Source organism: Poecilia reticulata, chromosome 2 (genome assembly GCF_904066995.2).
Source record: "Poecilia reticulata chromosome 2, P_reticulata-male-v2, whole genome shotgun sequence".
In the NCBI taxonomy this organism is placed as follows: Eukaryota; Metazoa; Chordata; class Actinopteri; order Cyprinodontiformes; family Poeciliidae; genus Poecilia; species Poecilia reticulata.
In genome coordinates this window covers 1,266,009-1,329,139 of record NC_088831.1, presented here as the reverse complement: position 1 = coordinate 1,329,139, position 63,131 = coordinate 1,266,009, and the positions used below count along the sequence as shown (strand labels likewise).

The 63,131-nt window shown below is 41.1% G+C and overlaps 2 protein-coding genes, 1 long non-coding RNA gene and 1 other non-coding gene across 6 annotated transcripts; 2 read left to right on the top strand and 2 right to left on the bottom strand.

Moving 5' to 3' along the window:
• Positions 1–16,144: 16,144 nt before the first annotated feature.
• LOC145554109 (uncharacterized) lies at positions 16,145–17,242 on the bottom strand. The gene is made up of 3 exons (XR_014090149.1): positions 16,823–17,242; positions 16,553–16,638; positions 16,145–16,455 (listed from the first exon to the last, which is right to left on the bottom strand). It is a non-coding gene; the product is annotated as an uncharacterized LOC145554109 (long non-coding RNA).
• A 9,873-nt stretch (positions 17,243–27,115) lies between these two features.
• urp2 (urotensin II-related peptide) lies at positions 27,116–42,102 on the top strand. Of its 2 annotated transcripts, none has more exons than XR_014090491.1 (5): positions 27,116–27,679; positions 34,981–35,307; positions 35,410–35,444; positions 35,618–35,768; positions 41,299–42,102. It is a non-coding gene; the product is annotated as a urotensin II-related peptide (transcript). The 2 variants fall into 2 exon arrangements; XR_014090492.1 differs by having other exon boundaries at positions 34,984–35,307; positions 41,299–42,101.
• Positions 42,103–43,186: 1,084 nt separating this feature from the next.
• LOC103477420 (uncharacterized) lies at positions 43,187–55,154 on the bottom strand. The gene is made up of 6 exons (XM_008430539.2): positions 52,519–55,154; positions 46,594–46,703; positions 46,301–46,426; positions 45,744–45,850; positions 44,323–44,504; positions 43,187–44,243 (listed from the first exon to the last, which is right to left on the bottom strand). The coding sequence occupies exons 1-6, from the start codon at positions 54,706–54,708 to the stop codon at positions 44,082–44,084; spliced, it is 2,877 nt and encodes a 958-aa protein (XP_008428761.1). The 5' UTR covers positions 54,709–55,154; the 3' UTR covers positions 43,187–44,081.
• A 1,265-nt stretch (positions 55,155–56,419) lies between these two features.
• Positions 56,420–60,945, top strand: rcan1b (regulator of calcineurin 1b). Of its 2 annotated transcripts, XM_081614455.1 has the most exons (5): positions 56,636–56,767; positions 57,456–57,508; positions 58,080–58,253; positions 58,500–58,659; positions 59,393–60,945. In XM_081614455.1, the coding sequence occupies exons 2-5, from the start codon at positions 57,476–57,478 to the stop codon at positions 59,575–59,577; spliced, it is 552 nt and encodes a 183-aa protein (XP_081470581.1). In that variant the 5' UTR covers positions 56,636–56,767; positions 57,456–57,475; the 3' UTR covers positions 59,578–60,945. The 2 variants fall into 2 exon arrangements, with proteins under 2 accessions (XP_008428718.1, XP_081470581.1); XM_008430496.3 differs by lacking the exon at positions 57,456–57,508 and having other exon boundaries at positions 56,420–56,767.
• Positions 60,946–63,131: the final 2,186 nt, after the last annotated feature.

Sequence of the window (63,131 nt, the reverse complement as noted above, 5' to 3'; positions counted from 1 at the left end):
ATAAAATATTGTGTACTATTTTCCGAGCAAGCCACCATGGTAAGCATCCATTGTTTTAATTTCTGAAAGGTGGTAACCCTAGACTCGTGATGCCAAAAAGTGCATTAGAAAAAGTGTTTTACAGTTTTGTGACATACATCTATTTTGATACAGCCAAAAAGGTTCTCATCCTAGCACAATATTGTTTTATAAAAAAAACCTCAGTTTATTTCAAAATTGGCATGTTTCTGTTAAGAAAATGTATTTTTGTAATTTCAAATTGTACAATTTTATGGTGAATGAAAACTGTCAATGACCATGGGACCATGGGAAATTTCCCACAGGAGACCCTACAAGAGGTAAAACTTCCGAAGTGATAGCGATAGTAACCCCAGGCTTAGTGTTGCACAGGGTCAACACATGAGTCTTTTCTCAACGTATGTGTCTGTTTAGGAATGTTTTGCATCTATCTTTTTGGACAGAGGGAGTAATAAATGCCAGAAAAATGTTTACAATCACTGGGACACATCTGGATCAGCAGCAAAAGGGAAGAAAATGAGTGGAAAATTATGTTTTCCAGTCTACTCTAGTTTTTTCTTTGCTGTTATAATATAGCCTATATGGGAAGCTTTATTAGCATATCTGACTCATACATCACTCATATTAGAGGCTGACTATGCACAAATCCTTTGGGTCAATATCTAATTTCTGCTTCATTAGCATAGATTCTGTTAGAACGAGCAAATTCTGTGTGTACTACAGTGTGTTCGTGCTGTGTATATGCATCTGATGGTACCATAATGGAAGTAGGTTAGTAAGTAACTCAATATTCCTTTTTTTCAATAGAAACTGTAGAATTATTTAAAAGTACATGTAGAAAGCAAAGTAATGTCACAGAATGTCACAAAAAGTTCACCCTTTCCGCTTTATTCACTTCCATGTTACTGATATCCTAGTTGGTAATGCACAATGAGTATCATAGTGAACAGTAAAGATCAACAATAAGCACTAGTTTGATGTCATTATTCGGCCTTTTGAAGGTTTAGTGTGGACCCTAATGCTGTTTCATATAGCCTAATCAAATTTCCCCCTGGGAACTAAAATGCAGAGACACAATAACAGAGTCAAACTGAGTGAGAATTCAAGCTGTGATCAGTCAATCTTACTGGTTGTAAGCAGTGGTGGGAAGTAACGAAGTACAAGTACTTTGTTCATTAAGTGCAATTTTCGTGTATCTGTACTTTACTTAAGTAGATTTAATAATGGACACTTTCTTTTACTCCACTACATTTTACAGTAAGTATCTGTACTTTATACTTCAATACATTTCTACAAAAGTGTCGTGTTACTCGTTACATCCAAGTCGCGTTGCTCTTTTTTTCAGTTAAAATGTGAAGTTCAGGGACTTAAGGTGGCGCCTTAAAATCCAAGCAATAACGTGACTTGCATGTCTATTGTCACCCATCGCCTCCCCTTTTACTCGCACGCGGAGCTCCAGACATGCGGAGTGGTTTCCTCTGAGCGGGAGATGATGTCTGTCTAGTCGTCAGTAATATAATAGCGCTGCATAAATCATAGATATAGTGACATGTAAAATCAGCAGCGCTTCGCTTTCACAGATGGTGGGGATTTCGTCCAACTTTTAGCATCACTTGGAAGGAAAGCTTAAAGAAAGGTAAGATCTGTGGACGTGATGCTAGCAAAGCTAGCTGTATTAACTGAGACACTTATGTTGAATCTGCAATGAAAAAAGGTTGTCACAATAATTCAGACTGAGGTGTTGCAAATATAGGACAACTGTGACCAAAGTCTGCAATATTGTGATATATTCATGAACGATCCAATTTTTCTGGACGGATCTTTACTAAGTCCTATTGGACTGAAGCCTCGCTGAGAACCGTTCTTTGTTCTTGTGATGCTCTGCGTACACTGAAGTAGCTATTATTTTTATTTCATTAAAAAATATATATTTATTTAATTGGCGAATGAATAAAACAAGAACCTAAGAACGCAGAGCATGCTCATTGCTCTTTGTTTTCGTCACCTGTTATGGTGGCAGACATGGAGGGAGGGTGAGAACAGTCATGGTGCTCCTTCTGCTTGGTTACTTCTTGCTTATTGTGCCTTGGACAGTGTTCATAGTTGAGCGTTGTTTACCGTTAATTGCTATGTTTAATAGTGCAGACAGTTTCTGACATGGGCAACCGGCCAGGGCGTTATCTTTTTAGGGATGGCATGAGACCTCTGCGGATTGTAGCACAGAGATGAAAGCAAAGCAGAATGAAGAAGAGTTTGAATTGATATTGGTTAAATATATTTCAGCTCTAAGTATTTAATATCTAGGTGTTTTTATGGGAATGTGGATCTTTCAGGTCAATTTGAGAAGCAATTTTGATAGGTACACTTAATTTTATTGCGTCATGTAGCGCGGGGTGCTGGTCTTGGTCTGGTCTCGGGTTCAGTGGTCTTGACTACAATGCTGCTACTGGCTCCTCGGTTGCATCTCCTCCCCCACCCACCTTCTTTCCATCCCCTTCCTGTTGGATTTCTTTCAAAATAAATGCCACTAGTGGCAAAAAAAGTGAAGTTCATGCTGTTAGGACAGGAGACAAGATGTTTCTATCCCTGAAATTATGATGCATAGAATCATATATCTAAATCTACACCATGTAAACACAATAAAAACATGCTTTATCTGTGGCATTGTTCATTAAAACGGCACATTTCTAATGTCCATCCATCCATCCATTTTCTTCCGCTTATCCGGGGTCGGGTCGCGGGGGCAGCAGCTTCAGAAGGGAGGCCCAGACTTCCCTCTCCCCAGCCACTTCTTCCAGCTCCTCCGGGGGAATCCCAAGGCGTTCCCAGGCCAGACGAGAGACGTAATCCCTCCAGCGTGTCCTGGGTCTTCCCCGAGGCCTCCTCCCGGTGGGACGTGCCTGGAACACCTCACCAGGGAGGCGTCCAGGAGGCATCCTTACCAGATGCCCGAGCCATCTCAACTGACTCCTCTCGACATAGAGGAGCAGCAGCTCTACTCTGAGTCCCTCCCGGATGACCGAGCTTCTCACCCTATCTCTAAGGGAGAGCCCAGCCACCCTGAAGAGGAAACCCATTTCGGCCGCTTGTACCCGTGATCTCGTTCTTTCGGTCATGACCCAAAGCTCATGACCATAGATGAGGGTGGGAACGTAGATCGACCGGTAAATCGAGAGCTTCGCTTCTTGGCTCAGCTCTCTCTTCACCACGACGGACTGGTACAGCGCCCGCTTCACGGCAGACGCTGCCCCAATCCGCCTGTCGATCTCCCGCTCCCTTCTTCCCTTATTCGTGAACAAGATCCCCAGATACTTAAACTCCTCCACTTGAGGCAGGACGACCCCCCTGACCCGGAGAAGTCACTCTACTCTTTTCTGGCTCAAGACCATGGCCTCGGATTTGGAGGCACTGAGCCTCATCCCGGCCGCTTCACACTCGGCTGCGAACCGCTCCAGTGAGAGCTGCAGATCACGTTCCGATGAAGCCAACAGGACCACATCATCCGCAAAAAGCAGAGATGCGATCCTAAGGCCACCAAAACGGATCCCCTCAACACCTCGGCTGCGCCTAGAAATTCTGTCCATAAAAGTAATGAACAGAATCAGTGACAAAGGGCAGCCTTGGTGGAGTCCAACTCTCACCGGAAACAAGCCCGACTTACTGCCGGCAATGCGGACCAGACTCTGACACTGGTCATACAGGGACCTGACAGCCCGTATCAAAGGGCCTGGTACCCCATACTCCCGGAGTACCCCCCACCGGGCCCCCCGAGGGACACGGTCGAACGCCTTCTCCAAGTCCACAAAACACATGTAGACTGGTTGGGCGAAATCCCATGCACCCTCCAGGACCCTGCTGAGGGTGTAGAGTTGGTCCAGTGTTCCACGACCAGGACGAAAACCACACTGCTCTTCCTGAATCCGAGGTTCGACTATCCGACGTACCCTCCTCTCCAGGACCCTTGAATAGACCTTACCAGGGAGGCTTAAGAATGTGATCTTCCTGTAATTGGAGCACACCCTCCGGTCCCCCTTTTTGAACAGGGAGACCACCACCCCAGTCTGCCATTCCAGGGGAACTGCCCCCGATGTCCATGCGATATTGCAGAGTCGCGTAAGCCAACACAACCCCGCAACATCCAGAGTCTTAAGGAACTCTGGGCGGATCTCATCCACCCCCGGGGCCCTGCCACCGAGGAGCTTTTTGACCACCTCGGCGATCTCGTCCCCAGAGATTGGAGAGCCCAACCCAGAGTCCCCATGCTGAGCTTCCTCAACAGAAGGCATGTTGGTGGGATTGAGGAGGTCTTCGAAGTATTTCGCCCACCGGCCCACAACGTCCCGAGTTGAGGTCAGCACCATCCCCACTATAAACAGTGTGGGTGCTTCACTGCTTCCCCCTCCTGAGACGCCGGATGGTGGACCAGAATCGCCTCGAAGCCGTACGGAAGTCTGTCTCCATGGCCTCTCCAAACTCCTCCCACGCCCGAGTTTTTGCCTCAGCGACAACCCGAGCCGCATGCCGTTTCGCCCGCCGGTACCCATCAGCTGCTTCTGGAGTCCCACAGCCAAAAAGGCCCGGTAGGACTCCTTCTTCAGCTTGACAGCATCCCTCACCGAAGGTGTCCACCAACGGGTTCGAGGGTTGCCGCCTTGACAGGCACCAACAACCTTGCAGCCGCAGCTCCGATAAGCTGCCTCGGCAATGGAGGTACGGAACATGGTCCACTCAGACTCAATGTCCCCCACCTCCCCCGGAACGTGTTCGAAGTTCTGCTGGAGATGGGAGTTAAAGCTCCGTCTCACAGGGGACTCCGCCAGACGTTCCCAGCAGACCCTCACTACACGTTTGGGCCTGCCAGGTCTGACTGGCTTCCTCCCCCACCACCGGAGCCAACTCGCCACCAGGTAGTGGTCAGTGGACAGCTCCGCACCTCTCTTCACCCGAGTGTCCAAGACATACGGCCGCAAATCCGATGAGACGATGACAAAGTCAATCATCGAACTGCGGCCAAGGGCGTCCTGGTGCCAAGTGCACATATGGACGCCCTTATGCCTGAACATGGTGTTCGTAATGGATTAAATACGATTAAATACGATTAAATACGATCGGTTCGCTTAATGATATTGTAGGTAATGCATTCAGCAAGTACTTTTAATACTTAAGTATTTTTAAAAGCCAGTACTTTTTTACTTTTACTTAAGTACAAATGGTAATGTGGTACTTTTACTTGAGTACATTTTGTCTATATTTGTACTTTTAAGTAAATTTTTTGAGTACTTTCTCCACCACTGTAAGGACAATTTAAATTCAAAAATCCACAAGCCATGATGTGAAGCTAAATAAAGCCATCTAAATGATGAATAAATAGAACAAATTGAGAAAAATGATGGCTCTGATTAGATCACAAAATGTGGAGGAGATGTTACAGGTGAAAAACTATATTGAAAGCTGAACAAACTACTAAATTAATGAAAGATTGATCCTAATGAATAAACGTCAGTTAAGATTTACTAAAAGATCGGGGGTCTTGTGAGGTCTTTATTATACAATAGAAAATGAAAATTCTAATAACATTAATGTTCCTCATTTTTGTTAATGGCAACATTTAGGCAAGAACATTGAAAAATGGTTCAATGTGATGAACACAAATTATGCACAATAATATGACTAACTTTAGGACTGAAGTAGTTTTTCCACACTAAATATTTGATAAATAGGTGGATTTTCCCCAGATAATTTGGATATACATTTCACAGAAAAATCCCCATCTACTGAACAGCAAATAGGCAGGGGTCCATTGTAATGTCATCAATTACTGTTACAAACTTTGGTTTGATGACCTAAATATGAGAAGCTTCAGACTGACAGGAGTTAGGTTAAAGCCACATCTTGTGAAGTTGGTATATTTTTCCTCCAACAGGATCCAGAGGAATCGCAACAAACCAGAAGTTGGACTAGAATTTATTTCAATGTCATTTGTGAATGTCAGCTTCTCATTTTCAACAGTGCATATGCATGTGGGCCACACTTGGCACACCTCAGGGATGTAACCAAGAGAGGCAAAGATTGTAGCAGGAGTTCAGCTTTTATCCATTCTCCATTCTGTACCCTCACTAAAGGTCACTGTATTCAGGTTGTCTGTTTACAAAGGTAAAACAAGGCGATCGACTCGAAACCACTCCTACCTTTTTACTGTCTTTAATCAACCTGTTGGGCCATTAATTTGAACACGTTTTGTTGATTTTTTCCTTAATAAGATGTTTTGGATCAGAGGACGTGCTGGTCTCAACATCCTGGAGACGTTCAGTTTGTCACCTATTGCCGAGATCAACTCAAACCCTTCCACGATCGTAATTGAGCCCCATTGATTAAATATGACTGTAGTTGGAAAACAAACATCAGCGTTAGTAGCTTACCGTGTAACGTCTGGGCAACCGGAGGATCCTGGACGGACAGCAGCGGTGCATGTCTGAAAGATGGCCTCTGATGCAGATCTCCAAGGCTCTCCACTCTCATTCTTTCAGCTCAATGCTCCGTAGAGCTGCCTCTGGATATTGCAGTTCAACTTACGATGTACAGTAAAGTTGCTCTTTATAGTTGGATCACAGCTGGTAGCTACGAAGGCATCCCGAACCTTCAATCGTAAGCCAACTTCAGCGACCGCTTCGTTCAAACTATAAAAGCTCCCGACGGTGAAGCTCTGAGTCCATGAGAGCCACCAACTGAAACACGTTCTGTCTGAGCGGCCACACGAGAACTAAAGCCAGGAGTAATAACACTATTTTCTAATGAAGTTAATGAGCTTCAGCTTATTGATAACCCGTTAGTAGGTCGCCATCTTTCTTGAAGCAAAGTATGGGTGTGACGCTAACCAACCAATAGGGGAAGTTGTAGCCTGATGACGTGCCTCTCCTCATTTGCATTTATTTTTTCCTTAAGTTTTGCGGGGAAATAGAATGTGATAAATAAGAAAATAAGGAAATACTAAATGAATAAGGGGAATTGTAAAATGGGAAAAGTAAAGATTTTTCAAACAAATGTTGAATGAAAAATAGATAAAAGAAAATTGGGTAAATAAAAAAGGGATATATGAGAAATTGATTAATGAAACTGGGAAATAGAAAATCGGGTTAATGGAAAAAGGAAATCAAAAAATGTTTAAATTAAAAAATAGATTAATGAAAAATGGGTAAATAGATAAAGGGATAAATGAAAAATGGACAAATGAAAAATAGATTAATGAAAAATAGATAAATGAAAAAGAGAAATTTATAATCTGAAAAATAAATAAATGAAAAAATTGGGTTAATAAAAAAGGGAAATTGAAAAGTGGTTAATTGAAAAATAAATTAATGAAAAATGGGTAAATGGGTAAAGGGATAAATAAAAAATGGATAAATGAAAAAGAGAAATTGGGAAATTGATAATGTGAAAAATAAAGAAATGAAAAATGGGGTTAATGAAAAAGCTAAATTAAAAAATGGTTAAATAAAAAATAGATTAATGAAAACTGGGTAAATGAAAAATAGATTAATGAAAAAAGGGAAATTGAGAAATTGATAATATGAAAAATAAATAAATGAAAAAATGGGTTAATGAAAAAGCTAAATTATTTATTTAACAAATTATTTATTTCACTCATTTTCTTCATTTTTTGATTTATTTTACTCATTTTTTATTTATTTCACCCATTTATTTATTTATTTAATTTTGGCTGAAATGGCTCTCCATAGATCTCTGCTACCGCTGCTGTTAATCTACCACAGCAGTTTACGGGTTATGTTTCTTTACTTCATACAAACTGTGACTCACAAAATGCACATTTCATTAATAAACTAAACAAAAAAATGTTACTGCTGTCTTTACTTATAAATGAAGACCCTGGCGGTCTGATCCTCGGCTGCAGAATCTGGCTCTTGGGAGGTGGAACGTCACCTCTGTGGTGGGGAAGGAACCGGAGCTAGTGTGCGAGGCTGAGAGGTTCCGGCTAGAAATATTCGGCCTCACCTCGACGCATGGCTCTGGTTCTGGAACCAGTCTCCTTGAGAGGGGCTGGAAGTACTTCCACTCTGGAGTTGCCCAAGGTGAGAGGCGCCGGGCAGGAGGGGGCATACTTGTTGCCCCCCATCTTGGCGCCTGTACGTTGGGATTTACCCCGGTGAACGAGAGGGTAGCCTCCCTCCGCCTACGGGTGGGGGGACGGGTTCTGACTGTTGTCTGTGCTTACGGGCCGAACAGCAGTTCAGATTACCCACCCTTCTTGGAGTCCTTAGAGGGGGTACTGGAGAGTGCCCCTCCTGGGGACTCCCTTGTTCTACTGGGGGACTTCAACATTCACGTGGGCAATGATGGTGAGACCTGGAGGGGCGTGGTTGAGAGGAACGGCCCCCCGATCTGAACTTGAGTGGTGTTCTGTTGTTGGACTTCTGTCCTCGTCACGGATTGTCCATCACGATCACTATGTTGAGGCATAAGGGTGTCCATATGTGCACTTGGCACCAGGACACCCTCGGCCGCGGTTCGACAATCGAGGTCTTGGACACTCGGGTGAAGAGAGTTGCGGAGCTGTCCACTGACCACTACCTGGTGGTGAGTTGGCTCCGGTGGTGGGGAAGGAAGCCGGTCAGACCTGGTAGGCCCAAACGTGTAGTGAGGGTCTGTTGGGAACGTCTGGCGGAGTCCCCTGTGAGACGGAGCTTTAACTCTCATCTCTGGCAGAACTTCGAACACATTCTTGGGGAGGTGGGGGACATTGAGTCTGAGTGGACCGTGTTCCGTACCTCCATTGCCGAGGCAGCATATCGGAGCTGCGTCCGCAAGGTTGTTGGTGCCTGTCGCGCCGGCAACCGTCAAACCCTTTGGTGGACACCTTTGGTGAGGGATGCTGTAAAGCTGAAGGAGTCTTATCGGGCCTTTTTGGCCTGTGGGATTCCAGATGCAGTTTATGGGTACCGGCGGGCGAAGCGGCATGCGGCTCGGGTGGTCGCTAAACTCGGGTGTGGGAGGAGTTTGGAGAGGCCATGGAGAAAGACTTCCGTACGGCTTCGAGGCGATTCTGGTCCACCATCCGGCGTCTCAGGAGGGGAAAGCAGAGCAGCACCAACATTGTTTATAGTGGGGACTGTGTGCTGCTGACCTCAACTCGGGACGTTGTGGGCCGGTGGGCAGAATACTTCGAAGACCTCCTCAATCCCACCAACATGCCTTCTGTTGAGGAAGCTGAGCCTGGGGACTCTGGGTTGGGCTCTCCAATCTCTGGGTATGGGGTTGCCGAGGTGATCAAAAAGCTCCTCGGTGGCAGGGCCCCGGGGGTGGATGAGATCCGCCCAGAGTTCCTTAAGGCTCTGGATGTTGTAGGGTTGTGTTGGCTCACGCAACTCTGCAATATCGCATGGACATCGGGGGCAGTTCCCCTGGACTGGCAGACTGGGGTGGTGGTCCCCCTGTTCAAAAAGGGGGACCGGAGGGTGTGCTCCAATTACAGAGGGATCACACTCTTAAGCCTCCCTGGTAAGGTCTATTCAGGGGTCCTGGAGAGGAGGGTCCATCGGATAGTCGAACCTCGGATTCAGGAAGAGCAGTGTGGTTTTCGTCTTGGTCGTGGAACACTGGACCAGCTCTACACCCTCAGCAGGGTCCTGGAGGGTGCATGGGAGTTCGCCCAACCAGTCTACATGTGTTTTGTGGACTTGGAGAAGGCGTTCGACCGTGTCTCCAGGGGCGTTCTCCGGGAGTATGGGGTACCGGGCCCTTTGTTACGGGCTGTCAAGTCCCTGTATGACCGGTGTCAGAGTCTGGTCCGCATTGCTGGCAGTAAGTCGGGGTCGTTTCCAGTGAGAGTTGGACTCCACCAAGGTTGCCCTTTGTCACTGATTCTGTTCATTACTTTCATGGACAGAATTTCTAGGCGCAGCCGAGGTGTTGAGGGGATCCGTTTTGGTGGCCTTAGGATCACATCTCTGCTTTTTGCGGATGATGCGGTCCTTTTGGCTTCATCAGAAAGTGATCTGCAGCTCTCGCTGGAGCGGTTCGCGGCCGGGATGAGGCTCAGTGCCTCCAAATCCGAGGCCATGGTCTTGAGCTGGAAAAGGGTAGAGTGCCTTCTCCGGGTCAGGGGGGTCTGGGCACGTCCCACTGGGAGGAGGCCTAACACCTCAGCAGTGCAATAGGCTGATTGCCTCCATGTCACGCCGCATTGAAGGCTGCAAAAGGATGCTTGACCAAGTACTGAGTGCATAACTGAACATAATTATTTGAAGGTTGGCTTTTTGGTATTAAAACACTTTTCTGTTATTGTCGGATGACATATGCTAATTTTTTGAGACAGGGATTTTGGGTTTTTATGAGCTGTATGCCAAAATCATCAGTATTAAAACAATAAAAGACCTGAAATATTTCAGTTGGTGTGCAATGAATCTAAAATATAAGACAGTTTAATTTTTATCATTGCATTATGGAAAATAATAAACTTCATCACAATATGCTACTTTTTGAGAAGGACCTGTATGACTGTTTTTGTAAATAAAATGTAATATTAATGCCATGTCATTTTTACATTTGTGGATATATGGTAATGTAAGATCATTTTGATCTACATAATACCCAGTGTCTGCCAACTAAAGTGTGTATTTAACACCAGTGAAGAAACTTTTAACGGTATATTGTGATATAGACCTATCAACAGAAACTCATTGGTGAAAAACTAAATTCTTCTAATGGGCTTCACATACCAACATTTATTTTTCCATCTGGGTAGTATGTCACCATGTCAAGGGTTTCCTGGGGAGGAGGTGTCATGACACCTACATCGGAGAGGTGTTTACATCAGCCTCTCCCCCACCCATTTAAAATCTATTCACACAACATGCAACTCTCCTGGTGAGCTGACGGAGAGAAGCTTGGGTTCTTTCCACATCTCTGTTCCCTGTTCAGAACCTGGGGCTGGAGGCAGGGAGAAGGACCTGGACTGTTAATGCGAGGGATGTGGTGGTCTGTTTGTGTCCACCCCAAAATGAAGAGGACCATGAAGGAGAATGAAAAAGATCTCCTGGGTCTGGAGGTCAGACCTGGGGATGGGGCGTGTCAGTGGGTGTAAGGCCTCAAAATCCATAGGAATATTGCAACGCAAGAATCTCCACAAGTAGAATATATTAACTATGTAACTGACATGTTCTGTCTCTGTTTATTGTTTCAATAGCATCTACACTCATAGAGTTTATTCTACATCAACGGCTGAATCACTTTGTGTTAATTAGTTCGGAAACAGGTGTAATCAATAAACTGACCAGTAAGAGTATGTTGCATGAAATAATGTCTTTTAATTTTTTTCAAACAACAAAAAAAATCTTCTAATAAAGAGAAAATAACATAAATATTCCTCAAAAATAATCTAGTGTTTTATCTTCAATCGTTCCTCTCCCATGGTCTTTGTCCTGTTCCTTATTTCTCCATTTGTTTTATCCTGGCAGGGCCATTAACTCATAAATTCAATACAGGCCACCTCAACACTATTTGTCTTCTGCCGATAGACAACAAGATGGGATGACGGAGCAGAGAGGAGGATCAATGGCTCCCCTGACTGTCAGTCCGCTCACTTGTTTTCACATCCATTTACCAGCTGCCTCTCCCACCTTATCTCCATTCCCTTCCCTTTTTCTCTTTTTTTTGTCTGGTCAAAACCCAGGAAACTGTTGTGTTTGTAAGAAAACACGTTAATATGTTAGGCCCTTGCACTCCTGGGTATAAACTGAAAAAGTTAACATATATTTTCTACTTTCTACATCTTACTTGGAACTATTTCTTCATTTAAACAAAGAACCTGTTACCAAAGTCTTGCAGAGAAGCTATAATTCCTATTATTGTCGTTGGGTCATTAATTTGAAAACGTTTTGTTGATTTTTTAGTTGTACTTTAATAGTTACGAACGTTTTAACCCAGTCAGAGGACTTGCTGCTCTCAGCCTCCTGGCGGCGTTCAGTTTGTCACCTGATGCTGAGATCGACTCAAAGCCTTCAGAGATCGATGTATTGTATCGCTGCTCTAGCAAAGCACGAACAGTTGAGAAGCAATATGAAATGGAAAAAAAGTTACTTCTTAACTGATTAAGTGGTGTTTTAGAATGTTCTTGAAAAACTAATCAGTCACGGATGATTAGTGGGTGAACTCACGGCTGCACAGTGAACCCATTGATATTCTTTACAGCAGACAGCCGCTCCCCTCTCTTGCAGGTACTGCGTACCCCCGCTAAATCTTTTAGGGGTACGCAGTACCCTGCCGTACCCCCTTACTTTCACCCCTGGTTATAATGATGATAATGTAACATGATGTTATATCATAACATGTTGCATGTTATAATCATGTAATATTATAACATGTTACAATATTAAATTACATGTAATGTTACATGTACAACTTTGTACATGTAACAAAGTTGTAAATGGTTATTTACCATTATGACATTTACCATGTTATAATGGTAAATAACATATTACATTACATAAATAACATATATTACATAACATTATAACTATATATATATAGTTATATAGAGAAATATATAACTAGCAGGGGTGTTGCTTTGATTCTTCCATGCATGTTTTGAGAAATCCTTTAATCTCCCATGGCAACCATTCAGCTGTGAAAAACACCTGGGTGGACTGAATGCTGACTTTGAGCACATTGAGAAGTGCATACATAAGCCTGATTGACAAAACCTTATTCCTGGCTGTGGATTTTTGTTTCTGATGAGGAATGATGCATTTCTACAGAAAGTCATTTGCAGAAATGCATCACTCCTGGTCAGAAACAAACAACCACAGGAAGAAGGCAGAGAAGCTCCATTTTTTCACAAATGCTCTCTCAGTATCATACTGTCATGACAAACATATTGTTAATAAAAGTTACATACGTACTGCTGCTTTCAATGTGCAAACTTGGATCTTATTTTTTCTCTCCCTGACTGTGCTTATCACACACTACCACACACACACAAACACGACACACACACACTCAGGTCATGCCCTTCTCATGTTTCCTCTGACACATTGTAATAGATTTCGCTGTTCTTCCACACCACATCTAAGTGGCCTCACCTTTCACTGAAAACAAATCAGTCCTTCCCTAAGTCTGACACACACACCCACGCATGCACACTTTTTTTGACCACTACCTCCTTTTCTTCACACATTTCACATCTTTCTCTCCGTTTTCCATTTTATTCCCATCTCTGACCTTCCACATCTTTCTTCTCTCATCTGTCTCCCATGGGTGTTCTCCTCTTCCTGTTTGCCAAGCCCACCATCCTTTTCTCTCTGCTCTATCTCTCCCCACTCTATGCCCTTCTGTAAACTCACTCTCTGCTGGTTAATGTTTTGAAACAAACAGCTTTCGACAAACACTGAAATGGGCTGGTTGTGATTTTATTCTTAACTGAAATCAATATCAATACAGCAGATAGCATATTCAGTTGCTGTGTTTTAGTTTGGTATGAAAGTATTTCATGACTATTTAGTAGTAGACTGCTTTAGAGAGAATGATTTTTAATTGGTAAGCACTAAAAATGTATTCCTCCTACTTTCAGTTTCAAAGGTCTGTTTTTAAATATTTGACCTTCATTTTCATGGTGCCAAGCATGTTCAAACTAATATAAATTTGATATTACAAAATAAAATGATACACTTTTGATGCAGCAGACGTATCAGGTAGCCAAGAAATCTCTAAAGAGATTTTCATCAGTTTGTAATTATAATGTTATACTACAAATAATTCACTCAAAATATTTTCCATTGATATTTTGTATATTGGAAATGGACAACATTTAGAAATATTACATGTTAATGATTAAGAATTGATAGCATAAAAAAATGCAAACAAATACTAGCTATGTAATTATATATATTATATATATTGGACACTAATGGGCATATATATATATATATATATATATATATATATATATATATATATATATATATATATATATATAATAAAAACACTGAACAATTAAGATTGTAAAAACTCAAGAACTATTCACTCAGAATAAAGAAACTAGTATATTATTTGGAATATTATTTCCCCCAATTATCCCTTGTGAAATGTACCATGTGAATTTTGACTCTTTGACTCCATGTAATCCCAGTGCCACCATTTTGCAGGTGAAATTAGATGGTGACATTAGATTTTACATTAAAGTCTGGCCTTTTTGTTGCAGCTTTTTCCAGCTGTAACAAAAAGGCAATTTTGTACAAGTTAGATTTTTACAGAGATCATTCAAGCCCACCCCTTTAATTATGGTATCATGATGTATTTTCGGGTCAGACAGGCTGGCCTCTCTCACCTTCATTTTGTCCAAAATGGAGCGACTCATCTTTTCACTCTTGGTCTCGATCCCACAGGCATATCACTTCTGTGCTGAGTGCTCTTCATTATCTCCCTGTGTGCTACAGAATTGATTTCTATATTCTTATAAGAAGAATATAAAAATTTGTGAATGCTTGTGAATGTTTTAATGGCCTCGCTCCACTCTGTCTCAGACTTGCACTCTTCACATCCTCTAAGTTCAGCTGACCAGCTGCTCTACAGAGATGAGGCTGAAGTTCAAAGGTGACTGGACTTTTGTGGTATCAGGACCTAAGTTTTAGAACGGGTATTCATGTTAGGCAGGTTCCTTCACTGGGCTCTTTGAAATCTTTTTGAAGACCCATCTTTTTTCTCTAGTGTTCAATAAAGCATGAGTTTTTTTTTCTCCGAGTTGTTGCGTTATCAATCATTGTCTTCATATTAAATGGAAATTACACTACCAATTTTTCCACTTTATTTTTAATTAACTTAAACTAATCAAATTAATTTGTATTTTTACTTATTCTGTGAATGTTCTTTGAACAATCATGTTTTTTAATGTATTTTATAACTAAATTAGGATTACCAATTTAAACTATTGTAGCTTGATGTAACCTTCTAATACACTGTAACTGCAATATGGAAAAATGTCCACAAAATTATGGAGGTATAGAAAAATTATTAAGCCACTTATTAATCAACACTAAGGAGAACTTTTAAGAACTGAAAATCGAGAAAACATAGAGATTTGTCTAATATATGTGTGTCACTGGTTTTGAGCTTATGCATAAAAACTGTCATCCTGGTCAATTAAAAATCAATGGTGTCATATAGTACAATACTGCCCTCTAGTGGTGAGTGACATAGACAATCTCCAGTAAACAAGGTGAAGGTTTTCTCAGCTGAATGCTGTAAAAAAAATAATAAAATGGAGATCTATTTATTTACATTAAAAAGCTTAACTGCAGTTTCACAACATAGTACCACCAATAACCATTTCGGCAAAGGTGTCCCTGGTGAAAAATAAATATACTAAGCATGTTAAATTTAGCATACTTGAATCCACACTAATCATCAGTATACTTGAAGTATGTCATTTTGGAACAACTAATTTTGTGTATTTTAATACTAATTAAATCGTAGAAAATCACTGGTGTCATATAGTACAATACTTCCTTCCCTCTAGTCGTTTAAAGTATACTAAGTGTATTATCATGTGCTTTATTGGAACAACTAAAGTTATACTTTGTATGCTTCAAGTTTACAGCTTTTTATGTAATATAAACGTGCCTGATTAGTATATCTTAAGTGTACTATTTTTGTGATTAAATTACATTTAAAATATATTTTGAATGTGTTCTAAGTATATAAACATTAAATATTTTGACCCTGTATTCTGACGCGAACACAGTCGTCAGCGACAGATATCGACAGTCTACATTTTCACTCACGGGAGTCGAAATCTGTCGATTGTGGAATCCTTGGAGGGGGGAAGTGGCGGTGCGGGGGAGCGAGAGGTGTTAACGACTCTACTTAGCATAGAATAGCCTAGCATATGCAAAGGTGCTGCAGAAGATTCTCAGTCATTGGATGAAAAAAAAATGACATCACAGTTCATCATTGACATGTCTTTATAAATAAATCCCGCCCCAATCATTAAAATTTTTAATGCTGTATTTTAAAAATCTATATAAAAATAAATGCTGTATTAAAATAGATTATTTGATATTGCTTATATCAACATGTTCATATATGAGGAACATAAAAGAGACACAGAAGTTTTTTTTTAATTTATTTCATTTTGTTTTTATACTGTTTGCACACAAAATAAGACATAAATGCTTGTCCATTTCTGGACCATCTGGAAGTGTTTTTTTGTCCAAACATGAACATTATGCTGCTTCAGGACAGGCCCAACGTCTCTCCTGTAGCGTAAACCTGACGGCTTTTCCCGTCTTGTAGTCCTGATGTTCTCAACCAGCCATTATACAGTCGGGAATCAACGCAGTGATTAATTATACATACCGGCTTCATGACTTCGTCCTCAGATCCGTCCGCCATGTTGTAGATCTTTACTGCGTTCCACACTCTGCCTTGCTGCGTTATAACAAAATAAATAAGATAACCGGATAATCAGTTTTCCTTACAAATATGCGAGTGTTCACTATTCACCAAATGTGAAATCATAACTTACTGAATTTCTCTTGGTCCTGGTGGACTCAGAGCTCCTCGGCACCGTGGTCTGAGGTCTGGCTGGTTCTGCTTGGCCATTTTTCAGGTCTGAAAATATCAAAGATGATGCGAGTATTTTTAAAAGTTCAGAACATCACATGTCATAGAGATTACAGTACAAAATCTCACCCTACACTTGTTTCGGCATTAAGAAAACGACAGACCGCTTTCTGTAAGAAACAACCAAAGCAACTGGCCTCGCTCCACGTGTTATTTATTAAAGCTTTCTTACCGTGAGTTCGGTCTTGTTGGACCGCCGCGGTGTCATCTGTTGTTTTCCGCCGGATCATTGCTAAATATCAAAACGATACTGAAAAGGTAACTCCATGAAATAGGACTTTTTCCACCATTTCACACAACGCACGGGTATTTTCGTTCATGTTGGGTGTAGCAGTTAGCACTCATTAGCACCAGTGCAAATCTTCCTCTGGAGTTTAATGGCGGCTGCTTGACCAACTATGAAAGCTCATTACTGCCACCAACTGGACTGGAGTGTTAAATGAAAGTTGACAGAAAAAAATACATTCTAAAAGTTATTTTTTCAAAAGTTACGTGACAGTATATTTTATTTTTATTATAATTAATTATATGTTTATTTACTCAATTCTACTTTGAGCTGTCTCCTTTTTAGTTTATACAGAATATGATTCATAATCCGTGATTTATATTTAAGCTTAACTAACAAAACTTTTCAACCGATTTACCGGTTGATCTACGTTCCCACCCTCATCTATGGTCATGAGCTTTGGGTCATGACAGAAAGAACGAGATCACGGATACAAGCGGCCGAAATGGGTTTCCTCTTCAGGGTGGCTGGGCTCTCCCTTAGAGATAGGGTGAGAAGCTCGACCATCCAGGAGGGACTCAGAGTAGAGCCGCTGCTCCTCCACGTCGAGAGGAGCCAGTTGAGGCTCGGGCATCTGGTCAGGATGCCTCCTGGACGCCTCCCTGGTGAGGTGTTCCGGGCACATCCCACCGGGAGGAGGCCTCGGGGAAGACCCAGGACACGCTGGAGGGATTACGTCTCTCGGCTGGCCTGGGAACGCCTTGGGATTCCCCCGGAGGAGCTGGAAGAAGTAGCTGGGGAGAGGGAAGTCTGGGCCTCCCTCCTGAAGCTGCTGCCCCCGCGACCCGACCCCGGATAAGTGGAAGAAGATGGATGGATGGATGGACATTAGAAATGTGCCATTTTAATGAACAATGCCACAGATAAAGCATGTTTTTATTGTGTTTACATGGTGTAGATTTAGATATATGATTCTATGCATCATAATTTCAGGGATAGAAACATCTTGTCTCCTGTCCTAACAGCATGAACTTCACTTTTTTTGCCACTAGTGGCATTTATTTTGAAAGAAATAAATGCCAACAATCTACCACTCTGGAACATGTTTTTTATTATTATTTTTGATTAAGTTGTGCAATTCCTCTCACCACAAGATAAATCTTCAGATAGGAGGAATGTCAAAGTAAGATCACGTTTCACAAAAGTCTATTGTATGTATTCATGCATATTCTTCTTTTATATCATCAATTCAACCAGTTTTTCAGTGCTCTAACACACATGTAATATATATTTTAATGGATAAGATAGATTGTTTTAATATTCTTTCTCCAAACATACTTCTTTATGGTGATCAGAAGGTAAAAAAGAGTTGGCTACAAAATGAATAAGAGTCAAAAGGCGGTGCTCAACAGTTGATTTGCATTTGCATGGCACTCAGCAACTTCATTTAAATACAAAAACCTCTGCTAGGCACACGGGGAAGGGGGACTGGGGTAATGGGGGAACACGGACACACAGTGTTTTTGACCATTTTTGGCAGTGTTTGACTGACTAAAACCTCTTGCTGAAAGCCCTCAATCTCCATGCGCACGGCAGAACAAGGTGTCAACAGCTGACGAAAATCCCATTTTCCATCCTGTGATGTTTTAATACAATGTTACAGTATTCCAGTATTACTGCAGACAAACTGACATTTCTCTTTCCTAAGAACAGTGAGGATCAACAACAGAACCATTCACTGAACTTTGCAGAAACCTATAAAAAATAAAACAATAAGACAATTAAACCGAGAAAGCACTTGTATTTTAAAGAGTACAATTTTAAGACGTTGTGAACTCGCTATGTATGTGGCATCATCAGAACTGATTATGATTGGGACCAAGTCATAATTTGGTCCCAATCATATTATTGGGACCAAACAGTGGCACAAAACCCTGTCTGGAGGGGGCGGCGCGCTGATGATGTCTTCGCATACACTTCAGCGCGCCTTACGCTCCTTCACCTCGCGCACATAATGGGATAAATGTAGGGAGTTTTACCCTTCACGTGTCTTCTTCCCAGGGGGAAAGGAGGGAGGAAGAGCGAGCGTATGTTTTCTACGCTCTTTTCACCCTGACGTACCTTCCTTGATTGATTGATAGTGTTGAGAAAAATTATTATTTTGAGTGTTTAACATAGTTTAAACCTTTTAGAACAAATTTCTTAAGTTTGAACAGGTTTGTGTTAGTGATTTAAAACCCGAAGAACTATTGCTGGGTTAAGTATTTAAAGTACAAAGGAGAATAGAGGATCTGCAAGAGAATTTCGGCTCAGACCCCTGGAGTCTTATCATTAAAGACAGGACGTCATAAATTAACATATGCAGGAAGGTGGAGGAAAGAATCACTTGAATTACTCTGAGAAGGGGAACTTTGGTCGGTTCACGTAACCAGGATAAGAAGTCTTCCAAACTAACATCTGACATGGTGAAAAAACTGAATATAACATAAAATGTTTTAAATCACTAACATTTAATTTGTAAGACATTTTTCTTAGTTATTAATAACATGTTTTGACTAAAAATTCTATTATCTTGTTTTAGAATTAATTTAGTTAATGATGAATGTATTTGAAATTTTATTATTTCTGACTATATTAGAGTCACATGAAAATGATTTGTTTAGTATTAGAAAATACTTAGGTTTATGGTGAATGAATGTCTTAATTCTTATTTGTTTCTAATTCATAATTAGAAACAGGAATTGTACTTCATTATTTTCTGTTTATTATCTATTGCTTTTGGTTTGATATCAGGACTAAACTTTGGAGATGCTGAGTTCAGAAGAACAAATTGGGTTTCTGGAGAACTTTTCATTGAATTAAAATACAGAATTAAAGGTTTGTTCCTGGCAGAGCAGAAGAGAAACCAGAATTTCACAGCTACCTGTGAGGTTCATTCATCTGTTTCTCTTTGCCCAGATGGCTGTAGAGCCGGATAGTGTTAAGAAAATAAATTTAAAATAAGTTAGTTTTAGAATTTATCATGATTTGATTGAAATACCAATTATAGTTTTAAAATTTATAACATATTCTGACCTATTGATATATTTTACTGTAGTTAAAGCAGATGGTTTGTCAAGATCTCTGATCTGCTCTTTGTCTGTTGGGAAACAATCAGTAGGAAGTTCTAGCTTTTCACACTGATCTGTGAAAGCCATAAACCACCATGAATTCAGAGAGTCTGCTTCCACCTTATTTAACAAAAGATGTTTGATCTTGTGAACAAATTGCGGGACTTTTTCTAAATTTAAAAGGGCCAGAGATGCCTTCCAGTTGGTCAAGTAGAGATACGGAGCTTGTTTTGGGTCGCCTCCAGCAGGAAGGCCTGAAGGCAAAGTTGGAGAAATGCTCATTTTTCCAGCCCCAGGTCAAATATTTGGGTCATGTCATCTCCCATGAGGGTGTTTCTACAGACCCTTCAAAGATTGAGGTGGTGGCTGAGTGGAGGCACCCTCAACATGTAACTGAACTACGATCCTTTTTAGGTTTTGCTAGTTATTACCGGCGGTTTGTTGCGGGTTTTGCCAAATTAGCCGCCCCTCTACATAAGTTGGTGGCGGACGTTGCTGGAGCTAAGCATAAAAAAGCTTCTGGAAAGACTTTAGATGGGAGTTGGACTCCTCAGTGTGCAGAAAGCTTTGAAGCCTTAAAGGCCAAGCTAGTCTCTGCTCCAGTGCTTGCATATGCTGATTTCTCCAAACCTTTTATCTTGGAGACTGATGCAAGCTACAATGGTCTAGGGGCAGTATTGTCACAGGAGACAGAGGGTGGTATCAGACCCATTGCCTATGCCAGTCGTGGTCTTCGGCCCACTGAACGCAATATGAAAAATTACAGTTCCATGAAATTGGAACTTCTGGCGCTCAAGTGGGCCATGACTGAAAAACTTAGGGAATACTTGCTTGGGCAGAAGTGTCAGGTTTTCACAGATAATAACCCACTGAGTTATCTTCAGTCTGCTAAGCTCGGAGCGCTTGAGCACAGGTGGGTTGCCCAACTTGCTGCGTTTGATTTTGAAATAAAATATAGATCTGGTCGTAGTAATGGAAATGCGGATGCCCTATCTAGACAGTATTTAACATCTTCCGAGCTAGCAACTCAATTGCTACCAGGCAGTTCTGTCCCACTGGCCCTCCAGCATATTGTAGGCCCACACTGTGCCAGCCAAGCCTTGATTTGTGCTTTGCCAGGACGCTCATTGTCTGAAATTTGTATTCTGCAGGCGAATGACCCTTGTTTGAAGGAGGTCCTGGTTTTTTGGAAAAGGTGGGCATGACCTACTCCAACAGAACGGCGTGGCCTGTCTAGGCAGACACTGGCTCTTCTTCAGCAGTGGGATCGGTTAAGAGAAAGAGGAGGAGTACTGTACCGTCGGTTCTTACGGCCCGATGGTGGGGAAGAAAACCTCCAATTACTCCTGCCTATAGCACTTAAGGAGCAAGTCCTTGAACAGCTTCATCAGGAGCATGGCCACCAGGGTATTGAGAGAACCCTTGAGCTGGTGCGCCAGCGATGCTTTTGGCCAGGGATGTCTTCCGACATCAAGCAGTGGGTGCAGCAGTGTGAAAGGTGTCAGGTGGCTAAGGACTCTGCACCAGCATCCCACAGTTTTATGGGACATTTGCTTGCCTCTCGCCCCAATGAAATATTGGCTATTGATTTTACGTTGCTTGAACCATCTCGTAATGGGGTTGAGAATGTCCTTGTTATGACAGACGTGTTCACCAAGTATACTATAGCTGTTCCCACCCGTGATCAACGAGCTTCCACTGTGGCTAAAGTAATTACCCAGGAGTGGTTTTATAAGCTTGGCGTGCCAAGCCGCATACATTCAGATCAGGGAAGGTGTTTTGAGAGTGCCATTTTCCAGCAGCTTTGTTGGCTGTACAGTGTCGGGAAATCTCGAACCACGGCATACCACCCTGCTGGGAATGGTCAATGCGAACGGTTCAATCGTACTTTACATAACCTCCTTAGAACCCTTCCACAGTCTCAAAAACAGGATTGGGCTGCTTGTCTCCCTCAAGTACTTTTCTCATACAACACCACACCCCATCAAAGCACTGGGGAGTCGCCCTTTTTCCTGATGTTTGGGCGGGAGCCGAATCTTCCAGTGAACTTTGCCCTCAGTCGAGTACCTGACCCACTTCCTGGGACAGTGCAAAACTGGGTTGCAGAGCATTGTTCAAAGCTCAAAATAGCTTTTTCCGTTGCCCATGATCGACTGGTGGTGAATGCTAGTCGCAGGAAGGCAACACATGATCTTAGGGTTAGGGAAGCCCCTCTGCAGATTGGCCAGGTGGTCTACCTATGAGATCATAATTTCAGGGGACGCCATAAAATTCATGACCTCTGGCATTCTGACCCATTTCAAGTGCTGAAGGTTCCTGTTGGCGACAGCCCAGTCTACACCATTGCTCCAGTTTCTAATTTGCATGCACATCGTAATGTGCATCGGGACATGCTTAAAGCTCAAGTCATCTCAGGCCCCATGCCTCAATCTTATAAGACCGGACCATCTCCTCAGGTCAATTCAGATAGCAACTCTTCTATTGATGGTGATGTCTGGGTTGTGGCTCCATCAACTTCTTCTCTTCCAACTTCTGTGGTTCCATCTGACCCAGACCCTTCTAGCCAGGCTGGCATTGCTCCCTCGGAGACTGCAACAGTAAGAGAAAATGGTAATCAAGTCACAGAGGAAGCAGCAAGAGGTACTGATTGTTCAGTCTTGCGTCGAACTACTCGTGTGACTGCCGGGAAGCATTCCAATGTCCATCATCTTCCCTGAGCGCTTGATGAGTCATCTTCCTGATTGGTGTAGGGTTTAAATTACTGTGTTTTCTGGGAAGGTAGTGTCTTGTTGTCGTCGGGCCGTCGACAAAGAAAGGGGGGGAAGAATGTGGTATGTTGGTGCAGATTCACCTTTAAGGTGAGTGGTGGGCGGCACCAATGTAGCCTTTAAAGCCAGGTGTGTGGGTTGCGTGCTCACATGCAATTGTTTTGGGCTGTGGAGACGGCGTTGCGTGAGCTCCCGTGATCCTGTCCTTCTATAAGCATCAAATAATGGTCTCCAGGATGAATGTGGTTGTGTTGATGGTCCCATTTTGCTCTCTGGGAGTGCGTGTGGTCAGGCACGCGTCTTGGGCGTGGAGTTCTTAACCGAGATCCTGAGGTGTTCGGGACTTGGCGGTGGATTGTTGTATGATTTTCCCGCTCCCTCCTCCTGCCGCTTTCTGGTGCGCGCACCTGGCCTAATTGTTTGTGGCGCAAGGGGAGCGCAGCCACGCCAACGCCGTTGTTTTGTCCATGCTTTTGTTTCGTCTTTTCAGCTGGGTGTCATTTACTCAATTAATGAGTTATTCTTTATTTTGGCCAGGGTTCAACCGTTTCTGGTGAGTCCCTCTATAATTTTTCAGTACGTTTATTTATAATTTGTATTCTTTTTTTTGTTTTGTTTTGTTTGCATGTATGTTTAATTTGTCGATTGTTTGCATGAGTTGTTTTGTTGTTTAGCCTGTTCGTTGTTTTGCTTGTTTTGTTTTGCTGTTCATCTGCTTTGCATGTTTTTCTTTGTTTTCTGGATTAATTTCTTGTTTAGTTATTAATTGGGTTGGAAAACAACTTGCCGCTGAAGAGTTAACGTATAATAGGTATTTTGTGAAGTTTGTAAACTGTCTCTTTTAAAGTATCTATTTCATTGTAGGCCTATTTTAAATTTTTGGTAGAAAATAAATCATTCATTTTTAAAAAAAACATTATGATCCACCTCTCTTTGTTGTCCCGACCTGGCGTGGCCTTTCTGTAGATGTTTGAAGCTGATTAGTCCTGGTTCTAAGACATCAGGTGGCGTTGTTGGTTGCAATATTTAAAAATTTAATAGCAGACACCGCTTTCGCCACACAAGGTTTACAACAGTCACCCCATAGTTGCCAACTTAGTGACTTTTTCACTATATTTCGCACAAACGAGCACACACACCCACACATATGTGCACAAATTCAGCAAGTCGCGTTTTTTAAAGATCGGTGATTGGCCAGAAAATTGCTATGGGTGCACCGCTGTTTTACTTTTTCAAATAGCGATCTGTCTGTAGAATGGCTGATTACTGTAATCAATGTAAAGATCATTACGACAAACAAAATACATTTAGTAGTTATTAAAGAAGTACTTGAACATCTTGAATATGTCACATATTTTACAGCACATTCCTAAGGTGGTGGCCCTGAGGCTCTGGAACACTCTCCCTCTATCAATGCGCTGCTCCGAGTCAAATGACGCATTTAAAAAAAGTCTCAAGAGTTATCTCTTTAGACTGGCTTTTGGTTATTTTTGTTAATTGATTTTATATTCTTTTATTGATGTGTTTCCTTTTTTGTAAAGCACTTTGTGATTTTTATGTCTGAAACGTGCTATATAAATAAAGTTTACTTACTTAAGGAAGAAAAACTTGACAATGTTCTCTATTGGTCCTCTATGTACAGTATTTATCCTTCATATCTATCTTTTTTATGTCTCCCTCCCTCTTTCAATTTTTATCAACTGTATCTTTCTCTGTGATCATCAGGTTTATTTTCTTACCAAGCTCAGATAGAAAGGAAATATTCTGACTTCTGTCAGAGTATTTCCCCTCTGACAGAAAAACCTGGTCAAAACTTTTATTCGATGATGACTGGATTTAGCTGCATCTCAGGGCAGGACATGATACACCTGAGCTATTTTGTGAACCTTGGATCTTCGCCTGTAGCAGTAGACAGTTCCTCCCGCTGCTGCTAAATACATTTAAAAATATGCTAGTTTTAAAACTTAACATGTCTTGATTGAAATAGCCTAATTATAGTTTTCAGATTAATAATTTATTCTGCCCTATTGACCTTTATGTTACCTATAGTTGCAGCAGATTGTTTGCTAAGATCTTTTGATTTGCCTTTTGTCTGTGTGGGAAACAATCAGGAGAAGGTCCAGCTTCACACTGATCTGTGAAAAGCTGTGAAACATCCTGAGTTCAGGCCAGTGGAGGAGAATCTCTGCTTCCACTGTGTTTAGATAAAGGAGACAACTGGTGTTTGATCTTGAAAACAAATTGTGGGAAGTTTTTAACTTTTAAGAGGGTCAGAGACAGCTCCTGGTTGGATGAGCAAAGATACGCCTTATTTGAATAAATTAAAGACAAGAATATGCCTTTACTATAAAACATTCTACACAGGAGGAACAAATCAGATTTTGTTCTTTGCAATTTCTCCAATGACGTCATTGCTTTTTGTTTGTCGTTTCCATCTTTTGTCTTTTTCCCTCTCTTAGATAAATTCATATGTTTTTGTGCTGATGCTTTGTGATGTGCTTTTCTGGTGATAGTCTGCATCTGTCTTGAATAAATGCTGATTATTGTGACCCTGTTATCTCTGTGTGATCTCAGTCTTTGCGCACAGCATTTTCTGAATCCGGGCATAAGAGAGGATATAACAGGTCAAAAGGTTTTAAAAAGGGTTAATAAGTTTTAGAATTTTTACTCTGTTAATAAGAGGTTAAAGCTAATCGCACTTTTCTAAGTTTGCGGTGAGAGCGCGCGTAGAGCAGTCGACTTAGTTTTCTGTGACTTTGGCTCTTTTCTTTCTCTTTTTTGTTGTGTGTTTCCAGTCACGAAAAACCGTTTCAAAGCATCACTGACATTTAGCATCATTAAAAGCAAAAACACAGCCAAAGTAGATGAAGGATAAATCAACTTAAAGGCTAACGTTTTGAGAAGCGGAGAGGGCCGATGGTTCCTTTCCATGTCCAATATGAGGTTTTAAAAAATCTAATATTTTCTTCATCACCTCCTCATTGTGCTCTTCATTTTCTTTCGTTCCTGCGCTCCGCTGTCATTCAGTCTGTTGTCCGCCATCGTGAGAAATCACTCCCTGATGCTCTGCCGCAACGTTTAAGACGCATCAGACTTGGACCAATAATAATCAAGAATTCATGATGGACATTTGCCAGAACAAATAACACAGTTTTTCAACAACACAACCAAAATCCTCAGCCAGTGATAAAATTACGGCATTCTGACCTTATTCATTCACAAAATACAAAGCATCTTTCCATTCCCCCAAACCGCCGGGGCTCTGGCTGCAGCCCCGGTAAGCCCTTGCTAAAATCCAGGCTTGGACGTTGGGGATAGAAATAGTGAAGGAACTTCATAACTGCATTTACAAGTTAGATTGAAGAATTGTCTGCTTCGATCACTCCATTTTTGGTGGAAATCACACTAATAAATTTTTACTTCCATGTGCTAAAAACACCCATAAACACATCAAGCAGAATGTAGGGTTAAGTATTTTGTACAAAAGTGCTTTAAGATGGACTATAGAAGCCATTCATTTAGCATCACTACTTCCATTGATGTAACCGCTCTTATTCCTGCGATTTGAATTACTCACAGAGCATTAGCGTCAAAGATGAGCAGACAGACGAAGAAGCAGTGAAGAGATGCTCTTGAGTTAACTTCTCTTCACCCAGCAACTGACACACACACACATTTTTTATCGTTCTTGCTTTTCCACACGTTGACTTGCAAACCTCCTACATCATCCCTTCATTAAATGGACAAATTTAAGAGAAGGGGCATTCTGCCATCATTCTTGAAACTTCTTCAGAGATTAATTGCCAACAGTTAAATAAAAAACAAAATCTTCTTTTTGTCCACATATTTGAATCTTCTCTGTGACCTTTGATGTGCACATCACACTTCATTTTATGATCAGTGTGTGTGTTTGGATTTATTTAACATATAAGTTCCTGGTGTTTAAAGAGTAGTGTTTGTGTGTATGTGCATGTGTGTGTGTGTGTGCGTGTGTGTGTGTGTGTGTGTGTGTGTGTGTGTGTGTGTTCTGAATGGCTCCAGACCCTCATGCGTCAGAGATCCTTTCTATTTCTATGGCCCCTAAGCAAACATATTAAGAACTACCTTATCACCGCTTGCACAGTGAGGGCCACACACACAAATGCAATTACACAAATACACACATGCACACCAACACATTAAATTCTGTCCTAAGCACACATTCCACATTCACAAAAAATAGCTTTAAGACCAATCACACTAAGCTCTCTGACAAACTTTCCAAATGTCACCAATCTACATTGTAGGGTGGGTGGGAATAGAGAGCTTTCGGGTCTTTAACTGGTTCCTCTGATCAGTCAGTTACACATTCAGCAAAAAGCTCCAGTTTATAAAGGCAATATTAGACAAGTGCACCAGGACCAGACACATATCCTTGACAAGCCTTATCTAAGAGGTGCAGCTATGGAATATATGCCTTAAAAAGGCCCAGCAACAGTGAATTGTTGGAAGAACTTGGAGTTGACCTGGATTTTTTTTGGTGTAAGGTGCTTACACTGACTTGGACATATCTTCAAACAAAAAATCAAAATATTAGGCTATTTTTGAAAAGCTTTGATAATTTAAAAGGACAACTTGAAATGATCTGATCACCAACTCAGCATCAACAAAACACCTGAGGAGTTTAATGCAACTTTTTTAAATACCACATACTGAGAAGCAGCAGAGTTTGTGGAAAGGAATCTGGAGTTTTTGAAACTTCAGCCTACAGTGAGTTTCTTGTAACTAGCAATAGTGCTGGACTCTAAACTCCTCTGCAGACGCAATGCATAGCAGAGCAGCAGTTGTTTTGGGTATGAAGGTGGTTATAATTAAGATGATGCTGTTTGGAATCCCAGTTAACTCAGCACCCACTGAGAGAAGAGAAGAAACGACTGAACTACCAGGTGAGACCAACCAGCCAGTGATATGTTAATGAAATCAGTTGTTTTCAGATCAACAGATTATTTATACATAATCACAAAATGATTATGTATAAATGTATGAAATTCAAACAGTAATTTCCAAAAGTATTATTAGTCCTCACATCTAATTTTGGGTAAGGGAGACAGTTTTGTGGTATTAGCATGAAAAATGTAAACAAAAATGTGACAGTCATAGCAGTTTGATATAGTAGTTGATATAACATTTTAAATATTATATTTATAAGTGTTTTTGCCACAACCTACTGCTATGTGACATATTTCTAAACTTAACAAGCATTTTGAAAGATGTATTTGTGTTAATATTGTGTATTTATTTCTTTTTTTAAATGTATTTTAAATAACTAGCTGATAAATTAGCTGTCAGCTGACCAACAATGTGCAGCAACAAGTAGAATTTGGTGAGTCCTTTTCTGACTGTATGTACATTCACAACTATAGATGTATTTCCATTAATCATGGAATGGCGCAAATTGAAATCCCATTAATTTGCTTAATGAAAAGATGCCAATTTTGAAAAAAAAAAAAAGTTTTTTGATAAAAAAATTTTGCTAAGATGAGCACAACTCATCCAGCCCCACACTGGATGGGCCACCACCCACCCATCCAGTATGGGGTGGGTGGTGGCCGAGGGAGGGGGCCCTGGCGATCCGATCCTTGATTGCAGAAGCTGGCTCTTGGGATGTGGAATGTCATCTCTGGTGGGGAAGGAGCCTGAGGTAGTGAGGTTGAGAGGTTCTAGCTAGAAATAGTTGGTCTCACCTCAATGCATGGCAATATTATAAAGGCAATAATATATGATATTATATATAATATATATCAGTGACGTGCGGTGAGGTTCATAGCTGGTGAGGCACTGACTTAATTATAATCAGATTTACAAATCTAGACCCCTACATGTTATTGTTTACATAAGAGAATTTCGCGCATGCGTTCAACGCTAGAGGGCAAAAAGACTATTCTTTAACATGTGATGCTTAGCCGCGCCGCAGAATAATTCCGTTATCTCAATCAAACTTAGACATGTAGATATTATTAATTTTGTGCTGAGCTTAACAGCAAAGGGAGAAACTGTTAAAGTACAACTCAAAACCACGTCTCTGTATCAGCGTAGCTACTGTATGGCTAGATCGCTGTTACTGTCTCTTACTCTGCAGTTGTGGAGTCACAATGTCTGGGTTCATGAGCGCCCCCTGCCATGAGGCACGAGAACTGCCTGCCTCACCTCGAATCTGTTCTCTGCCGTTTCTGATCGGTCCTTAGCACATGAAACACGTTACACACACAGTTGGTGACAATAAAAACACAATACATGAAATACATAAGCTAAATTACGGAAAATCAGTTCATACATTAAATGTTTTTAACCATTTTATTGGCGACGTACAGACAGGAGGAGCATGCTCTCAGAGAATAGCAACCGGTGCAGTTAGCGAGAGGTTGCGCAATCCCAGGTGAGGCTCACTGCTGCCTCACTGGCTTCGCTTCCACGCATTTGAATGGGAAAATGCAAAAATTCAGCTATTTTTAAGAAAAAAATCATCAGATTTGGTTAAACTAAATGACAAATAGGTACCACAGGGTGAAAATATCTTTATAAATGATTTTATTATATTATTTTTCCATGATGACATGCCTCCCCTGACCGCACGTCACTGATTTTATATATATATATATATATATATATATATATATATATATATATATATATATATATATATATATATATCTGTTGTCTTGGAAGATGTCTTGAGCGGGAGACTGGAACCAATCTCCTTGAGAGGGGCTGGACGTACTTCCACTACTTCCACTCTGGAGTTGCCCACGGCGAGAGGCGCCGGCAGAAGTGGGCATACTTGTTGCCCCCCATCTCGGTGTCTGTACATTGGGGTTTACCCCGGTGAACGAGAGGGTAGCTTCCCACCGCCTATGGGTTCTGATTGTTGTTTGTGCTTACGCATCGAACAACAGTTCAGATTATCCACCCTTCTTGGAGTCCTTGGATTGGGTACTGGAGAGTGTCCCTCCTGGGGACTCCCTTGTTCTACTGGGGAACTTCAATGCTCACATAGGCAATGACAGTGAGACCTGGGGCATGGTTGAGAGGAATGTCCCCACCCCATTTAAACTCAAGTGGTGTTCTGTTGTTGGACTTATGTGCTCTACACGGATTGTCCATAACAAACACCATGCTCAGGCATAAGGGTGTCCATATGTGCACTTGGCACCTGGACACCCGAGGCCACTGTTCGATGATCGATTTTTTTCATTGTTTTGTCTAATCTGTGACCATGTCTTGAACACTCAGGTGAAGAGAGGGGCAAAGCTGTCCACTGACCACTACCTGGTGGTGAGTTGGCTCCGTTGGTGGGGGAGGATGCCAGTCAGACCTGGCAGGCCCAAACCTGTTGAGGGTCTGCTGGGAAGGTCTGGCCGAGTCTCCTGTGAGACTGAGCTTTAACTCCCACCTCTGGCAGAACTTTGCGGGGGAGGTGAGGCACATTGAGTCTGAGTGGACCATGTTTGTGCCTCTTTTGTTGAGCTGGCTTATCGGGTGGTTGCTGAGGCAAAAATTTGGGCGTGACAGGAGGTTGGAGAGGCCATGGAGAAAGAATTCAGCACGGCTTCGAGGCGATTCTGGTCCACCATCCGGCGTCTCAGCAGGGGCAAGTACCAACACTATTTATAGTGGGGATGGTGTACTGCTGTCTTTGACTTGGGTCGTTGTGGGTCGGTGGGCAGAATATTTTGAAGACATTCACAATCCCACCAACATGCCTTCGATTGAGGAAACTGAGCCTGGGGACTCTGGGTTGGGCTCTCCAATCTGCTCCTTGATGGCAAGGCCCCCGGGTTGGATGAGATTCGCCCGGAGTTCCTTAAGGATGTGGATGCTGTAGGTTTGTGTTGGTTGACGCAATTCTGCAATATTGCATGGATATCGGGGGCACTTTCCCTTGATTGGCAGACTGGGGTGGTGGTCCCCTTGTTCAAAAAGGAGTGTGCTCCAATTACAGAGGGATCGCACTCTTAAGCCTCCCTGGCAAGGTCTACTCAGGGGTCCTGGAGAGGGGGATCAGTTGGATAGTCGAACCTCAGATTCAGGAAGAGCAGTGTGGTTTCATCGTGATTGTGGAACACTGGACCAACTCTACACCCTCAGCAGGGTCCTGGAGGGTGCATGGGAGTTCGCCCTACCGGTCTACATGTGTTTTGTGGACTTGGAGAAGGCGTTCGACTGTGTCCCTCGAGGAACCCTGTGGGAGGTTCTCCGGGAGCATGGGTTACCAGACCCTTTGATATGAGCTGTTAGGTCCCTCTATGGTGCGCATTGCCAGCAGTAAGCAGGCTCGTTTCCGGTGAGGGTTAGACTCCGCCAGGGCTGCCCTTTGTCATCAATTCTGTCCATTTTTTCATGGACAGAATTTCTAGGTGCAGCCAAAGTTGACTTATGACTCAGCAAGATTTAGAGAAACTCATCCATCCATTTATCATTAGTCACATTGATTACTGCAACAGTGTTTTTACAGGTCTGCCTAATAAATCTATCCTCCAGCTGCAGTTGATCCAGAGCGCTGCTGTTCGTGTTTTCAGTAAAACCAGCAAGATAGAGCACATCACCCAGCTCAAAATTCTTTTCACTGGCTCCATGTAGCTCAGAGAATAGATTTTAAAATACTGTTAGTTTATAAATTACGGAACCACAACACATTCAAGATCTGCTGCTGTTGTATCAAACTTCCAGACCTATCAGATCTTCTGGTTCTGGTTCTGCTCTGCATCCCCAGAACCAGATCCAAACATGGAGAAGCAGCATTCAGCCTCTATGCTCCACAAATCTGGAATAAACTTCTAGAAAACTGAAAAACAGCCGAAACACTAAGTGCCTTTAAATATATATGTTAATATGATGTTGCTTTAGAAACATCATAAATGAAACATTAATCAGCAATCTGATGTGTGAAGATGGTACTTGACAAAATGCTATGTTTTAATTGGCTGTGACTGTGTGTTCTATGACTTTGTATTTTTGTATTGTTCTGATGTAAAACACCTAGAAATGCCTTGTTGCTGAAATGTGGCATACAAATAAACTTGATTGATTGATTGATTAAACATTGCGGTTATTTAAATACAGCAACATCCAGAAAAATATTTATGTGATACATAACTACAAAATACTGATAGATGTGAAACCTTGATGTTGTCAAAATACATGTGATTTGACAACAGAAAGATACTATCGCAATACAGTTGATGAGAATGAATTCAGCTGTTTTGTTGTGTGTACATTTTGAGCAAAAATTAGCAGGAGATTGTAAAATCCTAAAACAGGAGAAATAGAGAATTTGAGGAAGTAGGTGTGTGCTCTAAGGGAGAACATTTTCATTATGTTTTAAAATTAAGTATTTACTTATCCTTTTCAGTGAATTATCAGAGTTTTATTCTTTGCAAATTAATGTTGAAAGTAATCATTTTAACAGTCATTGAGAGTCTTCGCATCTTAATAAGTGTATTCTAAGGATACAGATTTGACATTAGGATGATGCAACCTCAGCGTGGGGACAAGTGTAGGAAATAAGTATTTGATTTGATTACATTAGTATAACTTGAAGGTTTTATGAATTTTTTGGTGTGAAATAAATAATCTAGGACCATCCAATTTATTCTATAATGAAGAATCAGACTCAACAGTGAAAGAGTGAAGTTTACAGAAGTAGACAGCGTATTGTTAGTAATCTAGATTTATTAGCAGTGATGAGACTAAACTGATATATTTAAAAGGAACAGTTATCTCTATGCTCTCTTAGGCAAAGGATATTTTGTAGAACTAGTTCATGGTTAGACTTTTAGAAGTTTACTGAAAACTAATAATACAAGGAAACATCTAAAACCAACAGGGTAAGATTTCAGTAAAAACCAGGAGGATGCTAAGCTGCTTTGTGTAAATGCTTTAATGTTTTTCTTTCTATGTATAATCATAAACTGCAAACATGGAAAAGTTATGATGATGAAAAGTTGATCTAAGCTGTATTGGTTATATAACAAGTTAAAATTGTGAGCAGTCGGATGATTTTTTTATAACTGGAATTGAATGCTACAAATATCCATAATGAATTAATATTAAAGAATGATATCAATAATTGGGAAGTAATTTAAACTAAGTCTTTGTCATTTAAATTATATTTTTATTACAAATGTATAAAATGTACTGATTGGTAAGATAAGGAACAGAAGATTACTCAGATGTGGTGAGAAAAGGAGAAATTGTCTAGGACAGAGTATGAGTGGCTATAGGGGAACAGTTTTAATTGCAAAAAGAGGAAATTTCCAGTAAAGAGGGATGGTTCTATGTGTCAAAAAGGCATTGCTCAAAAAAGGATAAGGCAGAAGCACTTGCTAATATTCGGGGTTGTGTCTCGGGGACAGTCTTCGTGTTCACATCAGGAGGAGAGATCATGAAGACCATCTGGGTTTGGAGAGAAGAATTGAGCCTCAACCAAACTAAAGAACTGCTGAGGCCAATCCACGAGCCAAAGATTGAGTTTTCAGAATCTGGATTTTCTCAGGACTAGTGCTTCACGCTGGGTTTCTGCTTCCTACTGGGTTTCCTTTTTCTTTTCTTTTCTTTTTTGTTGGATACAACTTTCACATTTTATCAAGAACAAGTTGAATAATTTTTTTATTAGATTTTTTGGACTACATCTGCCCATTGGGGAAAATTGGATTTTTATCATGCTTTTCACACAAAGAACAAATGGATCAACCCAGGAAAGGGGGTACGAGCCTCACTCTCTGTCTCCTTGCAAATTTAAAAAGTTCACATAGACACAGTTATAGGGAAAGATAATTGATCATGATTTGATTATAAGGGATTTGATTATAAGGTCTGCAAATTAAAGCAATGAAAATCTTCCGGGAAGTTGTGAAAATTTGATTGTTGAGATTGTTGTGATTTGTGTAGTTATTTTTTAGGTTTTTCTGTCTAGATCTGTGTCTTTCCTGTTGATTGCGCCCAGCTGTGTCTAGTTCCCTGATTACCCTCCCTGTGTATTTAGTCCCACCTGTTGTCTCGTCGTCTGCCAGTTCCTTGTGTTCCCTGTGCTGCCACTGTTGGACTTTATGTGGATTTATCATTAAAACCAGCATTCATCTTCATCCTGGGTCTGCCTGCGTCTTCCCTCACCAAATCGTAAATCATGACAGAGATTGTTACCTTTAAAAGTTCTTCATGGGGTTAAATGCTGATTGCTGAGCTGAACAAAACGGTACACAGAGAAGAAAAATAAAAAATCACTGTTATTTATGTAGTATGGTAATCTTTAATTATCAGCACATGGCTGAATCTTTTCCTCTTAAATTATATTTAATCAGTAAGGTACTCAGTCTACAGTCACACTGCAGGCTTCAACACACAATTCAGATTTTTTGTGAAATCCAAATTCTTTTGCATGATCATTCACATTTCCAAATATTGGTATGATCTCTCGTGAATTGCAAAGGACCTGAAAGTGTGCCGCATGTATGGTAGCGGGCGCAATAATGTCACACAAGGAATGTGTTAAGCCAACCACATTAAAAAAGACAAAGAAGTGCTCAGTGTTTGCAGGAGGAAACACGAATGCTCATGGTGGAGCGCGACTGTTCATGTTAAAGTTGTTATCCAACCATAGGCAGCACATCAGCACTTTAATCCTCATTATCATCCGCCATGGTTGTTTTTTCTTCCCGTTTGAGCGCATCAGGTCACACCACAGTGACGTTTGTTGAATATCAATGACATTCGGGTCAGATGGATCATGGGACTAATGTGACCTGACGGTATACACACAGGTCACATCTGAAATGATCAGATACATATCGACTTTAGGACCACATATCCAGGTGGTCCTAAATCCGATATGTTCCTGAGTTGCTTTAGAAAAATAACGATCTGTGTTGTTCAGACTGTCATGACAAGATCAGATGAAAGTCACATCAAGGCAAAAAAATCTCATTTGGTCACTTCAGCTTTTTTAATATTGCTATAACTTTTTCACCAGGAGCATTTTTCTGCATGCAAATTTATATTTCAAGCTTACAAAGTCAGGCATAGTGATTAATTATTATAGAGTGTGACTAATTGATAAAAAAAAATGTATCGATTGACAGTACTAGTTTTAATACATGTCTTTGGAGAATGACTTAAACCTTTCCCTAAATGTACTTACTACATTTCAGACACAACTCTCAGCATGCATATTGTAACCTCTTTATCTTTCTAGCAGGGTTTGGGACACCATCAGATCTTTTACCACCTGGCACTATAGCATCATCTGTCCTGTCGAAAGCCTCCCCATTAAATCCGAGTCAATGCATGAAATGTTTTTTTAGCATAAAATCAGCTGGGCTTGATAAAATGACAAGAAATGCAGAAAAGATTACTCAACGAAGTATCACTGCTGGGATTATGGGTGGAAGATCGCAAACAAGTACAGACACAGCCAGACCAGATAATCGAGCCAAGATACTGAAGATGATCTCAGTCCTCGCAGAGCTGCACAAGACCTTCAACAGCACACTGAGCTCACAAATCACTCTTATCCCTCATGGTAATATTACTTTATTTTCTCACTTATGTGTATTCTAAAACCAGTTCCTATTCTTCTTCCTGATCAGCATATGGGATTTTTTCTTCTCTTTTGTTATTTCAGCAAACAGCAAAAATCCTAGAAGAAAAAGTAAAGTGGTAAGATTCAGTGTTCAGATCAATTAACTTTACTCCAGTATTATGATTTACAGCCTACATATTTTGTATATCATGATATAATATGATGTATATAAAAATCAGAAGAGCTTTTATATGTATAATTCCCTCCAAGTACATAAGATCCGTTGCCTGTTATTTCTTCCTGTGGGAAGCTCCCTGCTCCGGTAAAGACAACTGCTGCCACTCTGCCAGCCTCACAGACCACTGATTCCAGGTCAAGCCCAGACTCTGTTGCCCTGAGTAAGCCAGGGCGAAACTTCAGGAAGTCTCTGCCACCACAGACCAAGAAGACCAACAAAAGAGGTGAAAAAAGCCAAAACCTTTTCACCATGCATCTGTGTTTGACACTTTTTTTCAAAGTAGAAATGCCATTTTTATTATTCATTATGACACATTGTGTCATTTTGTTAGGGTGACCAACAGTATTTGAAGTACATTAAAACTATAATACCCAAAGCATTACTTGAAAATATGAGCATTGGGCTATTTGAACCTTCTGGCGGTCTTAGTATGATGGTCACGATGCTGTCATGGTTGGACAGCAGGGGAGAGTGGGGTTGTTCCGTCAGACTGCCAGTTCCTGAAACCACACAAAAGAAAACCTTTGTAAAACACGCAGGGTCCCTGTGGACCCTCCAATGGACCCTGTCTCTTAAGACCACAGGAGGGTAAAACTGGGTTAAATTCTGGTATCCCTCTTATAAACTCAGCATTATGTAGCATCTAATCTTATTAGCTTAATGGTGAATACTATAGTGAATAGTTAATAGCTAAAATGGGTGATTAGAGTGAAATTGTTCAACACTAAGGTCCCGTTTACAAGACAATGATTTCGGGTGAAAACGGAAGAGTTTTGTTGCGTTTGTACTCTGTGCATTTACACAAAACCACCGAATGTTTTCTCTGACAACGGCACAGATTGAAAACGGGTTCCAGAGTGCGATGTTTCTGAAACGTACCGATGTCCGTTATTGTGTAAACAGAGAAAACGGATCTTTTCTTCCAGAGAATCTCCAGCTCATGCATAGTATGATGCAACACATAGCTGCTTCCTACAATCCACAGAAGAAGAAGAAACTACTCACAATGCTGGTGTTACTGTTTCCCATCAGATTCGGTTCCCTCAGCGTCTCTTCACCGCCCAGGTGGCAAAATACAGGCTGCTTGTTCAGCGCTGTTATCTAGAGAACTACGGACCAGAACCAGCCCGGCTCCAGACCAGTTTAACGGGGGGCACCGACTTATTTTGGGGGGACCAAATTAGACTACGTGGCTGAACATAGACAACATCAGTAGCCTACAGGCTACTTGTTAACAAGCTTAAAGTGCTGTATTGATATTAGCTAGTGATTGTTTAGCTGTCATTACCTGCATCCAACAGCTTTACTCAACTCAGTCGGTTAGTTTGGGGGAAAAACTGCAAAGTTATTGCTGGTTTGCTGCCATGATTCTAACACACCTGCCCAGCAGCAGCAGGTCTCCTTCGCTCCCCCACAGGTGTAAACCCAGCGCGAGCGTCTCAGCTTTCATGTTGCGTTTGAAGGTGGCTCGGAAAAACAGGTTACTACTTAGCAACGGATTAAACTGTTTTAACTGCTGATAAATGTGACAGAGGGCACGGATATGGGAAGTGCGGAAGCTCCTATTGTATCAAATTGATATAGGAATAACAGACTGTCGGTCATTCCAAGGTAAAAACAATAAACAGCTTCCAGTCCGGGGCGGGGGGATTCAATGCCCGCCCATGCGGCCGGGCCTGCTAAGGACACCGTGAAAGCTCAAACAAGGTCTTTCAGCAAAGTTATCCCACTTTTTCCAACCGCATGCGCCCTAATCAGATGCACACAATGCATGTTTTCTCCCAATCTATGGGAGAACGTACCTGATGGTCAAATGCGAATCCACGTGCCTTCAAGTAGAACTTTTTTTTAAACACATGCGCGCTTTCAAAGTTTCATAGAATCTAGCACCAACTAGTGGCGTGGCGAGAGCATTACATGTTTTCGATGTGTACCGTTACTGTGTAAACAAAGATTGTAATTAGAATGTTTTCATGTAAATCAGTGGTCCCCAACCCCCGGTCCGTGGACCAATTGGTACCGGGCAGCGCAAGAAATAATTAAATATTTCCGTTTTTTGTATTGAGTCTGGAGGATCTTTTATTTTGAAAAACCTTTAATCGGATTCTCTCGGTTACTTGCGCGCCAACACTGAGCCCACAAGCAGCAAAATGAGTAAGAAACAGATCAGGTGTCTTTGGAAAGTTTATTTGCAAAGGGGAAAAGGCCCAGAGAAGAGACAGGAGAATGGATTCATCCCGGACCCGTAGGTGAGTCCCACATTACAAGCCGCTCTGCGTAACATGCGGCGACCGGCTGCTATGAGGCAATGAAACTTCAAGCTGCTTCACCACGTAGAGACCAAGCAGGCTGTGGATATAAGCAACACTTCAGGTGTCATTGTCTCCCATCACTCCCAGATGGACCGTCTGGTTGCAGAGAAACAAGCTCAGGGCTCCGTTAGTCATTATCGTGAGTTAAAATTTTCACGAAAGTAAAATGTTCGTTTTTGTGGCGCTTCTGTTATTTTGAAGAAACAGGTAAATGTTACCATAGCAACCAGAGTCAGAGTGTTTGGGTAGTGGTCGAGAGGAGATGAGTAGAGCTTGTGAGTCTTACGTCTGGTTTAGACGGAAAGATTTAAGAATTGTCGGCCGATTCTCCAAACCTCTGTGACCACAGAGCTGATAAAAGTCCAACAGGTTCGATGGTTCGTGTGTCCAAGGCAGGAGCAACACGAACCGATTCCAGTCACAAACATCCCGATTCCAGAAGAAAATCCACAAAACTCCCAACATGGCATATGGGAATTTAGAATAACCAAACACGGATGACTATGTAGAAGCAATATCAGGATGTGGAGTCATTTTAAGAAATAAAAGACATAACAAAAAGAAAAGGCAGTGGATAAAAGACGACGGAGCAGCCGTTCTATTTGCTGCACTATGATTTTTCATAGTTAACATTTTTAACTGAATAAACATAAACATATATAATAATGACCTTTACATATAATAATAAACATTTCCACATATCATCTCTGATATCCACCGGACTCTCAGTTGCGCGACACGTCAGCTGCTTAGGATTCCCCTCTGTTCTTACGTCACCGCGCTTTCTGATTGGCTACCTGTCACATTCAGCAGGTCGTATTCTTTTTCCCAGTCAGGAAAAACCCCACAGGCTGCGATAAAAGGGCCAAGACGACCCAAATTCAGGATTTAGAGGGAACGCCAACCCCCCCACCCCACCAAGGGCCGCAGCAAAATTTTCCAAGTCTTGACCGGTCCGCGGTAATAAAAAGGTTGGGGACCACTGATGTAAATCATCCAACAAAAACGGAACAAAAATTCCGTTTTGTTGAATCATTATCGTGTAAACGCCCCTAAGACTGTCTGAAAATGCTAAGTTATATATATTAGCAATATATTGTTATTGGTGTATTGAAACACACTTGTAATTTTTCTGGGGGGTTTGTGTTTGTTTTCTGTGCTCTGGTGGCCAATCAGTGACATTTTGTTGCCTGTTAGTTTGCGACCGAAGAGAAACCAGATTGGAGCCAGCAGTTTTAGAGCTCTCAATATTTGTCTTTTATCTTCAGTTCAGTTCAGTTCACAGCATATCAGTTCAGTTGTTGCCACAACAAGACTTCTTGTCACAACAACTGAACTGAACTGAACTGAAGATAAAAGACAAATATTGAGAGCTCTAAAACTGCTGGCTCCAATCTGGTTTCTCTTCGGTCGCAAACTAATATTGCCAATTTCACTATTATGTCTTTGTGCATCAACTGTAAAATAAGTCCAAGTCTAAAAGCAAAATACAATATTCTCAAATATGTCTGCACCTTTAAGTCAAATCTAAAAAATATAGAATTACATTGTAGCATGGTGGGGTAGCTGTGCTACGTTAGTTTTGATTTGTTCTTGCATGTTTGGACAAATATTTGCTCTGGTTTTGAATTCTGTGTAGCTGAAGGGTTTTGCTCAAATGATTTTATATTTGGACAGTTGTTATGATGCATAACCATGGCAACAATGTGTTGGTTTTGCAGCCAATTAAGCATCTCAAAATCCCAAATAAAACATTATGATCCCAAATAACACAACAGTTCAAATAGCAGCTTCCATGGCTGCAAAGAAGGGCCAGTAGCCAGAGATAGAAGATTTATTGATCTCTTCCTTCTGTCATAATGGGTCACATCCCCGTTTTTCTCCTCAACTTTTTAACCATACGGTCAGACAGATATTTAAACAGGAGCAGCAAAAGCAAATGAGATGGATTCAGCAATGCTTGCTAACAACTGGTGGTGACATCCAGCACATGTTGTGGAATATATTCCCTGTTGTCTTGAAATTGATCTGTTATCATGACAGTCATAAGATTGTCATACAGCAACAATTTTTATTTTTTTGAGACTCACTGCTATAGAAGAGCATTCCTGCTCAGACCATAATCATCTGACTCTTACTCATACTTGGATGATATGAATTACAACAACACATCGTTCTATGCTGAGATTAAAAAAAGTGTTTTAAATTGATTTAAACTGACCTGAATTGAAACAGCTGTAGAATAGAATATACTTTATTGATCCCCAAAGGGAAATTGTTTATTAGTTGACAAGCTACTTTTTCCAAGGTGTTAAATATTAATACAAATATAACCATGAGATGAAAGAGTGATTTAAGTTATTCAATGAGACTGAATATAAATAAATTAGGATTGCTGTAAATTAATATTTTGTAATCGAGTATTCTATTGATTACGCTTACTGATTATAACTAATTAACTGATTACTTGATTAATTGAGTAATCAGATAAAATAAAATATTGGTAAATGTAACATAACAGCTGTGTTACTATTGCATGTCAACATCAGTCCGATTTTTCACATTTGAGCTTCAATTAACTTGTAACAATAATAGCTCACTTTTGAAGTTAACCTGAAGAAAAGTTATACAAAAAATTTTAATTGTATTCAATTTAATAGGCTCACAAATACACTTATAAAAAATGTCTGTACTCCAGTTGTTGTATTCATCTTCAGTCAATTTAATAGATGAACTCTCAGCTTTCCCAGCTTCTGTGTCCAGATTAGCGACGGGATTTCACACCGTCGCTCATCACACACAGAAACTCATCTACCAGCTGTGTGCCGCCACAATGCGCTCTGCCACACATTTGTTGAGGCCGGGATGATAAGAAATGTATTTTCCGGTTCGTCCGTAAAGCTACATTTAGTTAATAATCTGTAGCGCAGTCGCCCACATTGTTAAGTCTATCCACTGACCTGTATAATTACTCCTGCCGCGCTCTTTCTCTGCAGCAGGCAGCAGCTCTGGGAGAAGAAAACCTGCCGTATCCAGGCATCGCGCCAGTCATTTTAAGGATGCTCATTGGTCCCCCGAAAACATGTTCCTAACACTTGGCTTTCCTCAACAACTCATAGGCGGGGAAGTGAGAGCGCTGCGCAATGCAAATAATGACCCGGCCAGAACACAGTGCTGAACAATAAAATATAATTTAACAAGGCTTCGAGCCGGATAAATTTTCCTCGAAGAATTTTAATAATCGAGATACTCGAATCATTTGAGAAATTATTACAGTACTTAATTAATTAATTAACAAGCATGTACATGCAAATATGTTAATCAATAAATGAGTGCAGAGAAATTTTGATTTAAGATACCCAGACTTGAGCATTGTAAAGTCAAATGGTTACAGGCAGAAATGTTGGTTACAGTCTAACCCATCTTGTCTTCTGTTCACAGTGTGTTTCTGGAAGTACTGTTCCCAGAACTGAAGTCTCCCAGTGAACACTGGTGTCCACTCCCCATTAGTCACCAATATCTGATCTTCCTATTGGTGATATCTTCTCAACTGATCATCAACTCAACCATCTATCCCAACAGAGCCAACCACAAACAGTTCTTTTCTTGTTCTGTTCCTGTTTCATTATCAAGAACTTTGAATGAGCAGTGTAAGGTTAAACTGGTTATTTTACAGTAATGAAATGGTTACATAAAGGTTATCAATAGTGCAAACAGAATACCTGCTACAACAATAAGTTGACTGCATATGAAATTGTGAATGTATCCTTTCCTCTGCTGTGTCTTTTCTCTGACTTGTGCTAGGAGACTGTTGCCGGGTTTCAGAAAGCACCATGTCTACCCTCAGGCTGGCGCCAGCCTTGACTTGGCCCTTTTCATTTACTCATTTATTAACAAGACTGACCAATCAAAAACAGACGATGTGTGCTCGTGGTCTGGGCACATGAACAGATAGCTTTGTTAACCACATTCTGTTAAAGGATGGGCATATGTCAGTTTTGTGTTTGAGATTTGTGCCATGTTTAAAGTAAAATGAATCTGTTGAATGACAAGCAGCAGCCATGGCGACGAAGTATGAAAAATGTCATCAGATTTCTGTAGTTTCACTGTCAGTAGTGAGCAAAGTTTTATGCTTATTAAAACTGATGTTGCTGTATAAAAAGTTGGCCTTTTTGGAGTATTTTGTAGAATTTAATTCCAAAAGTTTGATTTACAAACTGGAACAAAATAAAACACATTCAGTGATGCTCATTCAGAACTTTGTTCTTTTCCTTTTCTGCATTTTCAGGATATCCCATTGGATCAAACAAGCATATGATTCACACTGCATTAAACAGAGTTTTTATTGTAAATCCTGAAAAACATTGCAAGATTTGACTGTAATTCCACCACCCAGTCGTAAACAAAGCTGATTCTAGTTACATTTTAGACAAAGTATAAAAGTATGACAGAGTTTTCCTTTTTCCTGATTGGCCAACAGTTTTATATTTGAATAAATGAATGAAAATGCTTTTAAATCAGTTTCTCAAACTTTTTCGGACATTTTTGTAGTTTGATGGCAGTAATACGATTATTCCCAAGTTCATTAAAGATGTCAACAAAGAAAGATTTGTCTATCAAACCGTACGTGTTGGAGCCAGAACAGTAGAATGAAGAAAACGAGACCGCAGGACCACGCATTAATGAGAATGCATCACAATGTGTTATTACTGTATTTACATGATGCAGTATGGTAGACTGCATCAAGTCTTTTGGAAAATCCCTCTTGATGCTGGCGGAGGTTGATGAAGCACTGGTCATTAAGGTCTCCGCAACAGACTTTCAGACTTAGGAGCAGAAACTGACAAAGAGGCAAATTGACTGAGCTCTCTGCTGGACATTAAAAGTATTTTAGGACCAATGAATATTAGTAACAAATGCTACACTTGTCATATATATTTAATTGACTTATATAATGAGAGTTTTAATAACTTAAGCTTTAACTGCAGCAATAGATTGGACACATTTCAGATTGTGCTTTGTCATAAAAAAATGTAAAAATAAATTCAGGAAGAATAATTCTAGGTGAAGTTATTTTTATTGCTGATGTCATTTTTTTATAAAGAGGCATATCGTATAAAGACGCTTGTACTCATCTTTAATTTCTACTGAATTTTCCATTTTCATTTGGCTACAAGCATGTTTGTGGCTTTATTTTAGCTATCATGCAGAAACAGAATCACTTTTATCAAATAAATTGTATACAAAATATATTTTATTTAACACTTAACAGTGTTCTGATAAGAGCTAACTCGGGTTTAAGAGAAAGTCACAATGTTGAAACTACTAATGTGTGGAAAGGGATTTTTATTTGTATTTCTACACCAAATCTACAAATACTCAAGTCTCCCAATCCCCAAAGCTCACTATTTTTAATATTTCAAACACCAAATATATCTTAATACACCTTAAAATTATGCACAGTGAACTCTACCTTAGCACTACTGCAAAGATAATGTCTCTCTTGGTGGTACAGCTAATCAGCAGCAAAATGAACTGAACTGGATGGGTTGCTTTGCAAACACCAGCCAATAGTGTGTCAACCAGGTTGGTCGGCATTTCAACCGACCAACCTGGATTTTCTTTGAAACATTTTACAAAACAAAACACTTGAATATATGTTCCACAAAAAAAATCTGACAACAGATGAATCTATGAGTATACTGAACTAATAATAGGTGGGTTCCACTGTACTCACAGTCATAAGAAATAAGAAACCGTGAAGAAAAACATAAGGACACCAGGTGTTTAAAGACCAAGGCCTTGACTTGTGATTACAGTATAAGGTGTTTCATTTCATTGTTTGTTATATTCATTTTTTGTTGTAAGTTATATATCATGCAGTGATTTTGCTGTAAATGTGGCTCTGCCATCATGTGAGTAAAGAAACATCATGTTCCAGAACATGCATCCCAACCGGTGAGTGCACAAAGACCCAATCATACAAATCAATATATTTTTAGTAAGTCTCTGTCTGTCTATAAAAACTAAAAATTCACATTGGATCTTGTTTGGTTATAATCTGACTTTCCTCCCCCCTCATCTTGACCCTAAACATTCAAACTAGCTCATTGCAGAACTTGCATTTGAATTTGTCTATGTTATCTTTTCCTTCTAGTAAAGACTTTTGATTTCTTTTAATTGGGCAGTTTATTTCTCCAAACCAACTTCTCCTTTTCCCGCTCCTATTTAATTAGTTTTGCAACGTCCAGGTAGGCAAACTCAGTCTCCCGTTCTGCAGGGCAAGTGCTGGTGAACTCTTTCCTTAAGTAGGCACAGGTCAAATATCTCCACACACCAGTCATTTCTGCAGGGATGTCAAGTTCACGGTATTTCTTCACTACAACCTGATGAAGAAACCAGAGAATAATGAGCAAAGCAGGTCACACAATCTCCAGTGAAGAGATTGAACTTTAGTGACCAAACCTTTAGAATGTGTAGCTTAGGTAGCAGGTTACAATCTGCAAGGGTGAGTTCAGGCCCATCCAGGAAGCTTCTGGTGGACTCAGGCAGGTCTCCAACTGCATCTGCATCAATCTCCTCAGACAGGGGCGTCCTCAGGAAGTCATCAAGACGACGGAGAGACTTTAGCAAGGTTTTCTCTAAGGCTTTCATTACAGGGGGACAGAAAGAAAAAGTCTGAAGCATAAAAATAGATCAAGTTGATTTTTTTTAATTTATACATTATCTTCATTTTGCAAACTGGAAGCAAAAGCAAAAACAACTTCCTTTCAACATTTAAAGCTGCAGTACATAACTTTGATTTAAAAAAATGATTTTACATATTTGTTGACACTGACCGTATGGTATCAGACAGATAATGTGGAAAAACTGAGCTCCTCTGCCTTCTTCCGGTGTTCACAGTGCTAACTATAAATAACCAATCAGAGCCAGGAGGAGGTTCTTAGCGCTGTCAATCACAATCTTATTTGGTTCTGATCATCTCTCCCTGCCTCCCCTGCTAGCTGCAGTGCTTCTGATACACTGGCTAGTTTGTAAAGGGTTAGAGTCCCAGTTAAACAGCGTTTTAACTAAAGTTCTAAAAGGTTAGAAAAGGGGTGCGGGTTTTAATGTCTTCATTTTTATTTAAATTTTTTGTTTATTCAACGTCACATGACTCTGTGTTTTTGTTTTTAATGATGCAAAGCACTTTGAAATGCCTTGCTGCTGAAATGTGCTATACAAATAAAATTTGATTTGATTTAGTATGGGCATCAATGACAGCTCAACATGGAGCTAAAATCACACATATGGAGATTTTAGATGATGCACTACTTTTTGCTGATGTGTCATTAAATCTCAATCAAATAAAACTGAAGATCTTGTTCATAAGAGATAAAAAGGGTTAGAAATTTATACAGCAAGCAATTATTAAGATGGCATCAGGTAAGATTCTCCAGATCAAAATTAGGAGGTGAAATGTCATTATGGCCATCACAAGAGTATGTACACTGAAAATGTTCATAGTCACAGGTAATTCTTCTGCTGGGAATTGTATTCTGTTGTGCTAAAAATATTACTAAAATAATATGAACCTCTATAATTCCTGCACTGTATTAGTGTAATAATCATCACAACTTTAACTTTAAAGAACACCTTACAAATGATGTTAACTGGTAATAAAAAAACCTGAAAGTCTGAGAAAATTAACAATAGCATCAAAAACAATAGTTAATTCCCACACCAAATCAAAAACTTCTCTTTTGACTTTTACTAAGCCAAAAGACTGCACCACTACATCTGTACCACATGAGGGTGCTGTTTAGTTACTCTAAGCACAGATGCAGAGGATGAGACCAACGGTAAAGCAACAGTTTCTTGTCTAAACCATATAATCTCTGTCTTACCATCATGTGTGTCTCTTCTTGGGTTTTTGATGTAGGCAGAAAACTTGGCAAAGATGTCGATTCCTGCTGTGTTGGCTTCAGGATGTTTGGGAGCCAGTCTGGGGTATCTGTTTTTTCAAGAAACAAAAAAGAGCTGAATAAGCTGTGTGCCAATAAATTTTGGCAGCATAAAGTAGTGAGCAAAGTGGGCATAAATGTAGCCTGTGCATGTTTTAGCACTTCTCCCCTTGTGAAGCCAATTTTTCCAATAAATAGTATGTTGTGAGGAACCAATGCTCCATATCGAACCCAAGGACTGGGCCCCATACGAAGAAGTGTTGTTTTTGGATTAAGGGTTAGCTTTAGGAGTAAGGTATGAATTGAGTTTAGGTTAGGTGTAGAGTTAGATATGCAGTGGTAGTGGTTAGGTTTAGGGTACTGGTCAGGGTTTGGCTACAGAAACAAATGGAAGTCAATGCACAGTCCTTGTGATGACAGACTTATATATGTGTGTGCATGTGTGTGTGCGTGCGTGCGTGTGTGTGTGTGTGTGTGCGTGTGTGTGTGTGTGGATATACCGTGGTGGAGTCAGTTTCTCCTCCAGGAACTCCTCTATCTTGTTAACATCAACCTTGACCTCGCCATCAAATGTCATGAAAGGAGGATTGACCCCTGGAGCGAGGTCCTGTAGGTTTGCTGGCTTTCTGAAGGTACACATTATACATGAACAATAGTGTAAAAATGCAAGAACAACTTTTTACACATGCAGGTTCTTTCAAAGGATTATTCTTCACATCTGCCGTAAAGAAATTAAGAAAACAAACTTTAAATGCTTACATTTTAATGTGAAAAGATGATGACAAGAAGTTACCTCTTAACATCCACTGTGGTGACAGTAAAGATGACTCCTTTCAGCAGTAAGATCATGAAGATTCTCTGAGAAAAAGGACAGTTTCCGATGCTCTTTCCATCACTTCCTGCCTAAACACATGCATACAAAATTATGTTAATTTTTTACATATTCTTCATAATAAGAAAATAGAGCATATCACTCCAATTCGAGTGTGTTTACACTGGTTCCCTGTAGCTAGGCTTTACAGTACTTGTTAGGAAATAAAGCACTGAATGGCTTAGCACCAAAATACATTAAGGACCTGATGTATCAACCATCCAGACCACTGAGGATTTCTAATTCAAGTTTACCCTCATCGTTTGAATCAGATCCAAACATGGAGAAGCAGCATTCAATTTTTATATTCGTCTAATACACTGAAACACTCAGTTTCTTCAAATCAATGCTGAAACCCCATTTCTTCATAGTTTTATTATTATTATTATTATTATTATTATTATTATTATTTTATTAATTACAACTGGGAGATTATTAATTATAGCATGTAATTAAACTTTTCATTGTTTTGACATTAGTATTGTTTGTTTTATGTTTTCATCATATACTTTGAATTATCCTGGTGCTGAAATGTGCAATACAAATAAATATAATAAATCATTTTATTTTGAAATAGACAGGAAAGGCTTGTCCACTCCATTATATATGGACAGGAGAGTCGTGCCTCTGCTGCAACAGGCTACTAGACTGTCTGATATCTCCCAAAATCATCCAATACTTACATGTGAAGTGGATCTTATCTCTTGATCTTATCTATCTCGGCAAAGGTCTAAAAATCAACCACTGTCCTGTTTTGCTCTGTTGTGAGACAGTTCTGACTAATAAACTGGCCCACTAGGTCTTGTCTGTATGCTTGCACTTAACAATCGTCACTTAAATGACTGGCCAAAAAATGCAATCGGTGCTCCCCTAGTAAAAAGAGCCTGAAGTAGGCTCTGAGGTGTTAAACATTCATCATGAATACAGTGGAAGTGAGTATTTGTGATTAGCAGTTCTCCTTAGCATCAAATAGCAGGTTAATCAGCTTAAAGAGTGAGAATGGGGAGATTAACCTGCTGTTGGGAACAGAATAACACAAGTACACTGCAAAGCCATAGGTTTTTATCTCATAAATAAAAAGAGACAACCCTGATGTTATCACAAGATGAGACAATTTTGAATCAGAACTTGTCATATTATTGATGATTTGACCTGTACACACAACCAACACAGTGAAATCCAGTCCACAAACTCATTCCATAACATTTTCATCTACCTACAGTCAATGCTCCAGAGCTCCTAATAAATGAGTCTATTGTTTGAATGTGGGGTCTCGTGGTGTGTAAGCTTGTTGTGCAAATATTTGAGGCACAGTTCAAAATCCCCCTTATTGTGGAATTGGACCATTGATAATTCCCTCTGTAATTCATGCCCTTGTTCCAAGACTTCTGGTCTATGGAAGAGCAGAATGAACTGCTCTTCAAACTCTCCATCATTATAGAATAACTAAGTCTTTGTACACAATGTGCTATTCTGTCCCTTACCACTAGGATTGCATGCCAAAGTAAAGCAAGCTATCTAGCCTGTTGGATTAGAACAGCACTGGTCTAATAGGATAAAGAAAGCAGTCTGTCAAACACACATACTGTACATGGGCACAGATCCTATAGGTGCGTGTTCTTACAAAAATGCAAACTGGTGTTGGAGCTAAATTCCTCAGTTCATATTACTAGATCTTTTGATAAAAGTGTTTGTCTCAGTTTTGTGGTTGGAGATAAAAGAAGTCTCCCTATACTTTGAATTGCAAATTGCTTGGTTGCATTCTTTACATTTAATTAGGTTCCAGAAAGAGCTTTATGACATGCTTGTCTAGATTCAAGATGGCAGTCAAAGATGTTGTGATGCTATCTATGGCTGCTATAGATGTTTCTGGCAGTGGCAGGCTCCAACCAGAACTACTAGTTTAAGAAAAGTATTTTCAATTCTTCAACCTATCAAGCTTTGAAAGTATTTCAGTTCACCATTCAGTCTGCTGCTTTGCATGAGTATTCATGTCAAAATGACTTTTTAGCATTCTGCCATATTCTAATCCAAAAGTATAGTAGACCCTCATCTATTGTGATTCAACAGTCGTGGATTCATAGCTCCATAACATAGCTCCAAATTATTCGTAGATAATCAACCTATTCACCTAAAGTAAATGGAAGCTGGAATGCATAGGTGGAATGCTAACTGACATGTCATATGCTGGTGTTCACAAAGCAGCAAATCCTTGAACATCATTGATTTTCTTGTCACTGATTGGTTGTATCTCCATGAGTGGGGAAAGAGAACGCTGTAAATGCTAGCTTCTGCAATAACACAGTGCATTATAATACATATTAATGGTGTTTGAACTGTAACAATAGTTAGTGTTTTTAGAAGGGATTTCAAATATTTGCACATTTTAGCCACAATTCCTTTACTGGGTTGTGGCAGTCGCAAATGTTGGTGTAGATTCTTAATCATCTAGGATTTGACAATCCTAAATACTTAAGTAGAACACTGGACTTGCTTTTGTTTCTTGAAAATGAATACCAGAATGTGAGCTGATTTGTCTCAAAGTGTGATTGACTGTAAAAGCAACTGAGACAAGTCAGGGATGCAGAGTACATGTTAGAAAGATAAAGTTGGAAGGCACTTCCTCAGTTTTAATTTAGTTTTTGATACTGAAGATAGATGGCTAATTTAATTCCTTTCTACAGCTGTCTTAACTGTCTTTTTATTCATTGCTGCTCTTTGAAGAGTACATGGGCCACATCTTTGAACTGTCCCTCCCCTTTGAAATGTAGATGAACTGTAGACCTTGAACCAATGAGCTGACTCTTCTGTGTTCAGCATTGCTTTTGTAAAACTATTTTATTTCTCAAACAAAATTGCAAATCCAATCGCTGAACTGGACTGCTTATACCAATCTGCTGAGCTTAGGGTCTCTGTTTTGTGTCATGTCTGAAAGTGTTTGGTTTAATCCATCCATCCATCCATCCATCCATCCATCCATCCATCCATCCATCCATCCATCCATCCATCCATCCATCCATCCATCCATCCATCCATCCATCCATCCATCCATCCATCCATCCATTTTCTTCCACTTATCCGGGGTCAGGTCGCGGGGGCAGCAGCCTAAGAAGGGAGGCCCAGACTTCCCTCTCCCCAGCCACTTCTTCCAGCTCCTCCGGGGGAATCCCAAGGCGTTCCCAGGCCAGTCGAGAGACATAATCCCTCCAGCGTGTCCTGGGTCTTCCCCGAGGCCTCCTCCCGGTGGGACGTGCCCGGAACACCTCACCAGGGAGGCGTCCAGGAGGCATCCTGACCAGATGCCCGAGCCTCAACTGGCTCCTCTCGATGTGGAGGAGCAGCGGCTCTACTCTGAGTCCCTCCCGGATGATCGAGCTTCTCACCCTATCTCTAAGGGAGAGCCCAGCCACCCTGAAGAGGAAACCCATTTCGGCCGCTTGTATCCGTGATCTCGTTCTTTCGGTCATGACCCAAAGCTCATGACCATAGATGAGGGTGGGAACGTAGATTGACCGGTAAATCGAGAGCTTCGCTCTTTGACTCAGCTCTCTCTTCACCACGACGGACCGGTACAGCGCCCGCTTCACAGTAGACGCTGCCCCAATCCGCCTGTCGATCTCCCGCTCCCTTCATGAAAGTACTGAACAAAATTTTTGACCACCTCGGCGACCTCGTCCCCAGAGATTGGAGAGCCCAACCCAGAGTCCCCATGCTCAGCTTCCTCAACAGAAGGCATGTTGGTGGGATTGAGGAGGTCTTCGAAGTATTCTGCTCACCGGCCCACAACGTCCCGAGTTGAGGTCAGCAGCACACCATCCCCACTATAAACAGTGTTGGTGCTGCACTGCTTCCCCCTCCTGAGACGCCGGATGGTGGACCAGAATCGCCTCGAAGCCATACGGAAGTCTTTCTCCATGGCCTCTCCAAACTCCTCCCACGCCTGAGTTTTTGCCTCAGCGACAACCCGAGCCGCATGCCGCTTCACCTGCCAGTACCCATCAGCTGCTTCTGGAATCCCACAGGCCAAAAAGGCCCGATAGGACTCCTTCTTCAGCTTGACAGCATCCCTCACCGAAGGTGTCCACCAACGGGTTCGAGGGTTGCCGCCACGACAGGCACCAACAACCTTGCAGCCGCAGCTCCGATAAGCCGCCTCGGCAATGGAGGCACGGAACATGGTCCACTCAGACTCAATGTCCCCCACCTCCCCCGGAACGTGTTCGAAGTTCTGCTGGAGATGAGAGTTGAAGCTCCGTCTCACAGGGGACTCCGCCAGACGTTCCCAGCAGACCCTCAATACACGTTTGGACCTGCCAGGTCTGACCGGCTTCCTCCCCCACCACCGGAGTCAACTCAACACCAGGTAGTGGTCAGTGGACAGCTCCGCACCTCTCTTCACCCGAGTGTCCAAGACATACGGCCGCAGATCCGATGAAACGATGACAAAATCGTTCATCGAACTGCAGCCTAGGGCGTCCTGGTGCCAAGTGCACATATGGACGCCCTTATGCCTGAATATGGTGTTCGTGATGGACAATCCGTGACGAGCACAGAAGTCCAACAACAGAACACCACTCGAGTTCAGATTAGGGAGGCCGTTCCTCTCAACCACGCCCCTCCAGGTCTCACTGTCATTGCCCACGTGAGCATTGAAGTCCCCCAGTAGAACAAGGGAGTCCCCAGGAGGGGCACTCTCCAGTACCCCCTCTAAGGACTCCAAAAAGGGTGGGTAATCTGAACTGCTGTTCGGCCCTTAAACACAGACAACAGTCAGAACCCGTCCCCCCACCTGTAGGCGGAGGGAGGCTACCCTCTCGTTCACCGGGGTAAACCCCAACGTACAGGGGCCGAGATGGGGGACAACAAGTATGCCCTCTCCTGCCCGGCGCCTGTCACCGTGGGCAACTCCAGAGTGGAAGTACATCCAGCCCCTCTCAAGGAGACTGGTTCCAGAAACAGAGCCATGCGTCAAGGTGAGGCCAACTATTTCTAGCCGAAACCTCTCAGCCTCGCACACTAGTTCTGGTTCCTTCCCCACCAGAGAGGTGACGTTCCACATCCCAAGAGCTTCTGCAGCCGAGGATCAGACCGCCAGGGTCCCCTCCCTCGGCTGCCAGCCGTAACACACAGCACCCGACCTCTTTGGCCCCTCCGACAGGTGGTGAGCCCATTGGAAGGGGGACCCACGTCTCCTCTTCGGGCTGGGCCCGCCCGGGCTCCGTGGGTAAAAGCCCGGCCACCAGGCGCTCGCCATCGTGCCCCACCTCCAGGCCTGGCTCCAGAGTGGCCTGAGTGGGGCATGTTTCTCGGCTGGCCTGGGAACACCTTGGGATTCCCTTGGAGGAGCTGGAAGAAGTGGCTGGGGAGAGGGAAGTCTGGGCCTCCCTTCTTAGGCAGCTACCCCTGCGACCTGACAACTCTAGAAAATATTAAGAGACCACTACACTGAACTCCATTGAAAACCTCATGGTTAACCCACCAAATATTGATTTCTGAACTCTTTCTGAGTTAAAATTTTACTATTGTTTCTAAATGAATATTAACTTGCTTTATTCGCATTATTTGAAGTCTGAAAGCACTGCATCTTTCTCATTATTTTGACCATTTTGTCATGTTCTGCAAATAAATACATTTTTGCTTGGAATTTTGGAGGCGTGTTGTCAGTAGTTCATAGAATTAAAGAAAAGTTAATTTTACTCATATACCTATAAAAAGTCAAATTTGAGAAACTAATCATTTTAAGAGGTCTCTTAACTTTTTTCCAGAGCCGTGTATGGGCCCTAAACCAGTTTTGTTGTATATAGAACTAGATTGTATGCAGTGCAGTGTGGGAACTCCATTCATTACCTTCACATAGAGAGAGATTTCATGGTTCTGATCTTGAATTGTTCTGCTGTTTCTTCGTTTAGGATGTACGGGGCTTTGTAACATGAGCTTGACCTCCTCTCTTGCGTCCGGGGTCATCTCCTCCCGCTGTGGTATATATGAATGGCCATCCTCCAGTAGCACTACTCGCTTCTTCTTCACTTGGTCATCTTTTTTTTTGGACTGGGATTCATCTTTGATCACTGACTTTAACTCTTTCATCCAGTCCCCCTTCTTCGGTGAACTTTTCAGCTCTGGCACTTTATTTTTTATCGTCCATTGTTGGCTTCTCCTTTCATTTGCCAATATATTTTTTCTAAAAGGCCTCAGTTCTTTTTTCCAGTCCTTCACCTCCTCTCCAATTCCTTCACCTTGTTGGTCTCTTTTAATCCAATCATCATCTTTTCTCATAGTTGGCAGCAGCTTCGATTTCCCCTGCCCTTCTTTCCAAAGTGGTTGTGGTTGTACCCCCACAGTTCCATTCTCTATTGCCTGCTTCAGTCCTTTAACTTCAGAGTCTTTCTTTATGTCTTCTAAAATCTGATAATCCTTTTTCTCTTCTTTTTCTTTCAGTTTCTCTTTCTCCCCCTTTTGTTTTGTGCACTTTTTTTTTTCTTGGACTTGTTTCTTTATTTCCTCTTCCTTTTCTCCAGCGTGCACTGTGACTTTTTGAAGCTCTTTATCCTGCAGACTCTCACTAGTTGTACCAAAAGGCCATCTTATAAATGGAATGCTTGGGACCTCAGTGGACTCTATAATGTAATCATCTAAAACAGTGACAGGTTCCTCTCCCATTTCAACTTCTCCTTCTATTGCATGTTCTTGTTCAGTCTCTTTCTTATCTTCAGCAAGTTGCCTGAGTTCCTGATTGTCCCCTGGATCTATTTCAGACATTCTGAGATCTTGCAAAAGATGCCCCTGCACTTGACCTCTTTCAGCTGTTGTAGTATTTTCTTTTAATGAAACTTCAGTTTTTTCATTGATTTCAGATGCGTCCCTCTCCTTATCAAAAATCTTATCTTTGTGTCCATCTACAGACACATCCTGCTCATGTGGCTCACCCGGTTCTACATGAATATCAGCTGGCAGGTTTTCAACCTGATGAGACATTTCTTTTTCCATTTCATCTTTCCCCTCAAACACTAAGTCTCCAATAACTTCTTGGCATGTCTTTCTTTCATCTTCCTCGTCTTCCAGAGTCTCAGCCTGGCCAATTCCGGCCCCTGTTTTCCTTTCCTGAACCCCAATCTCTGTCAGTGAATGTGGTTCAAAGGTTACAGCGAGCAGTGTTCCCGGTTTTGTCTCTTCACCTGCTTCACTTCTTGGCTTTGACTCCACATCGGAATACTGATCATTAGAATTAGAAATGGTGTTTATGTTTTTTCTGTTCTCGTTGTTTTTCACCTCATCCTGATGGTTGGTTATTATCTGGTTGTCTTTGGTTTGGTTAAGTGTATTGACTTCTATGCAGTCATTGCTTTGGCATGAGTTACCCTGAGAGCTGATATTTTTCTTTACTGCAGTGAGATGTTGGGCCAAGTCTCTCTCTAAATGGTCAGGATATTGGGTCGTGTCTTCTGAAGTTTTTCCATCAGAATATTTTCTCCCATGTCCGGACTGCCCCAGGTATACATCAAGACAGGTGACATTTAACTCTTTTAAACTGGAGTCCCACATATTTGTTTCAGTTGGATCTGTTTCCATACATTCTTCTGCATAGATTTCCTCCCTGAGGACTTCACTGCTGTCTGATATTTGATATTTCTTAGCCTCTCCTAACACAGGAGATGAACTTATTATGGTCTCACATTCTTCGTCTTTTGTCTGTTCATCTAACTTTCCTCGATCTTCATCCCCCACTTCAGTTCCCTCATTTACATGCTCTTCTTCCTTGTTTTGTAGTGAAGCCACTTCACTTCTTCTTGTGTCCTCATTTTCACTTTGCTGTCTTGACTCATCCACAGTGGCATCAACTTGCTCCTGTCCTGCCACAGTTAACATTAAGACATCTTCACCTACCTCCTCTGCTAGTTCCACCTCTTCAAATTCCCCCATTGCCTCCTCATCCTCTTTACCGTTCTGAGTGTCCCGATCTGAACAGATGGCTACTGGGCTGTAGATAACGGTTCTGTTTGACAGATCTGGGTGTTGGTGGGAGCTGAACTGAGCCATGAGGAACTTTTACTGAATGACGGAATTTAATCCAGAGCTGCCCAGGATCCCAGGATACGATTGACTCAATTGATTAAATTGCTATTTGTTCAGTGACTTTCAGATGAGTCTTTAAATCCAAAATGAAGCAAAGATGAATATTTACCAAACCTTTATATTCATGGAAGTACGATTTCTTCAAAATCCAGAAATGAAGAAGTTCAAGCGTACAATATGAATAATATCCACCTGAAGGATCTGTTTGACTTCTTGATGTGAGGCTCTTGTGCTCCTGCCGGCTAGCAAGTGTTGGATATTAATATGCACAATCTTACTTCCTCCTCCTCCTCTACCTCCTCTCTCTCTCTCTCTCTCTCTCTGTTCAGAGATTAAAACAAGGCTGATCCCCGTATGACCAAAGGCTTTAATCTCTTTGCAATTCAAGGACCAGCACCATTTAAACAACAACAAAAAAACAACTCAGCAGAACCTGCACTAAAACTTTGCATCTCTTAGGTTTACATTTTGTGCAAACAATTAGGTTAATTAAATTCTAATATTATTGAAAAGTAAATTTCTGCACAGTGGCGCAGTTGGTAGTGCTTGCCTTGGTTCCTGGGTTCGATTCCCGGCCCCGGGTCTTTCTGCATGGAGGTTTAATGTTCTCCCTGTGCATGAGTGGGTTCTTGGGTTCTCCTGCTTCCTAACAGTCCAAAGACACGACTTTCAGGTTGTTTGGTTTCTCTAAATTCTCCTGAGGTGTGCAAGTGTGTGTGCACAATTGCCTCTGTGTTGGCCTGTGATGGACTGGCGACCTGCCCAGGCTGACCCCGCCTCTCAGCTGCTGACCGCAAGAGATAAAAATAGACATGCAGTTGCCAAACTTGCAATGACTGTGTGATGCTGTGTTGTCAATATTGACCTAAATCCCTGAAATTATTTTCTGAGGCCTGAGGGAAAGAAGCTGTCCTGAAAGCAAAGTGGGGTTCCAACCAGAAACTAGAATTGTCTATATTACATTTTCCTGGGTCTTGTGTTCTTCCTGACATGAAACAGATCATGTTCAATATTTAGTTATCCTTTCATCTTTAAAGATGATTGAAAAGAAATCTTCATAATTTACACATGGAAATTGTTTTTGAATTTGGATGGATTGTGTAGGACAGAGTAATGTGGCCATTGTGTATTGAAAAATAAAAGGGAGGAGTAAATGTCCACCATCAACCTCAGAAAATTTTAGAATAATCTCAGACATGATGCAAAAAAAAAAAACTTGGAAATTTCTGAGCTCCAAATGTTGAAAATGTGCTAGGGAGAAAAAAAACAACTTTCTGAGGTTTTGAAAAAAAAAGGACTTTTCAAGTTCTAAAAAATGTCTGAGATTAATCTCAAAGTGTCTCAGGATTTTTATTTATTTATTTATTTTGCGGAAATGTTCTCATTTTTGTCGATCTACAATAGAAATAATTGTAGACAGATATTTTTCATGGCTTCCTAAAAAAAGAAATTTTGACTTCAATCTAAGAATTATGCTAATTTTGAGAATATTCTGAAGAAAAAGTCAGGATTCTGACATTAAAGTCAAACAATTTTAAAAATCTGAGTTCCCCATCCCCCCCCCTTTTTTTAATAATACTCCGTTTACTGTGATGAAAAATGAAAAATAGAACTTCAGCAATGTTTTTGTGGCGCTGTTCTCCTCCAGGACTCTAGAGGGCGATAGTTTACTGTGTGTGAAGAACCTGGGAGAAAATGCAGACACGCCATGTCCTTTATCCTGTGAGCAGCTGTCATGTCAGCAGATTCACTATTTCTGTGTGTCCAGATATAATTCAGTTAATTTTGGCCCAGCAGCTCTGATTCAGCCTGACGCAGGTTAGTGTGGAGTCATTAGGCTAACAGGAGCTAACAGGCTAACCGTCTGTTAGCTCAGCTCAGCTTCACTCTGTTGGCGATGGAGCTGCAGCAGGCTGTGGACGGAGCCGAGGAGGTGGCGGTCGATGTTCAGGTCACTGATTTACTGAACGCCCTGATCGCCTGGAAGGTCCCGGATGATCTGTTCACCGTCAGCAGTCTGAAGGTAACAAGAGGTGGAAATCTTACCGGGTTTTCCTTCCATAATCAAACTATGCAGCATATACCGAAGTGGAAGGAAATGATACATGGCTTTAGGGCGTTTTTGCCACTTATAAAGTAGAAAATAAATTCCACCTGCTTGTAATTGAATTTCAGATAGAGCTCAGATGTTTGTTAGAGAGCTGTAGAGATCTGAATCGTCCATATTCACCAAGATCGTGTGCAAACAAGGAAGGCTCACTACGTACAGATATTGTACAGCAGGGGTCACCAACTCCAGTCCTCCAGGGCTACTACAATCCTGCAACCTTTAGATTCACCTCTGCTCCAAAATGTCTGAATTTCCTCCCCAGCATTCATTCCTCTCTGCATTAGGCTGGAAACGATCAGTTTATCTGATCCAGGTGTGTTTGAGCAGAGACCAGGTGGCCCTGGAGGACTGGAGTTGGTGACCCCTGCTGTACAGTATAAACTTTAGAGGAAGTAAAAGGATTAAAGGATCTGTTTGTGTGTTGTACAGCCACTTCACTTTTATATAAAAACTCAAAATATAAAGGCTGTGGTAGCCTAAATCTGCTTATTTTGTTTCACATCACAGTATCTGAGGGCAGTCAGCCTGAAAGAAGAAACTTTTCTTGTTTTTGAAACCACTGCTTGTTAGAGTTGACCTGAAGGTAAAAGTCTGTGTCCAGGATGTGTGGAGTCTGCAGAGATGATAGATGCCCTCTTCCTGACCCGACCAGAGGTCTGCAACATTTACAATCCTAAGAGCCATAATTGCCTCCTGTCGAGCTAAATATAACTTTAGAGCCACAAATGTTACCTGACTTACTTTTTCTTTAAAGGATGACTTACATTTTTGACAAATGTGTACTTAAGGATTTAAAAAAAAATTCTAGATCGCTGTTTTATTTTTTTGTATGTTTAGATTTTATAATAAAGAAAAACGTAAAACCTTAGCAGAAAAGAAGGCGTATATGTTTCCTTCTGTGGGATGTTGAAATTTATGGAAAATTAAAGAATGGTATATAGTTTCCAACTTAATGTCAAATAGATTTAAAACAATATCACTAGCACTTTTAGTGTCATTCTGTTGTGTGAAATTTATTTATTACATGAAAAAACTTTGTATAAAATTTCTATTTAAAACACTAGTTGATTCCTTATCATTTGAAGCTAGTTATTAATACCACGGACTCATGGAATCTCTCTATTAATGTATTGGTCAGTAACATGACAGAAGAGTTGAGGGTGAAATAATTGAAAGGATTTGAGGATAAGCTACAGTCTGTTCTTGTTGTATATATTTTTTCCAGGCCAGCTTTGAGTCCCTGTTCCGTTCATTTGACCCAGAAGTTCAGTTCCAGTATTTCCGGTCGTTTCGACGGGTCAGGATCAGCTTCAGAGACGCTCTGGCAGCAGCTGAGGCGAGGCTCCGGCTGCACAAGACGGACTTCAACGGGAAAGAAATGAGACTGTACTTTCCTCAGGTGATGCTTGAGTTCCAGGCTGGAAGGTCTTCCACCTTTCCTAACAGTTTGCTGAATAAAAAGAGAATGTGTTTAAGAAATTACCTAGACAGCAACTTTTAGCAGTATTTTAGAGAATTGTAGGTTTCTGGTCATCAAACATTACTTTCAATAATGTTTGATATTTGAAATATATTGATCTGTGAAACTAAAAACTGTTGATCAGGCTGGCTTGTTCACCTGTTTTTTCGTTTTTATTTGCTATAGTCTGTCCACATTGGGAGTCCTCGTCTGGAGCCTCCAAAGCCGGAGAAGCAGTTCCTGATCTCCCCTCCTGCCTCCCCTCCGGTCGGCTGGGAACAGTCTCAGGATGCCACTCCAGTCATCAACTACGACCTGCTGTGTGCCATCTCCAAACTTGGACCAGGTACAGAACTCGGCTTCCCTTTGACTTTTAATGAAGGACCTGAACTGGGACACCTGACACTTCTAGCAGGAGTCACAAGTATCAGCCTGTCCATTTGAACAGAACGGTCAGGAGAGGCACCAGGCAGGCCACCATTTCAAAAATGTTCAAAGCTGACAGGAGTTTGAAAATATGACCAGGAATGTATGTTAGTGGAAAAACAATACTGACTTGATTTAAACGTCAACTATAAAAATACAATTAAAATAAATATCAATCTTATGCACTTCAATGAACTAACTGAGTTATCAAGGCAGTTGATCTTAAAACAAGCTATGTGATGCTGATCACAATTAAAAATAAAATGAATTAAAAGAAATAATAACCAAGATGGACAATAATGAGTTTAGTAAGTTTAACTAAATATTCTTAGCGTACAAAATCCAAGTATTTATAATATGAAATTGTTTTGTGTTTTTCTAAATCCCAACATTTCTAGTAATGTTGCTGGTTGTGATTGGTTTTTCAGACGTCCACTGCTCTTTCTGCAGTTTCACCAAAGATGCTCTTTAGATATCGTTGCTATCACTGTTATTGGTGTATGTAAAATAATATTTGAAATAAATAAACAAACCTTTGCCTGGTGGTGGGCAAGCAAAGCCTGGCGGCCTACCAGGCTTGTATCCCACTGTGACAAACCCTGCATTGTGTTTCCACATATTTATTATGTTATTGCTCCTTTTCTGTGCTGCAGGAGAGAAGTATGAGCTTCACACAGCCACGCCCACTACCCCCAGCGTGGTCGTCCATGTGTGTGAGGATGAGCATCATGACAGTTCGGCGGCTCCCGACAGCAACCAGGAGGACAAGCCCTGTCCCCCCCGGCCAAAGATCATCCAGACTCGACGCCCCGACTACACCCCCCGGGTGGAGCAGTGAACAGTGACCACAGCAGAGTACAAAGTTTTATCATGAAGTCATTGGTCAAGAGCTGACCATGCTCTCACAAAGATTCTTTGACGGTTTGGGGGATTAAAGAGCGCCCTCTAGGGAGCGTAGGTATCCTGGCGAGGGGCGTGTCTTCAAAGATGGAGACAGAAAACTAGCTGCTGATTGGACTCTTGTCCAATGGGAACTACATTATGAGAGTTTCCTGTTAGAACCAATTGTGCTTAGCCATCAGGTGATATTTAGTGTTTGGGTTTGAGGGCTGAAGGAAATGTTACCGTTGTAAAATCTCCCTGACTTTGTCCTCATCCAGCTTGCCTGATTCTGCTTTGGTGAAATCCAGTGTTAAATCAGGCCCAGCTTAAATCATCCATTCACTTTATTGTATGGTTGCTTTAATTTCCAATATGAACAATGTGTTGGTCAGGTGACTGGAACTGAAGGAGTGAATTCTTGCTGCTGATGAACTCTTGGTTCTGCTTTGCCAGATGACTTTGCTGCTGTTTCATCTGATGACTGAGCTTTACATATCTGCTCTGCTGAACCAAGCAGGCACCCATACTTCCTGTGGCAGCATTTCCTTGTGCAACAGAAAGCCAAGCGGGGGTGGACTCTTTCCAGATGGATGTAATTAGTGTTGGTAGGCTGGAAAATCCAGGCTCCAGAAAGCTTGTTTTGTTTCTGCTGGGATTTTGTGTGAGATCATTGTATGAATGTTTCCTGCAGCAAAGTATTCACACCTTCTGATCTTTCAGCTTCACTTCTTTTAGTAAACATAAAAACAGAGGAGGGAAAACAAAGTATGTAGTAGTTTGTTTTGAAAAGTTTTTTTCTTTATTATTATTGTTACTACTACTACTGTGGTTGGACCTGGACAGAATGTGGAGAAGCTTAGGGGGTGTGAATACTTTTTTTGACTGTGTGTCCTGCTCTAGCTGTTGACATGTAACTGAAAGCACACGTTTGCACAGATGTAATTTTAGTCAGGATGTGCAGACCTGATGTACCCGTGTTGTGTTCAGCATTGCTTTATGAATGGCCATAACCACCAGGTCGTCTAATAGCTTCTCAAAATATGTTTGTTAATGACAGAGATCACACTCTGTAGGGAATGTTGTTTTATTTGTTTAAAAAGTCATAGTGATTACTGCCAATATAAATGCTGATCACTTGACACAGTTGACATTGTTATATATGTGGAAGTTATGGGGGCTCTGGATTAGCAGCACTGTGAGAAAACGTGTCTACATGTGATCCCTGCACAAGGCTCTGTGTCTCGTTTTAGTCCTGGTACATTTATATTGATAAATATAACATACTGTTTGTGGAACAACAATAAATAGAAGTTTGAGAAACTTCTTCCTGTATTATCTCAGCATTGATGATTATAGGCATATAATTATTTTTATACAAATCTGGTGGATCCAAACAGACAGCTGCGACGGGTTCTGTTTTTAAAGCCTGACAAAAGAAACATAAGCGTAAATAGAAAACATGATAAAAAGCTGAAGGACTGCAAAAGGTATCAAAACTAGAAACCTGAATATGGAAAAACAGAACTTCATATAAGAGGGAATTGTGTATGTATATATATATATATATATATATATATCAAAATCTTAAGACCAGTTAAAAAACTGCAAGAATTTGCATTTTGCACTATTGGATCTTAAGAAGGTTCTAAGTAGAGCTTCACAATGTTAAAAGAAGAAATCAGTGTAAGACACAAGAACTTTTGAGCAGGGAATTAATTGAAAACTGCATTTACACTCAAACATGATTTTTTTCAGCTGATCAAAAGTTTAAGACCATAGCTAAAAAAACCAGAAAACCCCCCAAAACAGAAATCAAAGTGTCAAAAAAAGGGACTCATTAAAGAGTAGCTCCACCATCTTGTTGATGACTTCCAACAATGGTTTAGGCTTGATGCCAGTGTGTCCAGGAGGCCAGTGGGAACGTTGCTCCAAGTGTTGAAGATGCTTCACGAAGGGCGTCCACTGTCTGGAACTGATGTCCATTTTTGTAAACTTCCCTTTCCGTCCATCCCCAAATGTTCTCAGTTGGGTTTAGATCTGGGGAACATGCAGGATGGTCCAAAAAAGTGATGAAGAACTCCTTTGTCAGGCGGGGATTGTGAACTGCAGCATTGTGAACTGCAGCATTGTGAACTGCAGCATTGTCCTGTTGAAAAACCCAATCATTACCACACAGACGAGGGCCCTCAGTCATGAGGGACGCCCGCTGCAACATCTCCACATAACCAGCTGCTGTTTGACGTCCTGCACAACCTGAAGCTGTTCCATTGAAGGAAAACGCACCCCAGATCATGATGGCGCCCCCACCACTGTGCCGTGTAGAAAACATCTCAGGTGGGATCTCCTTGTCATGCCAGTAACGTTGGAAGCCATCAGGACCATCAAGGTTACATTTGTTCTCATCAGAGAAGACAACTTTCTTCCACCTTTCAATGTCCCATGTTTGGTGCATCCTTGCAAAGTCCAAAGGGGAAATTTTGTGGCGTTGAAGACGTTTTTTGTTTCTGAAGCCCTTCTCTCTCTCCAGATGCCGTCTGATGGTTATTGGGCTGAAGTCAGCACCAGTAATGGCTTTCATTTGGGTGGAGGATCGTGCTGTTTCTTGACGGACAGCCAATCGGATCCTGCGGCTCAGAGCTGGTGACATTTCTTTGGGTCTACCACTTGACCTTTTTGTTCCATAACCCTCAGGATCATTTTAAAAAATGCAAAATGTCTGTCTTACTGCGTCCAACCTCAGCAGCGATGGCACGTTGTGAGAGGCTTTGCTTATGCAGCTCAACAATCCTACCACGTTCAAAGTCAGTGAGCTTTTTTGCTTTTGCCATCAGGAGGTCTTGACAGTGTAAAGACTTGAGAGAAAATGACATGGAATCCAGATTTTTGCACAGCTTTTCGCTTTCAAAGACTACCCAGATAGCACACGATGTTAAATCAACGTTGAAAAATAGTTAGAATTGTTGATTTTTTTGTTGAAGTCGACAAATGACGGTGGATCAACCATCAAACAATCATCCACCTCTAGCCAAGTAACTAACGTTGAAACTGTCATTGAATCAATGTTGTTTTGTCGTTGAAATCTAATGACTGAAATGCTGATGTCTGATCAACGTCTGATCAAAGTTGAATCAATGTCAGCTGTTTTGCCGCACGCCTTCCCCTCATCCCAGCTCTGGGTCAGAGCATTTTATTACTGAGCGGGGGTTATCACATTTTTTATATATATATATATATATATTAGTTTTTCAAAATACAGCATACATAAATCATACACAAGAGTATGAAGCATATACATATTTAACAAATTACTATATAAGAAAAAATATACCCTTATCAATACAACAATACAAATAAAAACATACAACAACTAAAAGTAAAATAAAATAAGAACAAGTCAAGGCAATTATCTAAATAACTGGATACACTGCGCTGGTTACCATTTACACTTTAGGATGGTACTACCTGTCTATAAAGGCACGGTTGGCATACTAAGAGGCTGAGCGAGCGTGG

Coding starts and splice junctions, on each gene's coding strand:
- LOC103477420 (XM_008430539.2), bottom strand. CDS start 54,708: ATGGCTCAGTTCAGCTCCCACCAACACCCAGATCTGTCAAACAGAACC. Junction 46,427..46,593: donor ACCACAGTGGATGTTAAGAG/GTAACTTCTTGT, acceptor GTGTACCTTCAG/AAAGCCAGCAAACCTACAGG. Junction 44,244..44,322: donor CTAAGCTACACATTCTAAAG/GTTTGGTCACTA, acceptor TTTCTTCATCAG/GTTGTAGTGAAGAAATACCG.
- rcan1b (XM_008430496.3), top strand. CDS start 56,642: ATGGAGCTGCAGCAGGCTGTGGACGGAGCCGAGGAGGTGGCGGTCGAT. Junction 58,254..58,499: donor TGAGACTGTACTTTCCTCAG/GTGATGCTTGAG, acceptor TATTTGCTATAG/TCTGTCCACATTGGGAGTCC. Junction 58,660..59,392: donor CATCTCCAAACTTGGACCAG/GTACAGAACTCG, acceptor TCTGTGCTGCAG/GAGAGAAGTATGAGCTTCAC.